We start from the raw sequence: 71,213 nt of genomic DNA, 5'->3' as shown, positions 1-71,213 counted from the left end.
AGTAAGCTCTTAATTAGAGGGGCCTCGGATAGTCACCCCTGAATGACCCCTCCCGCAAAGCTGCCCCAGCCCCCTGCACCAGAAGGCAGGGAAGAGTCTGGAAGAGAGAGTGTTACTCACAAGTTGGCCTTACTCTGTACAGTAAGTGTGTGTTCCTGAGAAAATTGCACTCAAATTTAATTTTTATAAATGGAATCCTATTTCAGCCATGATTTACAACACAATTTCCAAGACACTTTATCTTCATTTTGAAGAGATGTTCCTAACGTTTTAGTTTTAGAACTCTCCTTTCCATAAGCACTGAGAATGTTCCAGTTAGATGAGGCATAGAAACCACCGAGTCCTACCCTTTCCATTTCTGGGAAAGTGCGGCCCAAAGAGGGAAGAAGACGAGCATTTGTCAAGTCGCTGCAAGATCCCATTCTAGTTCTCTGTGTGCCTCAGGTTGCCCAGTTTTCTAACAATATCATAATATGGGATTGGCATCACACCCACTTTATAGATGAAGAAACTGAGGTTCAGGCAGAATAAATCGCTGGCACAGGTACACCCAGCTGGTAACTGGCTCCTTCAAATCTTCCAAGGTCTTCCATTGCCCACTCCGTTCTGACCTATGAGGATCTGCCTGATCGAGCCCCTCCTCCACACCATTCCTACCTCGCTGGCCACCTTTCTAGAGCTCAGACACCACCTCAGGGTCACTGGCTTTGCTGTTCCCTCTGCCTGGAATGCTTCTCTCCCTCATTCCTGCCTGGATTCTCCTTTATTCAGTATCACAGCTCATCACTCACACCAAGGCGTCTCACCCTCCCACCTACCCACACACTCATTACAATTTTCTTCATAACACTTGGCACTCTTTTAAATTACTTTTTTAGTTTATTCATGTATTTGTTTCTTGCCTACCCCACAGCTCCATGAAGATAGAAACATACCTGCTGCTTCTCACTGTGTCTTCAATCCCTATAGGACTTGGGATGCTCAGTAAGAGCATCTACTTGCAGAACAAATGGATGCAGTAGCAGACCTGGGATTCAAGTCCAGGTCTATATGATTTTTTTTAAAAAGTGCTATTATTTGGCACGTAATTTCTCAATAGAAGTTACTTTGAAATTTTCCATTTGGAGATTGTTTCTTAAAGCATATTTGAGCTATCACAGATGAGAAATTTTTGTTCAGGTTTTCTTAAATCCAAGTTTACAGATTACTGTTGGTCTTGAAAAACCAAGGAGACTCCACATCCCTTGCAAGGGCCTCTGAGAGTAAACAACTTGTCCCCAAAACTTTTCCTGTGACCAGCTGCTCACCAGTCCAGCCCACACTGCAAGGAACTGGCTGGATCATAATTCACATGCCTAGGCTTCTGGTAGCTACGGAAGAGTGGACCCCTTCCCCAGAACACAGTCCCTATCTCCACCTGTCTCCCACCCTGGGCTGCTTGACAATTATTTAAGCCAGCAGTTACCCTCTGGGCACTTAACAAAGGGCCATTGACTTTATTATTGAATCTATAAGGAGGCCAACCCCTGCTCAGGCTCTCAAGGGTCCAGAGGGAAAGGGGAAAGATCAGCAGCTCAGGGAGGAAGAAAGGGGCAGGAAGCAAGGCCTTCCTTAGGATGGAGTAGACTCCATCCCTTCACAGCTCCCCTGGGGCAAAGGACATCTGGTGAAGGTATCAGGACAGCCAGGGCTGGAGGCAGGAATAAAGTGGGAAAGCTCTTGAGAGAAAAGGAGCCTCAGAACAGACATTCCGTAGACGTGGATGCGGACGCTCTGAGGGCGGAGGGCAGGGGCGTTTAGCAGAGACAAAGGGGATAGTGGTGGGTGGTAGGAATGCAGGCATCTCTGGGTCAGGAAGGGAAGAAACTAAGACCCAGAGCTGAGCTTCAGGGAGGGCCACAGTGAGGAGCCACCTGGTGCTGCTTCCTCCTGGCTGGGGGAGATGAGGGCAGCAGGACCAGGGCCAGCATGAGCCTGGATTCAGAGAAGTTTCTGGTTGACGATGCCGAGAGTCCCACCCCAGGACATCCTGGCCTGTGGGCAATGCCTTCTCTGGGTGGCTGGGCCCTTTTCAGCAGAACCCTAAGCCAGTCAAAGGGGAAAGGCTTGAGAAGTTGGGAAACTGAGAAGTTGGGAAACAAGGCACAGGACATATTCCCTCTCTCTCTCTCTCTCTCTCTCTCTCCTTTCTTTCCTCCCTCTTAGAAGCTGGTGAACTCCCTTACCTCTGAGAACTGGAAAGCTGCCTTTAATTCTTTTCTTTTTTATCTCTTGCCCTGTCTCTGCTGACCTCTGCCTTGGGCAGAAGGCTCACATCTCTTTGTGCCCTCTCCCAGATCTCATCTACCCAGGCACACATTGTCACATACCTGTAGCCTGGGGCATGTATAAATTCTTATTCTGCTTTTTCACATATACCGGTAACATGTCATCCCAACATATTGCCACATTGCCATGTTTCTGCAGTCTTTGATCTCCTGGGCTCCTATTTCCGTCTACAGAGGTCCTTTGAATCATGGCACAGTTCGTGGAGAAGACAGACCGGACTGGCTGACCCAGTTCCCAAAGGCCGATGATTCAGTGGTTTCCCAGTTCTTTATTGATGAGGGGACCTGCTGCCTAAGGTTGTGTTTGTTTTTTTGCCTCTGAAGCTTGATGTATTAACACTCTTAGAGCAGCAACTTCCCAGCCTTCCCTCGACTCAAGGGGGTGCTAGAGTCTGTCCCTGTCACCACTTCCCCCAGGAGAGCTTGCCAAGGACAGGCGGGGAGGGGGGGGGGGGGGTGTTTCCTTCATTCATTCACTCATTCAAGCCAAGACTATTATCAAGCACTTCCTTCGGGAACCCCCAAACCACATGCTGGGGGTGTGGCCCTGGGGGAAGAAAACAACAAGTAGAGGAGCAATTCTAACTGACCTCGGAGATTCAATGAGAAGACTGTGAAAGGCTCTCAACCTGCCATAAGCTTCCCAAGGGACACAGCATCTTGGCTGAGAAAGGGAGGAAGAGTGGAAGGCAGCCAGGTAAGCAGATAGAGGTATCCATGAAGAGAGCAATAGCACAGGCCAAGGCCCGGGATGAGAGGGTGCCCCCTCCAGAGGCCCTCATGACTCCTGTGTGGATGGAGCTCAGGAGTGAGGTGGGAAACAGCAGGAAAGAAAATGAGGGGGTAGAGGGACTAGGTGCCGAGAGCCCGTAAGCAGTGATAAAGGGTTGGCAATTATCCTGAGGACACTAGGAAGCCATTGAAAATTTGTATACAGAAGAGAGACCGATCAGATTTGAATTTCAGTACAAACTCATTTAGTCCTCCCACATTTTTCTGTGGCAGTACCCCCAGCACCAGGGCACTTCTGAGGAGTTTGGGATGCATCCTGAGTCAGAGATGCTGTGGGAGCTTTGGGAAATCATTGTGGGGCCTTCAAGGAGAACAGGGATCCAGGTAAAGGACGGGTCACAACTAGGCTCCTGGTGAGAGACCCTGTGAAAGGCAAGAGCCAGGCAGCTGGATAATCCGGAGCCTAGGCATGTTCGAGCAGCTCTGAGGCTGGAGGTCCCAGGTCTCAGGAAGGCTGGGTCATCTCTGAGCAGCTTGTCCTCCTGCCCCATCCCCATCGGGGATCCGAAATATGCAGTAAGCCAGATGACAGCACTGCCTTGGAAACTCAGGCTTACCATCCCCAGTCAGGCCCGCCCTGCTCCTCCCTGTGCAGTGTTGCCATGGTAACCATTAGAGGCTGCTGGGAATCTCACTGAGGCTGCAGAATAGTACTGATCCTGCCTGAGTCCAGGGCAGGAGTGCTTCCTGCTATTTCCCATGGATGGAGGGTCCCTGGCCCCTTCAGCTCTCATGACATAAGGCTCAGGAGCCACTTAGAAGTGTGATGGAATATGGGGTTTGGGTGCAGAGAACAAGCTCTTAGGGTTCATAGCCCTGTCTCTTCTCTAAGCTGCAGGCTGATTCTCTAACAATGACTCTCTGCTACGAGGGGCAGGTTCATTCTGACCTTTCTCAAATGCCTGACACTCAAATATCTTGATAGCCCTCCTTCTGTGGATTGTCTTAGAGCAATAATAAAAATGCCCACATTTTCAGCAGCTCAAGAAGTTCTTCCATATAGAGCTGTCAAGTGGTTGATTAATTGATTGATTGGTGTTAGGGGCTCATTCTGCAGCCACACACAGGCTCAGACTGTGATGAGGGTCAAAGCTCAATCAATGGCAGGGGCCAGGGGCTGTGTACCTGGCCAAGGTCAAAGTTACCATCTGTGCCTGGGTCAGAAATCTGTAAACAGAATTTGTGTGTAAAGCTTCCAGGCCTTTCCAGTAATCATGCTGCAACCTTGGCCTCATTAGCCCACAACTCTCACCAACCAGCTGAGCCCATCTGGTTTCTTATTAATCCAAAAGTGTGATGGAACAAGCAACCTTCTGGGGAGTGAGCAGCCTTGGGTATAAAACAGCCTGCCAAATATGCCATCACCTTCTCTTCCCTACAACCAGGAAAGCACCCTGCCCTTCTCTCAGCTGTGGCCTCCAGACCCTTTCCCCATGGCTAGACAACATAGCTTTGGCTGCTGACCAATTTGTGCTTCCTGTTGGGACAGAGAAGAGGCAGGTGGGAGGAAGATCTGGGAGTGAAGGAAGGACTCTGTGGAGGAAGAGGAATGATAGGGAGCACAGGAAGTGGATGTCATGAGATGATCCAAGGTCCAACTGCACCCAGTTGTTATACCTGCCTCTTCCCTTCAGGTAGATAATTCTCATTTCATACTCTCCAATGCCTTTGTACAAGTGATTCTTATTACACACACACACACACACACACACACACACAAAAAAAAAAAAAAAAAAAAAAAAAAAACACTTCTATCCTAATTTTGCATAATCAAATTCAATTTCCCATCCCTCCATCCCTTTATAGCCCATCTAAGGTGCTACCTCCACCATGAAGTTTTCCCTGATCCCCTCAGCCTGAATAGACCAATCCCCATTCTGACTCCCTTGTGGGAGCTACTGGTGGACAGATTTAATCGTTTCTATTGGACTGTGAGCTCCTTGAAGGCAGGACCCATATTTGATTCATGGCTGTATCCTTTATAATGCCCAACTATATACAAATAGCAAGTATAAGGTAAATATTTATTTATTGGATGGAAGGACATGTAAATAGAAGAATGCATTTATGAATAGAAGGATGATATCAGAGTCATGGGTTGAGTTCCCCAGGAAGCAAACGCTGAGGCAGAGTTATTGTGCAGGATGTTTATTAAGGCATGCCCTTGAAATCAGCACCTGTGGAAAGAAGGGAAAGGAAGCAGGATTGGCAGAAAGGAAGTCAAGCCACAATGCAAATCCAACAATAGCCTTGGCCAACACCATGGAGAATTCTAGTCCTTCAGAGTTGTCCTAATGGGCCAAGATGATTAGGTCTTATACACACACCCAAGTCATTGGGTATGGGCTGCCTTGGGAAGGGACATGACCTTGGGAAAGGCAACTCTCTGCAGCTGAGATAATTCTTGAAGGAACTGACCTTTAAAGATGTTGACACAAGCACTCTTAGAGGTTGGAGCAACAAGTCCTTCATTGCAGGGGGATCTGAGCAGCACATCAGTATTTACAACTGGTGGACATGATGGATAATAGATGATGGATAAATGCATAGTTGACTAGATAGGCAGTTGGGTGGATAGAAGAATGAATTCATATATGACATGTGAATGGGTGATTGAATGAATGAACACCTGGTTGATGGATGGATGATGGATGGATGGATGGATGGATGGATGGATGGATGGATGGATAAATGGACATCTGGATGATGGATAGATGGACAGATAAGTGGATGAGTGGGTGCACAAATGCATGGAAGATGAATGGATAAATTCATAGATACATGAATTTTTGGATGATGAATGGGTTGGTGGGTGATTTGCAATAGATGCATGGATGCATGAATAGGTGATGTTTTCTCAACATCATACCACTCAAGTAAGTGAATCCTCCTGGTTACTCACCTGCTTCTTCCTTTTCTCTTGGGTAGATTCAAGGAAGGAACCCAAATAGCAATCTTAGCAAGTAAAGTGATCTAGAGGGCAAATTTTCCAACATCACTACATAACATATGGGGGGGAGGGCGGCTCTTGGGGACTATTACCTGGATTTATAGCCAATGCCTGTAATTTATTAAGACAGATGTGACCAATGGCTCATAACAAACGTGAGGGTGGTGATATCAGCAAATGAGCTAAGCAGCCACATGGACACCAGGGTCTGCTAGGGTTGGCAAGAGTCCCAGCACTGTAAAGAGGAAGGATAAGTCTGACTAACTCAAAGATGGGAGAAGGTCTTCCTCCTTACACTGAAGGCCAAGCCCATGTTCCACCTCAGGCTATGTCACCCTTTACCCTTTAACCTAGAGGGACAGGACTGGCTTCTGTTAATGGCAGCACAAGGCCCTTCTTGATACTATGGGGTTTTGCAACTAATCCCCACCTGCTGCCCTTGTCTAGTGCCCCAGCCAGTGAAGGACACTATCAGGGTAAGCTCAGGCCTAAGAACAGTAGTTGGAGGCCTTAAAGATAAAGGACATTCATCAAGATTTGTGATATGACAGTGACTAAAGAAGCTTATTTCTTCATGTCTTGGGAGTAGGGGGCTTTCACTCATAGCAGGACACAACCCACAAGATATTTGAATTAGGGGAGAGGCCCATGCCTGAATGTGAGGAGCCCCGAGGATGATTGTCTTTCTCTGTCTACTTGGGCCACACTTCCCCCTGGCTTAAGGTTCTTTTCTCCCCGCTTACCGCATACCCTTCTAAAGCCAGAGGTCCTCCCTGTGAAGCTGTGAGGTTGGGTCTTCTCTAGTCTCAACAGGAGCCTTAAAATCATGGAATATGAAGGTCAGAGAGAAGCATAAAAGTCATCCTACCTAATCCTCCATACATGTGCAAGCACACTGCACAGCTCACATATACTCTCGGTGACTAGACACTCATGACTTTCCTGAGCAAGCATTTTCATCCTATAAGTGCTTTAATTGTTTAACAATTAAATCATTTACCCTACCTTTCTGTTTCCCATCTGAGGAGGAAAAGAACAAGCTTCATCCCTCTCAAAAAACAGACTCCATGTGGTTCAGACCTGATTCTCAAAGAGCTCTACTATCCCCTAGCTCTAGTATCCCTCTTCTCTAAGTCAAACATCTCATACAACCTCTCTTATTCCTAAGGACAATGTTTCCCATCTCTACTATCCCCTAGCTCTAGTATCCCTCTTCTCTAAGTCAAACATCTCATACAACCTCTCTTATTCCTTAGGACAATGTTTCCCATCTCCTGGCCTTCCTGGACTCCTTCCTTTAAATATATCTCAGCTCATATCCCTTTTGGCACCCAGTTGAACTCAGTGGCAGACCAGACTGGAGTCAAACAGAACTCTCTCCTCCTTATTCTTCTATCAACCGAGGCCCAGACCACAGCAGCAATTTTAGCAGCCATGCCATACTGTTGAGTCATTTGGTACCTACTGACAGCTAAAACCTAGGTCATTTTTATATTTGCTACTGAAGATCTATCCTCCGATTTAGTTGCTGCTGTGGTTGCTTCTCTGGGAATGAGATTACAAGAGCCCTCATTATTTCTGTTAAGTTTTATCTTGTTAGGTTTGATCCATCACTCAACCCCACAAAGATCTTTTTAGATCCTGGTTCTGTCATGAGAAGAATTTATTATTCCTCCCAGAACTCTGTCTTCTGCAATTAGATGGGCCTGTCATATCCTATTAGGGCTCTAGGGTATTATCTCCCTAGTGGCCTATTCACCATCTGTTGTAGCCAGTCTCCAAAGTAGCCCACAATGGTCTCCTCCTTGTATAATCCTCTCCCATATTGTACCAGGGTTGGTCTGTGTGACCAAAGTGACAATATTTCACTGCCAAGTGAAATATATCTGAGTCTCCATGTCCTGAGCAGCCCTCAAAGGGGGCTACGTGCAAAGGCCTACGTGGCAAGATACCAAGCCTTTTGCCAACAGTCAAGTGGGTAAATATGAAAGTGGGCCCTCCAACCCCAGGCAAGCCTCAGATGATGGCAGCCCCAGCCAACATCTTGATCATAGCTTTATGAGAGAGCCAAACTACCCTCAGAAACTGTGAGATAATAAATGTTGGAGGATATTTGTTATGTAGCAGTGGATAACCAATAATCACACACACACACACACACACACACACACACACACACATCCATCCAGGGACAAGGAGTTGATCATTAGGTTTCAGGTTTCAAGACAACAATGGGCACAGGACACAGTGCATTTGAAAATGTTACTCACATGGGATTAGCTCTTTTTTATTCCTCTTTAATCCATGTTGCCTGATCAGTTAGTCAGCCTAGGGTCTTCTCATGATGGCAGGAACCCAGAGCCTCTGCTCTGTCTTAAGTGCTGCCCTCTCCTCTCACTCATGCTGCAGCAACAAGAGGTCCTAACCTCTCTTGCATGGGAGGGGGCTCAGTCTCTTGATGTGTCTTAGAAACAGGCACATTTTGTCTCTGGTTTTAGGTGACTGCCTACTTTGGGCTTGAAAAAAGGGACAGCTCCTTCTCACCCCACCTAAGTCTCAAGCATAGCATACTTCATGTGGTCCAGACCTGATTCTCAAAGAGCTCTTCACTCGGTATTCAGACCTCAACACAGACAATAATAAAGCAGTAATATAACTTCCCATTTGCTCTCCTCCTTTGGAACCCTCAAGGGGAGAGGTCATCTGTGATCTGAGGCAGAATTCTGGCCATACCCACCTCTTCAGACCAAAGCTTCCAAATGAGTGAACTGTGGTAAGTTTGGGTGTTGCCCAGATATTGACCCCTTGGGTTTTGAGGTATTGATCCCCTCAGTCCTTGGAGCAGAGCCTGGAACAGCCAGATTCCAGGCCAGTCACCTTAGGCTGTGATTTCATCTCTTTGATTTCCCCTGGGGACTGTACAATATTAACAATTTCCATGAGTACCATGATGTGGAAAAAGAAAGCCTGCAATACTGCCCTCAACAAATCTCTTTGAATGATCCCTACATACTTTTCATCTTCATTCAAGTCATTGATAAAATGCTTATCAGTGCAGGGTCTAGGACAAAAACCCAACCACCAGGCACCCCCCTCTGGGCAGACATTGAGCCACATTCATCACCACTGCATATGTTCATCTAAACACTACTCCACCCAGATAGCTCCCATTTACTCCTTATCTCACCGCCGGGTCCAGGCGGCTATCATGACGTCTCTTGTCAAATACTTTGCTGACTTTGTAATCTCAAATGAATTAGTTTATAACTAATGGCAGATCACCATCTATGGCAGATAATAACATAAAAGAAGAGAATCATCTAAGCATAATGGACCTCCTGATGAATATATACACTCCTATGCAAAGGGGTGTCAGTCATTCAGCTCTTGTCCCTCAGCTCCAAACCCCTGTCCCTCTCCGCTCTGAGATGCTGGGCTGGCTCTCTGAGAAACACCCTTCTCCTTTGCCAGTTGACTCCATGCTCGGCTCTGCCCATGGGGACACTAAGGGAAGACTGGAAGACAGGAGAAGGGAGAAGGGAGAAGGGGAAAGGGAGAAGGGACTTACTAACTCTTTGCTGGATTCTGACCCTTCATCATGCTCCTTTGGAGGACCCAGCAGCAGCAGCTGGGTGGTGGCCATGCTCCTCAGTTCTGAATTCTGTCCTCCCCATTTCATTCCCTTATCTTGATCCTTAGGGATGGTGACTGCATCCTGTAGTTATCTCCTCTGCTGAAAGGCCCAGCGTGTTGTGGTTTCTGCTTTCCCTACTGGGCCCCTAAATGGTACAGGACTTTGCCAAAAATAAAAGAAAGGAAAAAGAAATCAAACCTGAAGCTGATCAAATCTCTATGTCTCACCATTAATCTAAGCTGCTAAATTTTGTAGTGATTGTTATGGAGCAACAGACAGCTAATACAGATGTGATAATGGTATTGTGGTTACGGTTTTCTGAGGCACACTGAAATAGTTATTGAGTGTCCAGGATTTGCTTCACAATAATAGGGAGTGGGGGTGGTTGGAAGTGAAACAAAATGTTAAAAAAAAAAAAAAAAAAAAAAAAAAAAACTGAGTTGAAAGTTGTCAAAGCTGGGAGATGGATAGGTTGGGTTCATTATGCTATTCTTTCCATTTTACATTTTTCTTGAATTTTAAAATAAAAGTTTAAGAAAAACTTGCTTAAGTGCTGTAGAGCTGTCAAAGAGAGAAATTGTATTCTCTGGCAAGAAATGTCCTGAGCAAACCCATTGTCCAATAACGTCCACTTCCTTTTCTAGTAATCCATTTGATATCTTCCATGTAGAAAGTGTGCTGGTCTATCGTTTCAGAATCCGCATTCTTCCCCTTCTGAGAAGTGGAAGGGCACACACCCTCACCTGTCTTCAGGAACACTCCCCACTGCAATTTCTCAGGGGTCTTCTCTGCAAGTGTCTGGGACCATGAGTTCTGTTTAGCCAGGAGAACAAGATCAGAGCAGCCAGGTGAGTTACAGGTGACTTTCTCGCCATCGTGTGCTGCTATTCCATATTTGTATTGCCAAAGAGAAGAGACAGGAACAAAACAGGTGACAAAGAACTCTGTTCCACCCATTCCTAGAGACATTATGCCATCTTCTCTAGCTCTGTTGAACCTAAAGCATAAATAGATGAGGAAAATGGGAACCAAAAGAAAGAGAATGGCAATATGGAAAATGAACAGTATAAAATTCAAGGCAAAGTGCATTAAATAGGGCATTTGATATTGATAAAAGTTATGATCAATAGTGAAATCATAGTCCAGTCCATGAACTTTAATGGACCAGAGAACATAGCTCTGAAATACATTGAGCATAAACTCTTAGAAGTGTGAGTAGAAATTGACAGAAATTCAATTACAGTGGAAGACTTAAGCATACTTGTCTCAACTCATGTAAGATCAAGAAGGCAAACTTAATAAAGCAAAAGAGATTCAAACTGTATCATTAATTCCTGAATTAATAGATATTGAACTTATATCCGCAGAGACTCTATCTTTGTTGTATCTGTGCACTTTTACAAAACTGATCATATTCCAAGTCACAAAGCAAACTCTAGTGAATTCCAAATAGTAGGAAGTATACAAGTTGCCTTATCTGACTAAGTGCTACAAACTAGAAACAAATAATACAAGTTTTAAAAAACAAATTTAAAAAAAAAATTTAATACACCATTTTAACCCAAGTAGTGAATCTTTTATTCCTGGGTTTCTTTTTGCTGTAAATTTCACAAAACCGCTTTCTGTTATCCTTGATGTTTTAGAAAGATGTGGCTCGTTTGGCCTCTGTTTCCTGTAGCTGTCCACTCCCACCTACTAGGAGAGCCATTTGCTTTGTGGACCACCCAGTGCCCTTTTTTTTTTTCTTTAAACTTTTTAAGAGATATATTTTTATTGATTTCAGAGAGAAAAGGAAAGATAGAAACATCAGTGACAAGAGAGAATCATTGATCGGCTGCCTCCTGCATATCCCACACTGGGAATCAAGCCAGCAACCCAGGCATATGACCTGACCGGGAAGCCAACCGTGGCCTCATGGTTCATAGTTCATCACTCAAACACTGAGCCATGCCAGCCAGGCTTTTCCTCCTCCTCCTCCTCCTCCTCCTCCTCCTCCTCCTCCTCCTCCTCCTCCTCCTCCTGTTCCTCTTCCTCTTCCTCCTCCTTCTCTTCCTCTTTTTTTTTTTTTTTTTTTTGTAATGTTGCTTAATTTCCTTCATGGGAGTCACCCCTTCCAGCTCAAAGTTTATGGACCAGGCTGGTGTTGACCCCACCACTGGGCACATGATGCCAACTTGGTCAATTCGACATTTCTTAGGCCTGCTGAGCTCCACCTTCTGCTGGACTTGGACTGGGCACATCTAAGTCAGCAACTGGCTCTCATGGGAGGAGGTCCTGTGAGAGAACGGAGCCAGCGTGGACTCTGTGCTGTCCCAAAACACCATCTTAGCTCTTGAATCAAACTGTACCTGAACCAGACCTATCCCTATACTTTGAAATAAAGTCCCTTTTAGTTTAACCCAGCTTGAAGGGGGTTTTCTGCTACTTGTATCTTTTCTTCCCTCTTTGAAGCTGTCTTTTTTAAGCCTAATGTCTTCAGACATTAATCCTCATTGAATTATTTAGAATCGAATGGTCTAAATTGTATTTTTTTTAGAACTCCCCAACCCTTTCTTGAGTCTCATGCCATGAATCATTTATATCATTCGTCAAATGTGTCTATCATGCCCATCTTTTTTCAGGGCACTTCAAAGCTCTGTCTTTCTAAGTCATTGCTTGTCACCTGTGGATCGACTCAGGTAGACTATTTTTCAGCTGCTCTGGTTCTCTGAGAAGGAGAGAGGAACGGGCAGATGGAGAATTAGGTTAGGATACAAATGGTTGTCCAGCCTACTTACTCTAAGGCAGGAAATTCTAGCAGGTACATACGTTATCACATTTGATCTCCCAATAACCCTGTGGAAAAAATTATTTAAATGTCATTTGCCCAAGGTCACTTCAAAGGTGGGAGAAGGAGCCAGAGGTCAAAAGCAAATCTGCCTGACTCTAAAGCCTTTCCATTCTCCTTACTCCCCAAACTATCCCCTCCAGGCTATCGTTCCCTAAGGAGAGGGTTCTGAGGCACCTCTCTGGGTCCATGCTGAGAAGCAGACCCTGTGGGCAGGTGGGAGCTTGAGAAAAAGGAGTAGAGCCGAAACCGGTTTGGCTCAATGGATAGAGCGTCGGCTTGGGGACTGAAGGGTTCCCGGTTCGATTCCGGTCAAGGGCATGTACCTTGGTTGCGGGCATATCCCCAGTAGGGGGTGTGCAAGAGGCAGCTGATCGATGACTCTCTCCCATCGATGTTTCTAACTCTCTCTCCCTTCCTCTCTGTACAAGATCAATAATATATATATATATATATATATATATATATATATATATATATATTAAAAAAAATAAAAAGGAGTAGAGATTGACTCTACCCAGGGAAGACACCAGTAGCTGGGGATCCAGATGCCCCAGTTGTACATGTCTGGAGATGTGCCCATGTCGTCCCTGCCCTGCCTCTGTGGCATCCTCCAGACAATCAGTTTTAGACACACTGGGAGGTCACCTTGTGGCTGGCCCTTTACAGGAGCTCAAAGGAGACTGAGGAGGAAGGGTCAAGTGTGGCCTCTGCCAGCTCTAACCCTGCCCCTGCCTGTCTCCACACCCGAGACCTGACCATGTGAGCAACCACCCGCTCCGGGCGGCTTTCACTCCCTCACCTCCTGTGCCCATCTGCAGGGCATTCCCAGCTGCAGGATGGAGCTCGCCTTCAAGCCAATGACTCAGAACCCTAAGCCTGTTCTTCGCTGCTCACATAGGGACTGTGGGGAAAGCACCCCAAACACCCTTTTGGGATGGAAGAAGGGTGCTCTGGTATTAGAGGGAGAGGACTGTCTTGATATTCCCAGAATCTCCCAGATGAATGGGTCCTGGACCCTCCTGTCTCTTCCATCCTTCCTCTACCTCTTAAAAGCCTTGGGTCTAGTCCCCACAAAAAAGAACTCTCTCTCATCACACTCACGCCAATCACTGTAAAATAACTACCTTCATCTGGACATCTACCCAGCAGTCTATGTATTTCCCTCTAATGTGAACCCTGGCCCTTACATGACAGGAGTGACTGTCCCTATTGTACATATGAAGAAACGGAGACTCCAAGAAATTAAGAAATCCAAAATCACATGGGTGGTCGATGGGAGCATTGTACTTGGCCCCAAGTCGGCTGACCCTCCTCTTTCCACTGCTCTGCATCACCAACGGGAAGAAGGTCACAGAGTCACCCTCGTATACATAGAGCATACCGTATTTTCCGGCGTATAAGATGACCCCTCTAATTTTACAGTTAAAACATAAGTTTAGGCCTATATTCACTGTATAAGACTACCCCCCACTTCCGAGGCAACACCAGTTCTTTTTTTAATAGTCTGCCTCTCTGACTCTGGCCAATCTCAGCAGGCTTTTTGTTTGTTTGTTTCAAAAGTCGTCTTATGCGCCAGAAAATACGGTGAATAGAAGAGGAAACTCATCTAGAGCCCTGGAGCAGGTAAGCGTGCAGTGGGTGGGGAGACGGCCCACGTGCCTGGAAACCCCTCCATTCACCTGCACTGTTACTTATGTGGATGCCTGTCTTTCCTACTAGACAGTGGGCACCTCTCAGAGCTGGTCCAGCCCCATTCACCTGCCCCCCTGTTCCTCACATGGCACCTCAAGGAAGGACATAGGGACATGAAGAAAGCTTTTCATTTTGAGAAAGTCCCTCTGAGTTCTGCCTTCCCAGTACAGGGTGGGGCAAAAGTAGGGTTACAGTTGTTTGTATGGAATATCATGCAATAATTAATAAATAATAATATAAGAAATTCTCAGCTCACAACTATACTCACAACTGTAAACTGACTCCCACCTTCCTCCCCCTTATACTCAAAGCTCAGTTCCCAGACCCCTTGTGGCAAGGACACAGGCATGTGACCAGGGTTCTGCCCTGACAGTTCTTAACTCAGAACCAAACTTTAGGCAGACGCAGGCACAGGCTTCTGTTTTTTGGCCAGCCTTCCCGTGGCCTTAGTCACAAGGTGTACTTCCGGTGGCAGGAGAGACCGTGTTGTTTGCAGTGAGGTCAGCTCCTGGCATCCAGCCCATTGGCAGCGGCGATACTTGCCCCATCTGGGCAATTCTGCATGGAGGTTCTGAGTTCTTAGCCTCCCCTCAAGTCTTTCTCCTGCCCTCCCAATGAGCCTATGCATTCTCCCCTCTCCGATAGTTTAATCAATCCCTATTTTGCTTAAACTAGCCCTAGTGAATTCCAATATTTGCGACTCAATAAATATTCAGCAAATAGACATTTTAAAGTCACCTCTCAAGCTCAAGAGGAAGCCACATTGACTGGCCTAAGCCCTGCCTGCTCTCCTCACCTCCTCGCTGAGTGGCCAAGTCCCTCAGCACCTCCATCCATGTAAGCAGGACACTGCCCAAGGTGTTGTATCTGGCACAGTGCCTGGCACACCGTAGGCCCAAGGAAATACTTATTAATCATGTATTTCTCCAAACTCATCTGTATCCCAGGACCCCCTGGGCTGCTTCTTGAACTTCCCATCCATTAACTTATTTTTGTTTGCCAGGCACCAGCTAGATAGCTTTGCAACTATTAGCTCATCGAACCTTCAGATGGGTGGTAGCATCGGCATCTTGCAGATGAGGAAACCGGCGCTTGGAGACATGAAGAGGCTTGTCCAAGGTCACAGCCTGTATGTAGCAGGTCAGGTTTGTACCGAGGACTGTCTGACTCTAGGACCTGAAACTCCCAATCCTTTCCCTCTGTTGTACAAAGGGCGGCCTGGAAGGTGGACATCTCACCTTAGGAAGTCCAAACGCCATCAGAGGAATATGGCCAACTTCCGTAAACCCTACTGCCGATTTGGGAATCAATGGCTGGATGGGCTGGGACCCCAGAGGCTCTGACTTAAAACAGGAAGATTTAAAGCTATTGTACTCTTTTCAAAACAAATGTTATAAACAATATTTGGACACCTGTGGCTATTGTCTAAGGCCACACAATGTTTGGGCTATTCCCCACTGTCAAGGGCTCTCTCCGACTCCTGAGGAACAGAACAACAATTGTCGCTTTGGCTGGAGGAGCTGGAACAGGCACCAAGCATCACTCAAGACTTGTTCATGTGAACCAGACCCCACCCTAAAGAGACACAGGGGAGATGTCAGGAATGTGTGACCTCTGAGTGCAAAGGCCAAGGTGAGGGCTAGTTCGAGTCTGGGCCTCCTCCACCCGGAGTGTGTAAACTGAATTCCAGTGGACTAAATCCATCTCCTGTGTTCTCTTTGACAGGCAAAGTGCTTTAAAAAAAAAAAATTTTTTTTTAAAGTTATTTTCTAGCGTCTTCAAGTTGAGAGATTTCATCATTTTGTAGCCCTGGGGACTGATGAGTGCAGGGCTCTTTAAGAATGGAAAGTGGAAGTCTATTTAGCTCAATTAAGTCTGCATATACACCTGTGAAAGAAAAGAGCCACAAGCTAACCTGACAAGCTCAGAGAAGGCCTGTGTGGCGGTCTTGCAAACCAAGAGATGGTTTGAAAATTAAATATCTAACAGGTTATAGTAGGTAGTCATGTCCCAGAGATTTCACCTGACAAAGATCAACTTTGATCTTTTACTGAGCCCCTCTGCCTTCCTGCATCTAAGATAACATATCTGTGAGATGTCTGGGTAACTTGTAACTTCCTTTTTACCCCGACCCCTCAGGACACAACAAATGGCCTCAAGACATTCCTCATTGTTATCAAGTTAATTGTCAACTGTTAATTACGTTAGAGTATCCTGTATCCATCTCTGTGAAAGAAGCTCATGTCCATCATTTAACCTTTTACCCTATCCCAGAGGTTTCCCCGCTTCGCTTTGTCCCACCTCCCTAATCTATCACCAATGAATTTCATGTAACTCACCCATGTCCCTTTCCTTTGATTGCAATGTATAAATATAGAAATGTAACCCGCCATTCTCCAGAGCATTATCTCAATCCGCTGAGGTTCTGCTTCCCAGCACGTGTCGACAGTTTTGGCTCAAATAAACTCACAAAAAATTCTTTACAGGTTTCAATGTTTTTTTTTCGTTAACTCACCTTTACCAGAAATTCCCTCCTGGTATAGATCCAAGAGAAACTGGCACACAGATCTGGAAGAAGGTGCGGATCTGCACCTTGGGGTTGTTGGAGGTGGGGTTGTGGGAGGGAGGGGATAAGGTTCAGAGGCAATGGAGGCCTCTATGGTGGGTGATGAGTACATGGTGGATTCAGCAAGTGGTGGCGACAGGCTGGAGGGGCACACAGCACCCTGGATAGACCTGTAAAACTATGATGCTGCAAAAGGAAGAAAATAGAATTCGGTTTCTAGCACAATATTATTTACATAAATTAAAATACACGCGCATCAAATAATTCAGGTTTTGTGAAATCATAAAAATAAAAGCAAATGTATCAGGTGCAGAGAAAAGAGCTGGAGGGGATGGGCCCTCTCTGATAAACATTCCACATTTGATATTTTTTTAGTTTGCTTAAAAAGCAGCCAAAAAAAAAAAAAAAGATTTCAATAGTATTTGTTACCAGTATTTAATTATTAGTTTACTGGACCCCTTCCCCCAAGAAAAAAAAAACAACAAACTTCAAAACAAACAGGTGAAATTCCCCTCCAGCCATACATTCAATGAGAGGGACCAGAGTATCCAGCATCAAACGACGCTGACTGTGGAGCACAGTCTCAAAACGCCGAGCCGAGTACAACCCCGGGTGGCTGTTCTGAGCATTATTTTCTGTAATAAGCTCTCTCGGGTATTGCCTAGTGGTTTCATTTATTAATTACCCTCGCTTTGTGAAGAATTATTGGATTTTGTGCACAAAGTTTCAGTTTCTTCTGCCAAAGGATACTGTTTTCTTTGAGTGTCAGGTTTGCATAAAGAGCTAAGGAGGTCGCAGCCACAAAAAAAGAAGAGAAGAGAAGTGAAGGGACAATTCAGGGAGCAGAGGGGGAAATAATATCAAACTTTATTAATTCAGGACTTACTACATGTCAGGAGCTGGGCCAAGAGCTTAACAAAGTGTGAGCTCACACCGGACCACCCTATGAGATGGATCTGTAATAACCCATCATTTGTATGTAAGAGTGAAGCTCAGCGTGGTTAAATGACCTGCCCAAGACCCCAGAGCTAGTAAATGGTAGAGCCAAGACTTGAACCCACATCTCTTAGGCTCCAAAGCCCTGACGGAAGGCTGACAGCGCCTGTGCAGTCAAGTCCCACTGCAAAACTCTGGAGGCCAATGTCAGGTTCAAGCCACTAACAGTGCCACAGGTGAGGCAGGAGGTAACCCTGGGGCCTTAGAAGAAAGTCAGTTGAAACCAGTTGTGACAAGAGTGTGGTCTGAGGATGAATAAATCCTGAGACCTCTGTGAAGTGTGGGAACCAGGTTTCTGGGAGACCTGAGGCCAGGACATGTCCCTGACAGATCGGAGGCTGGGCTGGCCTCTGAGTGCCTTGGCCCCATCTACCCACCATCACAATTTTGCCCCCAAAGGGGGCAGCTCCTCCATGAAAGCCCATCTGCAAGTCAGGCAACCCCTGCTCCTCCCAGCTCTAGGGTTGCCATAGCAACCATTTGAGTTAGCTGAGATTTTCTTAAAAAGAGGTTCCTTACAGAAGGGGAGGAGAGGAAGAGAAAGTCTTGAAGGGTGTTGTTGGTCACCTCATTCTCTGCCCCAGTGGGTAGAGGGGCCCGAGTCAAGTCAGAGAAGTGGGGAGCACAGATGGTTACAGCAAAATTTCCCAGGTACCTCCAACCCGGACACACAGAGAAAATGGCAAAAGTTGCACAATCCTTTAGGGTAAACTGGAGGCAACTGGGACCATCTACTGGGAACTGGATGGGGGAAAAAACTTTAGCATTACATTTTCTTCTTCTTCTTTTTTTTTTTTTTTTTTTTTAATTGAAGTTCACAGGTTGTTTTTTTAAAAATATATATATTTTATTGATTTTTTTACAGAGAGGAAGAGAGAGGGATAGAGTTAGAAACATCGATGAGAGGGAGAATCATCGATCAGCTGCCTCTTGCACACCCCCTACGGGGGATGTGCCCACAACCAAGGTACATGCCCTTGACCGGAATTGAACCTGGGATCCTTCAGTCCGCAGGCCGACGCTCTATCCACTGAGCCAAACCAGTTTTGGCTACATTTTCTTTATGTTATATAATTGTAATTAGAAAAATAAGTACAAAAAATAGGGAGAATATTTAATATTGAATGTTCACAATCCATTCACATTATAACAAGAAATTTCAACATTAAAACTTCTCAGTAAAACATTTTCAAAATATCTAATGAGTAACATGAGCTTCCTTTCATGAACAGTTTTTTACTATCAGGCTTTGCATGTGAAATGACCATACTCAGTTCTTGATGGGGCCTTTTTAAAGTATATATTTTTTTATTGATTTCAGAGAGGAAGGGAGAGATAGAAACATCAATTATGAGAGAAAATCATTGATGGGCTGCCTCCTGCATGCCCCCTATTGGGGATCAAGCCCACAACCTGGGCATATGCTCTGACTGGGAATCAAACTTGAACTCCTGATTCATAAATCAATGCTCAACCACTGAGCCACATGGGCCGGGCTTGATGGGGGGCTTTTTAATGATGATCTATTGAAATTCTTGAAAGTTACTATTGATAGAAAACTTGTTCATACAAGTACATGATTTAAAAAAAAAAATGTAAGACCATTTTATAACCATTCAAAAATGTATAACACTTGAAATTTTATTAAAAGAACCTAACAGCTCTTTCTTTTCTTTCTTTGGCAAACATAATGTTGAAGTTCCTTGTTATAATGTGAATGGATTGTGGATACAATCAAACATTTCATATCAAGGATTTCACAATAATGAGGAAGTTCTAATTTGCAGAGAGTGCACGTATTGTTAGCGCTCTCTTCTCTCCCTGCAGCGAACACAGAACACAGACGCCACCAAAGGGACACTTCACCTGCAGGTGGGCTTCCGCCTCTCCCTTATGTAAAGCCTGGGGTAGGTATGAGCCGCCTCCTAGAGTTTCTTCACAGGGGAAATCTCGACCAACTTCCTGATCCCCCACCTCATAACTTGGCCCACATTGGACTGGGCTCCGTGCTTCCAGGACACCAGGGAGGTGAACTCCTCTCCCAGTCTGGGCACCCCTTGTCCACAGAACGCAGCGTTCTACAGCTGGCCGCTGACACAGCTGGCCAGGCAAAGCACCTCCTGAGCCAGGCTCAGCCAAACCTGGTGCCAGTGTGGCTCGTCATCCTGAAGCCTACTGCTTCCCTCTGAGAGACTAGGATGCCTCCTTGTCTGGTTAGGGTACCATTCATCCCAGCTGTCCTGGGACTAACAGGTTTCCTGGGATGTGGTTCTTTCAGTGCGAATATTGGGAAAGTCCCAGGCAAGCTGAAGTGAGCTGGCCATCCTACATGGCCACCTAAAGGCTACAAGAATCCATTTCTTGCTGCACAACTGAAACCTGTATGTTGCACACCAACAGGGGGTTAGGGCAGTGTTTCTCAAGCGTTTGTGGGCACATGAATAACCTGGGGATTTTTTTAAAAATATATTTTATTGATTTTTTTTTACAGAGAGGAAGAGAGAGGGATAGAGAGTTAGAAACATCGATGAGAGAGAATCATCGATCAGCTGCCTCTTGCACACCCTCCACTGGGGATGTGCCCGCAACCAAGATACATGCCCTTCACCAGAATCAAACCCGGGACCTTTCAGTCCGCAGGCTGACGCTCTATCCACTGAGCCAAACAGGTTTCGGCTAACCTGGGGACCTTAAATGAAGATTCTGAATCAGTAGTCGGAGTGGGGCCCATGATTCTACATTTTTAACAGGTGCCCAGGTGAGGCAGATGCTGCTGGGGCATAAACCACACTGACCTGCAAGGGCTTGGATCAGGGCACTGAAACCAAAGACAAGACTCCAGCACTGTGAGAAGAGATTTGCAGCCAACAGTCCCAAGGGAGTGAGGGAAAGAGCAGGCAAGGGTCACTGAATCCCATCCCCACCGTTTGAAAAACAATCATTCCCAAGGCCCACCGATTTGGAAGGTTGCTCTCCACATAGAGCAAGTGTCACCCATGAGGCAATATATTCCCTGTTGCCTTTCGGCAACTCAATTCTGAGAACCATTGACATCGACTAGACCCCGGCATGGGTCATTACAAAGAGTATCAGGCAGTGGTGAGCTCATCAGGCGAGGTCCCCGACTTCTGGTATTTCCAGACTGGCTAATAGTTTGTGCAGCCAAGACCATGTGTATATGTCTTCATTCATTCCCTTGTTCGTTCATGTATTTCCCAAAGAGTGTCTAACAACCTACTCTGTGCTAGGTACTGAAGAAGGATACTGAGTGTGATCCCAGTACTGCAGTTTTGGGTAATAAAAAGGGATAGAGCCCTGGGATACCCTCCTATTGAAAAAAATTAAGATATCTGGATAAAATAAGGGTGGGGGGGAGATTGTCTTAAATGTCAGATAAGCTGGCAAAAAAATAAATAATGCACAAGGCAAAAAAAAATTTTGCATGAATGAAGGCAGGAACCAAAAAGCTAAGGACAGTAGCAGCTGTTTGCACAGGGGATATTCATTGAACTTTGTGAAATTGAGCTTTGCTTTTCCTTGTATCTTAGGATAAGCTGACAAAACCAAGGATGTACCCAAGGTGGGGAGTCTGATAGGAGTGTCTTCCCTCAAATAGCTGAGACTTCAAAAGGCTAAATTCTCAGGTTAAAGACAAAGGAAAGATACCCACCACCCCCTCCTTATGGGGGCTGTAAGAAAAATGGATTGTCTTAAATCTAAGCACTAAATGAAAAATGGAAAAAGTAACTACTGAGAATTTGGAACCATCAGCCATCCCTTATACACGTTTGTAACTTGAATTCACACAACCTGGGTGGTCCCACACTCCACAAACCAAGAATTTAATTTACAGTGGTTGCTGCCAGGAAGTGCCCCAGTGGCCTGGCAGATGCAAAAAAATAAAAGCAAATATTATTTGGACGAGCCCTCTGCAATCACAGGTCTCACAAATTTCCATAAATAGAAAGACAAGGAAAATGAGCAAACCACACTATAAAACTAACCAAATGCATGAGAAAACAAGGCCTCGTGATGGAGACCCAGCAGAAACGACTGGCAGCAGGACAGACTTGCAAGGGTTTCTGGTACTGAACTTATCATACAGCTTGGAAAATATGAGTGCTGCTTTAACTAGAAAATAAGTCTTCAAATATGGGTAGGGAGCAAGAAACAGTCAAGAATAACTAAGCAGATTTGAAAGAGAAACAAAGACAACATGTAGAAATGAATAATATAATAACTAAAATTAAATACTGAGTGGGCATACTTAACTGCAAATTAAACATGCCTAAAGAGGGAATTGGTGAACTAAAAAATAATTACAGAGAAACTATCCAGAATTAAACACAAAATGCAAAATGATGGATTATTAAAGGGACAAAAAAAGAATGAAAGATAGAGTAAATAGGTCTAATATACGGCAAATTAGAATTCAAGAAGGAAAATGCAAGAGAATGAATCAGAAGCAATATTATAAAAACTAATAACTGAGACCTGTCAGAACTGATGAAAATCATCAACCCTTAGATTCAAAAGTCCAGTGAATCCAACCAGATTAAATAAAAAGATGCCCACATTTAGACTCACAGTAAGACTCCAAAGTCAATGGCAAGATTTTTTAAGTAGCCAGAAAGAAATACTGGCTGTTTTTAAAAGGAGCATCACTAGATGATGACTGATTCTCAATAGCAGCCATGGAGACCAGAAGAAAATGGAATGTTATTTTCAACATGCTGAGATAAATAAATGTCAAGCCAGAATTTCATACCCAGAGAAGTTATCTTAAAATATCAAGGGTTTAATTTTTTTTTAATTTTTTGGATATATGAAAATTGAGAGTTTGCCACTAGCAGACCCTAGAGTTTGCCATTAGCATTCCAACAACAGAAAATTCATATTGTCCACATGGCAGTTTATTGCTTCTTAACTCTAGATGTATCCTTTTTTTGTCCTGCCTTGTGACACTGGAGCTAGACACTGAACACTTGGTGCTATGTTTGACTTGGTCCTTAAAGTATGTTGAGTCAGGCGGGGAGGTGTCACTGCAAGGTCATTGCAAGATGCTTCTCTTCCTGGTTTTGGTGGGGTTTTGTTGTTGTTTTTTGTTGGGTTTTTTTTGTTGTTGTTGTTGTTTTTGTGTGTGTGTGTGTGTGTGTGTGTGTGTGTGTGTTTTATCTCCACAGCTGCCAATGGTGCCAGGCTGACCAGCAGACCCTGAGCGACAGATGAATGATTATTCTTACATGCATTTCTGTAAAAAAAAGAAGGCTAAGGGACTGCTTGGCTTGAGAAACCAAAGAGCCCTGTTTGCCTGCCTCCTCAGGCTTTTACTGTAACAACAGCTTGCACTAAAATTAACTATTAGATATTATCAGCAGGGTAAGTTGAGAAAACATATGCTTCTGCAGTGTCCTTTAAACAAAAACACAGTAAGTATGGAGGAAAATTAATCAACAAAAGCAGACCCAGAAATAAAAGAGATTGCTAGAATTCGTCATCAAGGACTTGAAAACATTATAAATTTTATAAAAATGTTCAAAGATACAAAGGAGAACATGACTAAAATGAGGATAAAATGGAATATGCAAAATCAAGGGACCCAAGGATCATAGGAGATGAAAAATACAAATCTGAACTGAAAAAAATCTATTTGCTGGCTGGGATTAACAGTATGTTAGACTAAACATAAAGATTCCAGTAAAACACCTGGGGGCTCAGATTTATTTAGAAAAGTCAAGACAGGATCTGCTGCCTTCTGCAAGGTCCCTCTAGAGGCCTCTGACCTTTCGGAGATTCCTCGTTACAGATTTTCCAACTAAATCCCATGCTTCCCACACAATGGTGTTTAGGAGGCCTGGTTCACTGGCACCCTAGCTTACTGGCTAGTTGACAGGCAGAGCCTGTAGACCGCTGTGGCCCGTCTATGCCCTCTAATGAATTTTCCAGCATCCAGTGGACTGTTGCTCTGGAAATCTCTGACCCACACCCTCTGGCAAGTTTCTTCTTCACTGGAAGGCTCTGTGATCATATAGCAGCCACACCTTTTGCAACAAGGTCTGAATCTAAGCAGGGGTAGAGGTAGGAATGCTTCTTCGAATTTCTTATTTCCTTCCTGGTCTTCTCTCCCTCAGCCATAGAGGAAGTAGGGCTTCCTGCATTTGTTATTTCTATATTCCTTAGAGTCCTCCATTCCCCTTTTAGTAAAAAAAAAAAAAAAAAAAAAAAAAAAAAAAAAAAGAAAGAAAAGAAAAGAAAGAAACACATTTTACTAGCTAGTAATTATTTATATTAATTTGTTCCTGTTCAAATTACCAATGTGATTTCTGCCTTTCAATAAAGGCAGGTAAGTATAGAGGAAAATCAATCAACAAAAGCAGACACAGAAATAAAAGAGATGCTAGAATTAGTCATCAAGGACTTGAAAACATTATAAATTTTATAAAAATGCTCAAAGATACAAAGGAGAACATGACTAAAATGAGGATAAAATGGAATATGCAAAATAAAGGGACCCAAGGATCATAGGAGATGAAAAATATAAATCTGAACTGGAAAAAAAATGCTGGCTGGGATTAACAGTACGTTAGAAATTGCAGAGGAAAACATCAGACAACTTGAGAACAGCATTGGAAACCATCCAATTAAGCGCACAGAGGAAAAAGAACAAAAAAAAAAAAGTTAACAAACATCAATCACCTGTGAAACAAGGTCGGGGGCCTTACACATTTGTAATCAGAGTCTCAGAAAAGAGGGGAAACAGAAAAAAAATATTCTAAGAAACAAATGGCTGAAACTTTTCCAAATTTGATAGAAACACAACAAAACTTGATGAGCCCCAAGCAGAATAAAGATAAACATGTGAAAGCACATCATGCTCAAAGTTGCCAAAAACCAGTGATAAGGAGAAAAATCTTAAAAGCAGCCAGAGAAAAAATATCTTACACACAAAGGGAAAAAATTAAGAATTATGTCAGACTTCTCATCAGAAACAGCCCAAAGCAGAAGATAATGAATGAAAAATCTTTAAGTTGCTGAAAGAAAAACTACCAACTTAGAATTCTAAAGCCAACAAAAATAACTTTTCGAAAATGAAGGCTAAAATTGCTAACAAACTCTGGGAGAATTTATCTGCTCTCCAGGAAATATTAAATACAAAGCTCTTCAGGCAGAAGGAAAATGATTCCAGGTACAAATTTGGATCCACACAAAGGAATGAAGAGAAAGAATCAGACCAATGACACATTCAACATGGATGAATTCCAACCATCACCTATGAGAAAGAAGCCAGACCCAAAATGCTGCATATTATATGGTTCCATATATACAACATCCTAGAAAAGGTAAAACTATAGTGGCAGAGACAAGTTCAATGGTTGTCCAGGAGTGGGTGGGGGGAAGGAGATTGACTACAAGAGAGCACAAAGGAACTTTAGAATTGATAGTGAGGTTCTATATCTTCATTATGGTGGTGGATACATTTATCAAAATCTATCAAACAGCCCTAGCTGGTTTGGCTCAGTGGATGGAGCGTCAGCCTGCAGACTTAGGCTCCTAGGTTCGATTCCTGTCAAGTGCACATGCCTGGGTTGTGGGCTTGATCTCCAATAGGGGGCAGTCAGGAGGCAGCTGATCAGTGATTCTCATCATTGATGTTTCTATCTCTCCCTTCCTCTCTGAAATCAATAAAAATATATTTTTTTTAATCTATAAGTTTTCTTAAAATGAGTGAAATTTATTGTGTGTAAATGATGAACTAATAGAGTTGATTACTTAGGGGAAAAAACACAAAAGACCACAATCAATGCTTTAGTTTTTAAAATGCACCATCACAACATGGAAGTTTAAAAGAAGGTGAATGGAATTAAAATGTATTAAAGTATTAAGTGTGTTTTTCAAGAAAAGGGTAAAGATATTGATTAACTTTGCATAAATTAAGACTTGGATAAACTGAGAAAGGAATTTGTTATTTCTAAGATTACCTCTAAAGAAATAGTAATGTGTCATATTCTAATCGGTGAACGTGAGCTTTGGGTAGTCAGAGGTGGAGACCATATAGGGGTATCTTTACCATAAATGCTAGTATATACGCTAATCATAGTGCGGAGTCGCCTCATATTTGGGTTGAGGGGTGCGTTCAATACGGAGTTAATAGCAGGTTTAGAGATCCTGTTGAGGTTTGAGTGTAAATTAGTGCGACTAACAGAGGTAGTGATCCGGCCAGGGTGTAAAAGAGAAAATAAACTCCGGCGTTCAACCGTTCTGTTTGTCCTCCTCATCGAGTAATTATAATAAGAGTAGGGACTAATGTAGCTTCGAATAAGATATAAAAGGGAAGAAGATATAATAGACAAAAAAATACTGAGTCAAAAGTGGAATAAAGCCCTGGCTGGCATGGCTCAGTGGGTGGGGCATCGTCCCATGCACCTAAAGTTTGCCATTTTGATTCCCAGTCAGGGCACATGCCTAGATTGCAAGCTTGATCCCCAGTGTGTGGTATGAAGGAGACATCTGATCGATGTTACACTCTCACATCAACATTTCGCTCTCTCTCAAAAAAAAAAAAAATCAATTTAAAAATCTTTAAAAATAAAAAGTGGGGCTAAAAAAAACATAATGGGTGAGACACATAGGAAGCACAAAATAAGATAATAGTTATAAATTTAACCAATAATTACTAGGCATTTTTACGGACTAAAAGATGGGAAAATAATTCACACAAATACCCAAGAAGGCTGGTGATGCTATATTGACACTAGACAAAATGGACTTGACGGTAAAAAACATTACAATGGTAAACAGGAGCACTTCGTAACGACAGAAGCTTCAGGTGATAAATTAAAATGCATACCAATTTTAGATCTGTATGCACCTAAAACAGCCTCAAAATCAGAAGCCAAAAAGTGACGGAACTACATGGGCAAACAGATCATTTAAATCAATCTGCCCACAATCCTAGTGTGAAGTCGTTAACACGCCTTCCTCAGTAATCATTAGGAGAAACAGATTGTTTTTAAGACAGGAAAGATATTTGGCCAATATGTTTAATTTGACAGATGAATGCAGTAGCTCTCTGAGTCGGTGACTGCAGGAGACACTTGCTTTCCCATTCTTGCCCCTGGGCTATGGCTGAGACACCCGGGCTCAGGGAAGAGTCCTCACTAGTCCAGCCGTTTTCAATCTCTAATTTCCTCCTCTTCCTGGATGCTAGCAGCCTCCGGCTCCCCTCCAGCACAAACGCCTTTGTCCCAAAGCCACATCCGGCTTCCTACAGCCAACCCAACGCCAGGGTGACATTGTTGAAGGCTGAGGTGTTACCAAGGAAGGAAGACATCAGGAAGCCAGGCGGGAAACGGCATTGTCGCCTGCAGCCTACAGGCTACAATTTGCCAGAGGAGGAAGCCTCCAGCAGTTGGGTGTGATTGGCTGATTGTTCCCAAACTCGCCCCAGGGAGCTGAGAGATTCAAGCTTACGAAAACTCAACATCCTTCATCTCTGAAGACAGTGGCCTTCCCTGGCCCATGGAGAGGAAGAAGATATTCAGGGCCCTGAGCTAAAAGTGGTCTTTTGTGAATGGAAAAGGAGTACAGATGCAGGTGCCTTAAAGGGCCAAGTCCATCTGACCTAGAGGTGGTGGCTGAGCAGGTGGCGTGGGGCCACTGCAGGAAACCATGTCCCTGGGAAGTTAGTCAATCGAGAATGTGGCCAGCAGACAGCTGGTTAACTCAGCGGACTTCTCCTCCAAGGTGCCCGGAGCCTACAGCTCCTGAACTGTGCGTAGGCCAGACTGTCTGTCCCTATGTTAACGGGCCATCCCGAAGGCATTTCTGGCAATTCCCCACTTCTCTCCCTCTAGTTAGTCCTCAGCTTTAGGCCTTGGCTGATAGGGTGCTATTTTGTTCAGGTGTAACTTTGTGCGTTGGTAGCAATTCAAATTAGAAGAGCTCACACACACACAAACACACACACACACAAAAAAATTATAATAGTAAATTCATTCATTCACCAAGTGTTCATTGAGCAGCTATCCCAGTCCAGAGACTTCGAGCACTCCCTATGAGCGAAGCACGATGCCATGCACCTGATGCAACCTTCAGAGAGCCCTCTACTGTAGGTGTTGATTATCTCTGTACAGATAAGAACATGGAGGCTCAAAAAGGTTGAATGATGCACCCAAGGTCATGCAGCAAGTACAGGCCTGGGACCTAGAGCCTTGCTTTTTACCGCAGCGTTTCCAAGGTGAGTAGACCTGATTGCAATTACAAGTCATCAGCACCTGGGAACTCCCAGCAGCGGGAAGGGTCATTTGAGGGAGGCAGGCAGGCAGGGTTGGCACATCCAAGGTTTAGATGGAGCATTTCTGGGCTCTGTGATTGTAATTGTTCTGGTGTGTCCTGAGCGGGCAGGCTGCAGCCCCAGGGCAGCCAGAAGGGCAACTTGGGCATCTGTCCTCCAGCTGCACCTGCACCATTAGTGACCACACAGTCCCTGGCTGCAGCTCTGTGAGCCCCGGCCTCAGCTACCTGCCTGTGAGGACTCGATTCCAGCCTGCTTTCCAGCCCTCGGGACACAGAAGCATATGTGTTTTCTCACTGGGCCTGGGAGGGGACCTCTCCTACATCTTTTCCATCCCAGCAGTGGGAGGCATCCCAGCAGGGAGAATTCCTTTCCCAGGGAGAGGATGAGCCAGGAAGAGCCGGTTCGTTCTAGACAATACCCTCCAGGGTGATAGCAAGTGGAGTCCAGCGAGCTTCCCAGAGGCCCAGGGAAGAGGGGCCAGGAGGCCAGAGCGTCTGCCTTTGACAAGGAGTAAGCAGGTGGCAACACACAAACAGAGGAAGTCCGTGATTAAAAGAATGGACAGGACATGGCCCCAGAGCCACGGGGTGAGAGGGGCCCTGGCTGTGGAGACAAGACCTGGAAATTACTCCTTAGGAAGAGGTGGGGGCAGGGCCAGTCCTGCCTACGTGGGGCTCCGACCACTGTTTCCTGGCGAGAACAAATGCCTCCGAGCCACAGGAAACAGCCCCGTGGAAGTGTGATGAATCAGGAGGGGAAGACGCTTTGTAAACCCCAGAATTCTCTACAGGTGCTGTTTGTCCTCACTCTCCTTCCAGGTGTTCCCTTTGGAAACTGTAGCAGGTGGTACGGCAGGTGCGACAAAGACGTGGACGCCTAGAGTTAGAAAGAATGTTGACTATGGGAGTGGGAGAGGGTGGATGTGGATTCTTGGAACAAACTCAGCTCAAACCCACCCCCAACCCCCTACCCTGTGGGAAACAGCCTGGGAGGCATGAGCTGCCTCAGGCCCGTACAGATCCCCCCAGGCCTTGCCTGCCCCTAGGGAAGGCCTGGAACAAGCAAATTATTTTATCAGGAGGAGAGCACCTGTTTCACTCATTTTATTCCTTCAACCAGTGTTTATTGGATATCTATTGTATGCCAGGTCCTGTAATAAAAAATGTGATTATAACTCTGGTAAGGACCATAAAAGAGATGTACACAGTGCCAGAAGGGCCTATAATCAGGATATATAAGATATATAATCAGTTATAGAAGGGCTTATCATTAGGATAACAGATCTGATAAAACCGAGGAAGAGTTGCTAATGGAGCTGAGTTCCAAAGGACGAGTGGTGGTAAATTATATAAACAGGAGTAACCCAGCTGAAAGGAGTTACAAAGACTCCACAAAGAGAATCGCCTGTGTATTGGTTAGCTTTTACTGCATAACAAGTTACCCTAAAACTCAGTGGCTAAAAACAACCCACAATTCTGTGGGCCAGGAACCTGGCTGGGTTCAGCCAGGGAGTGCCAACAACCAGGTAACGTTGTGGCTGAACCTGGCAGAGGCGCTCTTGTGCATCTGTGTGGAAGGGCTGCCCACTGGCTGGGGCTCTTTGGTTCTTCCCCTCTCGGTCTGTCCTTCTCCAGCAAGATACCGTGGCCTCCTTCCCAAGGCAGTGCAAGGCAGCCAGAAAGGACAAGCTCGGAAGCTCGGGTACTTTTCACGTCTCTGCATCCATCCCATTTGCTATTGTCCCATTGCCCAAAGCAAAACACATAGCTAAGCCCAGAGTCAAGTGTGAACAAATTGTGAGCTGGAACTACAATAATTTACCTCTGTGTGTGCAAGGAATTGAAAGAAAGTGGGGAAACCAAAGAATGGAGAGGAAAGAGGAGCGTGGCTCAGGAAAAACCAGAGGTGGGTGGGAGCCAGGCCATGCGAGGTTCCCAACAGCACAGAGAAGTGGGTCTTTGCCCTAAAAGCAGGCAAGCCCTCTGGTCTCCGATCCCCCATCTTGTGTGTTTGGTCAGCGTAAATAAATCCCTGAAGGCTGAACTGCCGTATGTGAACTAGTAAAATGGATCTTCTAAGCTTCAGAAGCAAGGGACAGGATGTGGGGCATGGTCCACCCCACACATCTCTGCCCACAGCCCACACAGATGTCAATGCCCCAGCACCTCCTTGTCCCTCAGCTGGGAACAATCTTCTCACACCCTCCCAAGGGCCAGTTCCTATCTCCCAAGACTCAGTTCAGGCACCACCAACTCAGAGAGACTCTCCCTGTCTAAGCCCCAAGACAAGGGACACATCAAATGGCACCATGAGGCCTAGGGAATAAGCCTGGGTCTCATTCTATTGGCCTTGTGGTTTCTAAAACCAGGTTGGCGCATGGCCCAGCCCTATCTGTATGGCACACACTTGTGGGCACAGTGCTTTGCCCACACTGTAACCTTTTTATGTTTAACACCCACTAGACTATCTTCCTTTAAGGAGTGCCCATACCCTCAGGGCTCACACACAGAAAAGTCAAAAACACTTGAGTGAATGAATGAATGAATGAATGGTTCCATCACTAAACAGGACTTTCTTCTGGAAGCCACAGCCAGTGTTATGAAAGTCTTCTGTCATGACGTGGAGGGGAGGGTGTCTTTCCAAGTAGGCCAGAAGCTCCAGTGTCTCCCTCCCAGTTCCAACGTAAAGCCACCCACCCAGAGGAGAAAAGGCCCCTGGTTCTGGAGCAATCAAAGGCAGGGCAGTATGAGAGTGAGAGAAAGGGGCTCCTTGGGAGACAAATGCTCCACATCATTTACTGTAACAGTGTGGAGAGCAGCTACAGTGTTTGGACAGGTTCAAACTTGGGCTAAGGAGAGGGCACAGTCCTCTCATGGCCACGTGCAAGTCCCAGCTTGGAGGGCAGGGCTCTCCCAGCACAATGATAGCCAACAGCTGTCGTAAGCTTGAACCTACGGTCCGAACATGTGACCCCACGTGCCTAAGTCTGTGGTAGGCAAAGTGTGGCTCGCAAGCCACATACGGCTCTTTGGCCCCTTAAGTGTGGCTCTTCCATGGCCTGGGCAAATCTCTTTTGAAAAAGTGGCATTAGAAGAAGTCTAAGTTTAAAAATTCAGCTCTCTAAAGAAATTGCAATCATTGTCCTGTTGTAAACAAAGCTTGATCAGGTGGATGTAATTGAGTAGGTTCAAAACCCACGAGAGTGTTGTAAACATCTTGACCACACCCTTACTTTACCTCGTGGCATCTGCTATAAAATAAAGGCACGGCTTGTGGGCATTGTTGCTGTCTCTCAGAGAAGCAGTATCCCATCGAGACCCTGCTTTCATTCTCTTGTCTGTCTTTTCTCAGTCCTTCACCGCCCCCACTCAGGTTCACCCTTTGGCTGTGCTGGCGCAGCACATAACAGGAAGAGAGCCAACCTGCGGTGGCCTCCACTGAAGCAGGTCTTCTCTGGGTGCTAGAACAGCTGACCAGGGGCATGTGGGAGGCACTGGTGCCAGGAAGCCAACCCATAGGATAACTCACCACAAGCTGGAGAAGCAACCCCTGTGAACCAGGGCTGGGAACTGGGCCCCAAAAGTTCCAGGCCCTCCCTGCCCACCAGTCTTAACAGAGGTGTTTCCATACCAGCTTCCTGGTCTTGAAATATGAGGGTTTAAATCATACTCTCCTTTTTTCAGAAAAGACAACTGAAGCCCAGAGAGATAAGCCTCTGACCCGTTGGCCACTTTAAGTCAAGACCTCTCAGATAAGGACTACATTTCCCAGCGTTCTTTGCAGCTAAATGTATCATGACTGGTACTAATGTCTGTAATTTTGACGTTTTACTCACAAAGGGCAGAGGTGTGCCTCGTTTTTCTCCTTACCACTGCCCTGAGCCATCTTGGACCACAGAGCCAAGGGCAACACCTTCGAACAATGGAGCAGTAGTAACATGGAAAGAATCAGGGTCCCTTTATATCTGGGTGCACAACCTGGGAGCCACCATATCAGCCTGACCAGCTTATGACACGTGCACCGCTCGTGAGAAGGAAACAAAATAGCCCATCTTGAGTAAGCTCTAAGATATTTGCTATGGCGGCTGAATCTCTACCCTCCTAATGCATATAACAGGCCAGGACCCCGTTTCCTCAGGAAGCCCTGGACCACGGAGCTGCCTAATTCCAGGTACTCTTATCGTCCCAGAACAGCAGAGCTGTGGCCCCCACCCCAGGAACTAGCTGTTTTCTTGGAATTAAAGTTGGGGGAGCTGCTTGGAGGAAGCTGCTAGATTGCCAAGGAAACAAGCTTGTTTGATGCTCCACCAGTGTAGACACATGCACTAGTTAAAATGCTGAAAAACTTCCAGGCCTGGTGATAAGCAGCCACTGCCCTGACCCAACCCATCCCTCAAATGTTCCCCTCCCCAGCTATCTTCGCCTCAGACCCATCAATGGAAAGAGTGATGCGTGGCATAGAAAGGGGTCACCAGGACCTCTTCCTGACCTCTGGACATACCGCTGGTTAAATGTTTTGAATAATATCACTTCTGGCTTTAAGGTGCCTGGTCTCACCTGGTGAATGGGAATGAAACCCTGAATTGAGTGTGGAGGGTGATGAGGATGACGTGAGTTCTGAAAGCCAGAGACTAGTCACTGATCCCCACCTCCAACTCCTTCTCCCCTCCCCAAAGCCAGAAGCTCCTAGACTCCCCCCCCCCTGCCCCCAGGCTCACCTTCACCCATGCAGCATAGCAAACAATCACGCCCAGACATTATTGCACTCGTTTATTTACAGAAATCACAGATAAAGCATTTCAATGTTCATTTAGCAAACTGATCCACTCTTTTTTTTTTTTCTTTTTGGCACAAAGAAATATCACATGTGGACCCCAAGATCAATCAGAAACCCATAAGATTTATCAGCCATCACTGGTCCAGGGGCAGCCACAAGACTCAGACAGACAGACAGACAGACAGCATCGCCACAGTCTGGAAAAAATAAACAAGGTCCACATTCACCTCACAGTAAAAACCTGCTCACCGACAGGCAAGGGTGGGCAGGAGGGGGGGCAGTTTCTATGCTCCAAAGGGGGGCAGTGGGCATTGGGGGCAGGAAGTGGGTTGAGGAGGGACAGACACCATTCGTAAATTAGAGAGCGGTGGCTTTTTGTTATTGACCTCTTACCTTGCAGAAGTGAGACAGTGCAAAAACTACCATGCCCTGACCACTCGTCCATTCAGAAGTTTCAGAAGCTGTGTGGTTTGGGGTGTCTCTCCTGGCGGGTGCCTGTGTGTATGTGTGCACATATGTGAATGTGTGAGTGTGGTGCTTGTAAACATTGTCACCATCCACACAGAGACCCAACATCCGTGTGTCTGAATAGGGTGGGGTGGGCGGTGGGCTGTTCCCCACTTCACTCCCCTCTGCCCCCGTGATTCCTGTCCAAGACATAGTGCAAATTTGAGAGACAAACGAGGCAGAGAAAGTGGGGGGAGGGGGGGGAGGGGGAGAGGGGAAATGGACAAGGGGCAGGAAGGACACGAAGACAGGGGTGGAAGAGGGAGGGGGAAATAAGGCAACAGTTAAAAAACGGTCCATTTTATCAAAACCGACACCGTGTGCCCCTCACCCTCCCACCCACGAGCCCCCCGTCACGAGAAAGGGCGGAAGTCTCGCTCCTCCACCAGGCTGATGGAGGGGTTCTTGAGCTCCTCCTCCGAGGCGGCCATGCGGTAGCCCAGCTGCGCCAGGACCCGCTGGCAGGCGTTCTGGGCAAAGGCCACGATGTCATAGGAGAGGCGGAAGCGCCACTTCTCGGCCGTAGCCGCCGAGTTGCGCACCGTGCCGTACTTGTGCTTGCCCAGGGCCGGGTCGCCCTGCGTGTTGTTCTGGATCCAGCGGGCCACGTGGCTGTCCAGGGGGATGCCCAGGAACCCGTAGATCTCCTCCGTCTTCTTCATGGGGTTCCTGGCCAGGTCCTCGTAGCGCACCAGCATGTACTTGCCCTTGAGCCACGCGGGCCGCGTGAGGCCCGTGGACACGGAGTTGGAGAAGTCCTCGCACACCGTGGTCAGCTGGGTCACGTCCAGGTTGTAGGGCTTCCTGCCGGTGCCGTACCAGAGCCGCCAGAGCCGGTAGGTGTCCCGGAAGGTCTCGCTGCGGGAGGCCAGGATGCCCCGCGGGTCCCGGACCAGCTGGATGACCTTGAGGTTCAGCCGGGGGTCTTCCACCAGGGCCCGCAGGTCGTTCACCTCGGGCACCCGCACCGTCTTGATGGCCACGTGGCTGCGCTCCCGGCAGGCCTCGGCGGCCACGGTCAGGTTCAGCAGGCCGCACTTGCGCACGCAGTCGCCTTCCTCCAGCACCGGGTCGGGGGAGCCTGCTGGCGGGTCGCACACGGGCCGGGAGCACAGCACCCGACTGGCCCCCCGTCGGAAGACCCTGTCGGTGGTGTGGTTGACGGGCGGCGGTTTGATGTAGTTCTCCAGGAAATGGAGGTCACAGTCGTAGAGGCTCCTCAGCAGGTCCCGGCTGGCGCCCAGCATGACGCGCCGGTCGGCGGGGCTCCGGCCCTGCGTGAAGCGGGGGATGAGCGTGTTCTGCACGTGGTAGAGGGGCTCGAACAGGTAGAAGACGTCCAGGTGCTGGTTGAAGAGCTGGCCCACGAAGGAGGAGCCGCTGCGCGTGGTGGCCAGGATGAGGATGTGGGTCTTGCGGGAGAGGTTGTAGGGGAAGGTGGGGCCCTCCTCGCACAGCCGCTCGGCCAGGCCCGCCTCGGCCAGCCCCGGGCAGGTGTGCAAGGACTTGGCGGTGAAGGTGCGGATGGCCGTGTACTGGATGGCGATGGAGGCCAGGGCGAGGAGGAGGACGGCCTTCCAAGAACATTGCATGGCTGGGCACCGTCATGGGGCTGCTTCTCCGCCTTTCAAGCTCTGCAGGCAAAGGCGGGTGGCCATCAGGGGTCAGAAGAAGAAGAGTCAGACTCCAGGGGGGTGCAGGGAAGTCCCCCCAGCTTCCCTGCCTGGGGCTCACTGCACCTAAGGCCCGAGTAGCTTCTACCGTAGGCTGCGCCATTCTCTAGGGGAGTCACTGGCCTGAACAAACCAATTCCCTGGGTTCTGTTCTGCAGGGTTTAAGCAGAAGCTCTCAGTTCCTTAGTGAGGCCCTTAGGGCGAGAAACTAACTCCCCGAAACCCATATATAAGGTGTGGCCATTCCCCTGCCACGGCCTGTCACCTCTGCTGGCATCTCCTGGGCCCACCTGCATTTTCCTTCCTCCCTCACAGACGGACCCCTGTGATCATCCTTCCTCCATCCCTGCTCACCCCCTGGAGGAAGAAGGCTCCGTGTCAGATGCCTCCTGAGCCCCATGCAGAAAGGACCCTGGTGCTCTGTGAGCCAGTGAGCTGCCAGTGTCCCCTCAGCCACGCCCTCTGAGGACAGCTGTGTCAACCAGCACCACCCCCTGACCTATGGATGCTGTGACCAGCTTACTCCAGAGAGAACTCCTGGGGCCCGTGGGGACTCTAAGAGTCATCTGGCCCAGAGCAGAGACAAGGCCGGAGGCTGCTGAGAAGCATCCTTTCCCAGGCCCAGTGTCCTCCAGGTGTGCTCCCAGCCACAGAGGGAAGCGGTCCAGGCCATGGGCAGATGACCCCCAGTGACAGCAGAGCTAACGGGTCCCTCCACCTCAGCCAGTCCTCAAGCGCCCTCAGCCCCTGCTATGCACAGAGTGAGCTCGGGGACTTACCGGTAGCCCAGTAATGGCCCCAGAGAACCAGAGAGAAGAAGAGGGGGTGGACCAGAAGGAGCATCTCAAGGAAAGCATGGGGATGAGGAGAGCTGTGAAAGTGAAAGTGTGCCCAGGGTTCGGGGCAAGGAGCCAACCTGAACATCTGGAAGTCCCCCCAAGAGAGGCTAGTTCATCTGGAAGCCTGGGGGGGGCGGGGAAGCTGGGGCTGCTCCAAAGGTAAATGCAGGGAGGGACCCACCACTCACCAAAGAGGGGCTGCTCCGAGCTGGGGAGTCCACAGCCGCCAGGTCTCCTGTGCCGCAGCCCTGTGGCCAGCAAACTGCAGAGACAGGGAGAGGAGGGGGCCTGTAAATGGGGTTGGGCTCCCAGCAACCTCCCTTCCTACCCCTGCTCTCCTGTGTCCTATGCTCTCTACTCACTCCCCCCTGACCCCCCAGGCTGGGTGATGAAGGTGCTGCCTGTTCTCCCATATCTATCCCTGACTCAGGGCTCCAAATAACCCAGCGCCATCTCTGACCCCTGCATCCAGACCTCTGAGTCCTGGCTACATCATACCCCTCCTCTCACTTCCTCCACCTACCTACCCATGCCCTCCTAGCCAGCCACAGTCCCTCCGCTCACACCAGAACCCAGTGGGCAGAGAGCTGGCAAGCTTGCACCCCTGGCTGACCAAGAGTTGGTACCCCACATGGAAAAACACCCCCAGGAGGCACCCACACACACTCATCATACAATAGAGCTGCAAAGAAATCCACTGGCCACCAACACTCCCAGCCTAGCCAATTCTGTCCATTCAGCTCTGGTGGCCAGACCCACCCAACCGGCCTCAGCGCTCAGCCTCTAATGATGGAACAGAATGTCAAACTTATCCCAAAAACTGGGCTGGCGCGCAACCCCAGCTGGTTCTGCACTTTAAATCAATAGAACAGCCTGACCTTTCCAATTCCAACTTGTTCAGTAACTACCCAGGAGGGGGTTAGTGGGAATCAGCAAGGGCAGTAGGGGGGGGGGGGGGGGCTCACCTCACACCTCCAGGGGGGCGGGTGGCAGCTCAGTGGCAACAGCCCGGATGCTGGGCCCTGCGGGAAACGACAGCCAGGGAGGGAGGGTCTTCCGCCAACCACGCCGGACAGAGAAAGGCTACCTGAAACTCAAAGCAAAAGAAAACGTGACCTTCATGCTCTCCAAGGACGCTAAGTTAAAACACCGAGATCGTAGCATTGCTTTGGCTAGCATCTATTGAATGCAGCCTACGTGCTAAGCCCTTTATACCTGGGAGCTCATTTATTCCTCGCAAGAACTTCATGTGGAAGCCGGTATAAGCTTCATTTCACGGGCAGCTGAGGCACAGGGAGCGGAGGAAACTGTTTGAGCTCACGTCTAGGTTAGCCCACATCTAGCGGGTTCCCCACAGCCCACACTGTTTTCCCTCGAAGGAGATTTGACTTCCTGTTCCTCCAGCTTACACATACCTGGCCTTCAAACATGCATTGGATCAATGTCCCCAGCCCATGTGTGAACCGGCAAGAGAGGGACTGGACATTAGAAGGGGGCAGACATCTGCCCGCGGCTCAGCATGAGACAGGCACTACGGGTAAAAGCGCGAAGGAAGGCGAGCACTTACTGGGCATCCATGATGCTTCTCCTGGGCACATGCTCCCTTCACAGGCAGCAGCGCATCTCACCCTCATAAGACTGATGTTGTAATATCCCCATTTTACAGATAAGGAAGCTGAGGCTCTGAAAGGTTTGATAAATGTCTAGCAGGGGGGGGTAGAGCCAGGATTCCTTCCAGGAACTTAGATGTCACTTAGCAGGTGTGTGGACCCTCTGGAGTCCATGTTCAAATCCTCCTCCCTGATCCCTCCTCCACTCACATCCCACCCCCTTTGGTCCTCACCGGGACGGGAAACAGAGGCCTCAAGGAGATGCCATTTAACTATAGGATTCCAGTTCCAGAAACAGAATAAAGAGGAGCATGCTGCGAGGAGGGGACCATTTCAGTCTTTTCCTTCCCCGCCCCCCACCCGGAGAAACTTAAGGCAGGAATGGAAGCTGCTGCCTCTGCTAATGAAGCAGAAGTAACGGAAGCTTCTCCATGTTATAAATCCCTAAGCAACTGGGACTCAGATTCATAAGGTGCAGCCTGGGCACCGAGGAGGGGAATGCGTTCAAAGGCCCCACTGCCGGCCATCGCCTTTCCCCAAGAAGGGCAACACCAGGGCATGGGAACGGCAGGAAGGAGGAAGCCGGCCCTCCTAGAAATGCCCCTGCTGTCCTGCCGGCCTGGCAGAGCAGGGGCCAGGGCTGGCCAACCCTCTTGGTATGCTGTAGGCATGCGCCCTGAAAAGCAGAGGCCCGGGGACCAGGTCCCATTGTCCCCAGGGGAGCTTTGATCGCTGCAAGGGACTCTGCCAGGCCCTCCGCCTCCAAGCCAGACTATGAGCCTCAGGTCGCCTCCCTGTGCGTCTAGCAGCCTCTGGCACGGCCTCCCTCTACCTCTGGTTAGTTGAAATCCAGGCAAATCTTAGACCTAGACTCTGTAACTCCGGTTGGAAGGTGGGAAACTTGGTGAACTCCCCATCCCAGCAGAAAGCTCAGATTTCCGTGTCAGCCACCTTAATATTAGGGCCCAGATTATGCATGGTGGGGGAAGGGGGTGGAAAACACCTCCACAGGGGAGAACTATAATTCCGAGCCAAGAGCTCAAGCCATGGAACCTCACTCACTTAGATGTCACTCAGCAGGTGTGTGGACCCGGGGGACTCACTGTCTCCGAGTCTAGGTTTCCCCATCTGTAAAGCGGGTCTCATCATAGAATCGAATAACTTAAAGCATTTAGTCAATGCCAGGCATAGAGTATGGCACAGCCTCAGGCTTAGGACGTGGACTCTGAGGGAGAGTCCAGGTTTGATGGCCAGGTTTCTTAATCTCTCCTTGGCCTCTGTTTTCTCACCTGCAAAATGGGGATAATGTTAACAAGGCTGTTGTGAGAATTCCTTCATTAATAGTGTCTAGCATAGAGTGAGCACTCAATGAATGTAACTGACTATCATCATTCAATGTAGTATTTGGTTTTTATCTCGAGGTACACCTCAGAACAAATCATCACTGACTGCGGCACACACACTCCCTGACCACTGTGCCCAGACCTCTGCCAGGAGGTCTCTGCCCACCATACCTTCCTCAGGGGCTCCTCTCCCAGCCCAGCTACCTTCTCATGCTGAGCTACCGCAATGGCTCTCCTGCTTCCCTCTAGTGGTCATATCATGTAGTGCAGCTCTTAGTCCTGTGTCTTTGCCGGTTCAGAATTCCTGCCTGGTTGGCTGCAGCTTAATGTGAGGAGGCAGCCAACGGGAGGTGAGGTTGCAGGATGCAGTGAGGTGTGATGATTACACGCCCACCGCGGCTGTGGTCTCTGCTCTGTGCACCCCCTCTTCCTTATCCACACGCCAAAAGGCAAGCAGCAACAGGCAGCCAAACCTCACCCCGAGGGCCTCTCCTCCCTGGTCTCATTCTGCTCTGACAGGGGAGGGAACAGTGAACTGTCACGGACGGGCAGGGGCAGCCCACAGCCTCTGCCTTTCCCTGGCCTGTGATCCGGTACGTGTTCCCTGGTCTCTGTGCCTCGGTTTTCCCACAGGTCCAGCGACTCTAAGGGCCTCCCAGATATGCCCACGCCATTTCAGATCCAAGGAAGGCCCCATACTGCACTCTCAGAGTCAGGGCCACTCTCACTGAACACAGGGCACCTTTCCTTGGAAGTAAGGCCCCAGGCTTCTTCCAAGAAGATACCAGATCTGGGCAGCCCTCCCACCTCAGTCCGACCCACAGCTGTCCCAGGGGGACCCAGAAACAAGGGGCTCTGCCCTCTGCTGCATTTGCACCACCCTGCCCCCAGCCTCATTCCTTCCTGCCCCACCCCCACGCCCATGAAATCCCATGCAACCCAGAGTTATGACTCTGCCTTTTCTGGGCCACAAACTCCCTAAAGAGATACAGTCCCTTCCCCCAGAAAAAAACCATTTGTGCCCACAACTTTACACACACGATTGGAGAGGGTAAGCCTCTAGGGAAAAGAAGGGACGCCCATGAGTGGGCTTTAGGGGGTCCAGGAACCTTCTATTAATACTAGTAGCACTCTCCCAACTCCAGGACTTTCTTTTCAATGTACTCCATCAGCGAAAGCGCCACACACATTACCCGAGCTATTAAGTAAACAACGAGGGCCAGAAATCCATGTGCAATGTTGCATCGCCATTGCTGACTTCTGAGCAGGGGTGTGTGTGTGTGTGTGTGTGTGTGTGTGTGTGTGTTTGTACATGTGCATAAACAACTACTGAAAGAACTTGTGCTGAGCCAGTAACTGTAGAAGTCCCGGGGTGAGGCGGGGGGGGGGGGGGGGGGGGGGAGGGCGCAGGAGGGAGGTGACTAGGAGACAGGGATACGAGAAAGGCACAGTTTACACTGAGCTTTTGGTTCAGTTTGAGTTTATTAACTTTGGGGGATGGAGTGAAGCCACCCGTGTAAGAACTGAGGACTAATGACAGGGTGGGGCTCCAAAAGTCAGCACTGGCACCTCCCTGTGCCAACTTTTCTGTCCCCCGAGGGCACTGCCAGCCAGCTCTCTCCTCCCCATTTCCAAGGCACTGGGGTCAGAGTCACCACCCCTCTGCCAGAATGGGGCTCTGTCTGCTCAGACAGGCACTGAGGACAGCAGTCAGCCGGGGCTGCTGAGACAGAGCAGGAGCTGAAAAGGAGCGAGACCTTAGAGGAGACCTGGTTTGGGAAATGACTGCCCTCCCAGCTTTTTCTCCCTACAAACAGTTTGTGAAGCTCTAGGGAGGTAAGGAAAGAAAAGGAAAAAAAAATCTATCGTATTTCTAACCACACGCAGGAGCTGGTATGATGGGCCTCAAGGCTCTGGGGTCCCTGGAACTGGAGCAGGGGGCAGGGGAAACTGGACAGGGAGGGAGGAGTTGGCAAACAAACCTCTGGGATGGGGACTGCAGAAAGGAAATGCATAATCCCTAAGTCTGTAATAGCCAGCAATGACCCGCTGTTTGTTTGCTCAAGACTAACACACATAAAACAAGGTTTTTTCTTCCTACAGAAAATGAGGTGATGAAATGAGGAAAGCAGAAAACAGGGATAGGAAAGTGAAAGAAATAGGAGTCAGGTCAGTGTGCAAGGGCCGAGCTACTTCTGGGCTTCACATATAGGTCAGAGCTACCTGGCAGCCAATGGGAAAAGGGAAATATTTCATTGATATATTTCAGATTAAAGCATCTGCTCAGGAGACAGCCAGCTATTCTGGTACTGAATTCAACATGAAATTTCTCCTGAAGGGTCTCCTAGGGAGCCCCGAGCATGTCTTCCCGTCCTCCAGACCCCAAGTCTAATGAGCCCAAGGTCAAGTTTCCTGGGGCGGTGTCCTAGAGCATCTTTCAAGATGAGCAGCATGCCAATGCATAACCCTGCAGGTGAGGCAATCTGGTGTCCAGACTTAGCCTCAGTGGCCTGGGTCAGCCCACGGAGCCTGGAGGCATGAGTGCTCCCCTGTGGGGTCATGCCCCTGACACTGTGATGTCTACAGATCTTCTCCCCAGAATCTGCACTGACACGAACATGGTGTTGTGTTGTACAATCTCTAGAGACCCTGGCCCCACGGCCTATCCACAGACCCCACAGACAGAACCAGTACATCCTTCAGTGACTCCAGTGGGGACAAGTTCTCACAATCCTGGTTCCAAAGACAAGCACAAGGAGGGGCTGGCCCGCTGACTTCCCAGCAGCAGCAGCAGCAGAGCTCCTCTGCTGCCTCCTCTGAGCTCCTGTGCCTCCAGAGCACGTCACTCCAGTGCCCACATGTGATGACACTGGGAACACTCGTGCATGGGAAGAGGCAGGCTGGGTGGTGGCTGGGTCCGGACTTGACTCCCACTGCTGGGGATTTGTCGCTGTGAACCCCTGGTCAAGGCACCTGCCCTCTACAGGCCTCTGTGAACAATGAGCCAGTCGACTACAGAGTGTTTCAAACAGTTGGGTTGTGAGACAGAAAGCAGATGAATGCCAACAGCTGAGCACAGTGCTGGGCACCGAGCAGTACCCAGGAAGTGGGAATCCTGAGCCTGACTTTTAGGGGATACTTTAACCTGCAAACAGGGAGCAGTGGCCTGGGAATGTTGAAGGAAGTGGAATGTGAAAGGTTCCCCCACTGAAGCTCACCCTGCCCGTGTGCTTCGGGGAACCCTTGCTGTTTGGGGTCCTGCCCTGGGCCCAGCCAGTCAGCAGGGTCCCAGCTCCCCACCTGAGGAAAGTTTTCCCCAGCCGTGGGAAGAGTGACTGACCTCCTGGCACGAGGCCCAGAGTGCCGGGCACCGCTGGGGGGAGAGATGAGTCAGAAGGGCCCAGCTCCCTCAGGCCAGTCTTACAGCCAGCCTGGCCGGTGGTAGGCGGAACCCTCCCTGCCCCGACACTGGGCAGAAGGCCTGGTTTCCTGTCCTTCCTCCCCTCCCCAGCAGCCATGGTCAGAGTGGGAATAGTACTGAGGCCTCACCCCCTAGACACTGGGGCCTGGCCCCACCCTCCCATTTTCAAGGATGGGAAACCACCAATAGGAGCTCAAGTACAGGCAGCTGCTGTCAGAGGGGTAGGGAGGAGGGGGGGTAGGGAGGAGGGCCATCTGACCCTGGATCTCAGAGTCTCCTGTCTGAGATAAGCTGGGCCCCGGGAAGAAGAGAGGGCTAGGCGGGCATGTGGGAGGCTCACCTGGCCTCGGGGATCTAGCACAGGATGGAGGGGCTACAGGAATGGATACTCAGAGGCAATCAGGGACCCGGCTCCCACAGACGAGGAGCAGTGAGGGGGCTGGTCCAAGCACGCGCAGCTCATCAGTGGTGTAGCCAGGATTCAAGCTCAGCTCGGCGCCCTGGCCTTGGCCTTGACCCCTTAGCACAAAATTAAGCCTCCAGACCCCACCCAAGAGCAAGAGCATCACCCAGTACCTGGAGACCCGGAGGGAGGGGCAAGGAGTGCAGGGCTGAAGTGGCCACCAGGGTCCCAGGACACGCTTAACCTCAGCATGTACCCCAGCCCAGACATGGGCTCATCCAACCAACACCCATTGACCGACCAACTCTGAGGATCAGGTCCCTGGGTGTCAGCTGGAGATGTGGGAGGCTGCTCGTGGCCCTTCCTGCCTGGTTCCCTGGCAGTTCTCTCCTGAGCTGAATGGCAAAAAGGAAGATTATCCCAGATTAGAAGGGAGCAGCCTGATGTGGCACCTGGTAGGCAGCAACCAGTACCCCTCCGCTCCGCAGCCTGGGGCTCTGGGACTGGCTAGGAGGGTGCAGGGAGAAGTGGGTGCTTTCATGGCCCAGGAGCCCAGGAATGCTGAGATCCTATGCAGCCAGAGGACACCAAGCACGTCTTTACTACCACCTGGCCTGAATGGTCTGGACTGGGGCTCAGGATTGGGCTCAAGGCCCGCCCAGAGAAGGTTCTCCTGCTCCTTAAGCTCAGAACCCCTCCCCCCCAGCCCTCCGCTGGTCACACGGAAGCCAACCTGTCACTCCTCTGTCGCCTGGACAAGCCTTAGGGAGAGCCACCCATGGGTAACATGACAACCGATGCGTATTCCTGCCCCTACATCAACAGGGACCTGCATAAGCAGACATAATGGCAGCTGCTCACCAGGGACCCGTTCCATAGGTGTGGGATCGAGGCTCCCAGAGGCTAAGGGACTTGCTCCCGCAGCTGGAAGTGGCAGGGTGGGAACTGCGTTCAGACATGCAAGTGCCGTGAGGTCCTCACCCTCCAAGGTTCTCCCTACAGGTTTCCCTTCCTTCCCTTCTGACCTCCTAATGCCCTTGATCTGAACCACCCCCAGCAGCTCCCCTGATCCTGTGCGTACCCTGTAAGTGCTTACAGGAAACTCAGCAGTGGGTGGAACCCAGACCTCGGGTCCTGGGCAGCCTGACTCTCTCTGAGCCCCAGTAGCCCACCTCCAGGGGCAGGTGAGGGGCTTAAATGAGATCTCCTCGCCCATCCCGCTCTTAGCATACTTCCTGGGACACCGCAATTACTCAGTGAATGATACCTTTGAATGTTGGCATCATACTTGTCTGTCGCCTCATCTGCCTGCAGAATCCATAAGGGAGAGCACCAGGCCCTCCCTCCACCACCCATCATCCCTGGCGCCCAGCTTGGGACCCCAGACTACCTCCCCCAGCCGAGAACCAGAGCAGAGAAGGGCTGTGCCCTGTTCCCCATCCCCGAGGAGGAGACAAGTAAGCATCCTGACAATTCCCAGCTCTAATCAAGGAGCAAACACAAAGAGGGAATCTCTAAACACTGAGAAAGCGCGGGAACTCTGCGCCCCACGTGGCACCGTGGGGATTTATAAAGAACAAATCATGCCTGACAAACTTGATAGCTTTTGTGATAGAATTACAAGACTGGTAGATGAAGGAAATGCAGGCAGGGTAATATATCTTGATTTTTAGCAAAGCATTTGATATAGCGCCCCGAGTAATCTTACAAAATTAATTCAAACAGTCTTGGCCCTAAGCACTTGTCATGTGGCCAAAAGCAGGAGGGGGCGGGTCCCAAGGGTCCCAAGTGGAGGAGGCGAGTACAGGAGGAAGGACCGAGGGACAGAGTCTGGAAGCGGGGGCAGGGCTGCCGAGACCCAGCCTGGGTCAGATCTTATCTAACATCTTCATTAATGATCCTGAGAGAGGGAGTAAACAGTCCGTTAATGAAATCTGCAGAGGATATTACATTGGAAGGTGTTGTGAACACCAACCAGGACAGCAGAACAGTCCAGAGAGGCCTGGGTGCTGGGGGAGAGAACTTGGCAGGAAACTGAGAGTCTGGGGAGAGGGAAGCGGGGTGCTGGCCAGCATCTGGGGCTACCTGGAGAGCCAGGGAAGAGGGAAGGGCATCCCAGGGCTGTGTGGAGCTGGGAGCGGCCATGGTTAGCCACGCAGGCAACCGGTTTCAAGAATCTCAGTTTTCCCATCTGTAAAATGGGGCTGGTGGACAGGAAGGATGCTCTGCAGCTTTAAGAGCTGGCAGTGACGGGAGCCTGGAGCGGAAGCCCACCTTACGGGAGGAGAGAAGCAGTGACACCAAGAGCAGGGCTTGTCTGCAGGCCCGGGAGGGGCGGGCAGCATGGAGAGGGCTGGTGAGGGAGATGCTGGCTGAGCAATCACTAGGACCCAGAGTGCCCCGGAGCCACTGCCCCGGGTAAGCAGCAGCAGTGGGCAGGCCCCTCTCCCCGCCAGCTGGTGGCACAGGCCGGAGCGCTGAGCCTGTCCAGACCTGTGTGGTATGCTGGGAACACTTACATGATAGAGGTTTAACCTGAGCAGGGGAAGTGGGGAGTTGGGGAGGAGGTTAGGGTTTGTTACTTTTCTGAGATTTCCCGATCCCACTTGGGCAGGTCATCAAGAGGGAGATGCCTCTCCAACCAAATGAACTGGCCTCTCCAGGATCAAGGAAAGTGGCCCCCATCCCTTCTCTCTGTCCTCCCTTCTCCCTCTCCCCGATACCAAGCGAGCTAAGGCAAGAAGCTGCCCATTCACCAGGACTTGGACTCGTTCCCATACAGCTCCTAGACAGGTGGGGTCTCAGCGGGGGCCAGGGCTCCCCAGCACGGTGCCAGGCCCCCAGCCACCTAAATAAATGCTCCGTGGGAGTGAGTAATGGACGGCTGGCTCCCAGCAGGGGTGGGGGTGGGGGGCACCGGGTTGCTGAGGGCGGCTCTTGCAAAGCAGGGGGCCGGGCCTGCCAGATGTCAAGACCACCTACCAGGACACAGAGGATGGCTCCAGATGAATGTGCTGGGACAGAGCTGGTAAAAATGGCACTTACGAACACTTCCTATGGCTCCAGTCAGAGTGTGTTCTTCATAGCAACATGTTTGACCTTCACAGCAAGCCCTGGGGTAGGTGCTCTTTTCTCTGTTTCACAGAGGGGGGAAACTGAGGCATAGAGTAGCAGCTAGGAGCCTTAGCGCCTAGATAGAAGGAAGAAGCAGCAGCCTGCCAAGAGCCACAGGGGAGATGAGCAGCTCCTGATGGGAGACCCTAATGGGTGGGATAAGCAGCCCCTCCCGTGGGGCCCCCAGGGCCTTGCCCAGCCTCTCCCTGGCCCCCTTGACGGGAGTTGATCCAACTCCTGCCACACTTGTGGAGCCTGATTTTACTATATGTTTCCCTCTTCCCCATCACCACCGCACTACACCGAGTCCTCTGAACAAGTCTGTTTCCATGGAAACCATACAGTGACTCAGGGCTTCGGGACCTTCTCTGAACCAGATTATGAATATCAAATGCTCCCTCCCCACACCAATGCAGAGTGAGTTGGAAAAGTAGAGAGACACAGTGGGCAAGGGAGGAAGACAGGGAAGTAGGCAAGGAGAAGGGGGTGTAAGCCTGCCCCCCCCCCCCAGTGAGCCTAACATCTGGGTCCCCCGCAGACTCAGTGGAGCACAGATGTACGACCTCCTTCATGTGTGCACAGCTGGCACACACACCCCAACATTGGCACCATCCCCACCAGCCTGCCCATGGAACTAGGGCCCTGGGGGGGGGGGGGGGCAGAAGGTAAGGGGGCTCTACATTCCTCCTAATGAGGACCTCAAATGGCGGGGTGGGGGGGGGGGGTTGGGGAGAAGGGAAGCTGTCTACAACAGGAGCCTGACTTCAGATGCCAAGGAGGAAACCTCTGGCCAAGAGCTTTGCAACATTCAGCAAAGAGGGAAATTTGGAATTTAGGGGGGAAATGTTTCTTTCTGCATGGAGGTGATGAGGCTGGGTGTTAGCCTATGTGCTGGGAGCAGGCACTGGTCATGATTTGAAAGACTACCTTCCCTTCCCCCCCCCTCCCCCAGGGTTACAGGGATCATTAGCAGAGACTTCCTCTCACTTGCCCTCCACCCTGGCCTCACCAATGGCCCTTCACTTGCCCTGATTGTGACAACAGCAGAGAAATGAAAGTTTGCAGCGCCAGGCCCCTGGCCTTCCACAGGGGATCAAGGCCCCCAAATCTGCCCCCTCCTTTCCGGGCTGCAGCTCCGTGGAGATCCGGGAGGGAAGGGAAGAAAAGAGGTTGAGGCTTGATACCTCCCTGGTGAATCCAGAGTGTGAGTCACGACGGTGAGTGCGAGCGCTTAGAAAAGAAACAGTGTCACGGTGTTGCCTGCGAATGTCCCCGGCCGCTGAGGACTGGAGTCTGGGACCCGCCTGCCCCAGGAAGCTCTCTGCCTGAGGCCCCCGGCCCTAGTGGAGGGGGTGAGGAACCTCGACGGGCAGGTACCTGTACTCAGTCCCCACCTGCTTGCCTCCTCTACCTACTGCCTCCAAAGCAGCTACCTTCCCAGCCAGGGTGCCCACCTCCTGGCCACAGTCCTCGGTCCCCCTGCCCCCCGCCCCCTGCCCTTACCAGCCCTCAGAAAGATGCTGGGCTCGGTGTTTGTCCTTGACTGGGCACCCACCTTCCCGTCTCCTGCCTCCACCTCTCTCCGTCAACGGCACCTGGACTCCCCACAGGCCCCTCTTAGGAGCCTCGGTTTTAGGAGCAGCGTTTAAAGCCACGGAGGAAAACCTGCACCAGCCAGGAGTCAGTCCTGGGAAAGGGCAGGTCTGGGATGGGGCAGGGTCACCCTGTGGCATAGCCTATCGGGCCACCGAGATGCCACCGCAGGAGGACCCTCGGGTCTTACCCCTGGCTTCCCGGCCAGGCTGTTCTGGGCTGTTACTGTGAAAGCTGGCATTGGGTTCCTAGAGCCCGGGTAGGGTGCCCCCGAGTCCTGCGGGGGAAGCGTGGGAGCTGGTTCTGGCTTCCCAGGGTGTCCCTGCACCATCCCCGGGCCCGGGGTGCCCACGGAAAAGTGGTCGTGGGGGTGCGGAGCCGGGACTGGGAGCCGCCATCCGGAGGGGCAGCCCCCGGGCTCTGAGTGCAGCCCAGGTTTGGAAAGTTGGTGCAGGTGTGGGGACCTCGGGGTCTCCAGGCGCCTCAGCAGCCCGGAGGCGGGCAGGCTGCGGGACAGGGAGCCCCCGAGTTCTCCTCGGCCGCCCGCCGCGCGTCTCAAGTTTGCTGCCCTCCCTCCGGCGGGGGCGGGTGGGCCGGGGCGATCGCTGGGCTCACCCGCCGCTAGCCGGGGGCCGTCCTGCGCCCAGCACCGCCCGGAGCCACCGTCCTCGAGCCGAGGGGCGGCTCCCGCTACTCCCGCGCCCTCCCGGCTGCTGCAGCGAGTGTCGGCGCCCGCCCGCCCGCCCGCCTTCCCGCCCCGGGAGCAGCCCGGCCGGCCGGTACCTGGTCGGGGGCGCCCTGGGAGCCGCCGCAGCGCCCAGCGCAGGCTCCATCCTCGGGTCCGGAGTCAGGCTCGCCCCGGGTCGGCGGGCGGCAGCGGCGGCAACGGCATCCTGCGCCTCCCGCGCACTCCTCCGCGGCCTCCCTCTCCTCCTCCTCCTCCTCCTCCTCCTCCTCCTCCTCCTCCTCCTCCTCCTCCTCCTCCTCCTCCTCCTCCTCCTCCTCCTCCTCCGCGCCCCTCACGGGCCCCCCTCCATGGCCCGAGGGCACGAGCGCTTTCTCCGGGGCAAGGCGCGGGACCCGGGACCCGAACGGAGGGGCGCGGGGCCGGCGGCCGGGACCCGGAGCGCCGCAGCCCCGGGCGCTGGAGGAGAGCAGCAGCCGCCCGCCCGGAGTCCCGAGTCCCGAGCTCAGAGCAGCAGCAGCGGCAGCGGCGGCGGCTACGGCAGCGCCGATCGGAGCAGCGGGAGCTGCGGTCCCGGCTCCACCCCCCAAAGCCGCCCGCCCCTCGGCGGCAGCCCGCCCCCTGCTCTCCCCACCCCGCCAGCAGCGCGCCCTCCGCTCCCCGCGCGGTGCTGCCCGCTCCCGCCCCCCCAACCCGCGCTCGGCCCCAGCCACCGGCGCTTCGGGCACCCCCTCCGCAGGCCAGCTCCGGTGCTGGCCCCCACCCGCCCCGCGCGAGGGGAGCCACACCCACACCCCAGGTTTTGGAAGGCCGGCGGGCGAGGACGCAGACTGCGCCCCGGCACCTCTTCCCCGGCCCTCCCACCCACCCCGCACCGAGTGCCCACCCCCCAGTCCGGCCGGAGGAACTCCAGACCCCAGAACCAGAGCCAACCACCCTTTAGCGCCAACACCCCAACACACACCCCAACCCAGCCCCCGCCCTGTCACTTCCAGGTATGGGAAGGACTGGTTCCAGTTGCGCCTCTTGGGCAGGGTCAAGGGGGGGAGGGGGGAGGGGGGAGGAGGTGGTTTAGGGGTGTTAGAGTGGATTTGCTGGCATTCCAGGCCAGTTCCGCACCCCGACGCCCACCCCCTTCCTGAGGACCACCGCTGGCCCCCTGGGTGGGTGGGAACCGGGCGCCGCTGCTGTCCCTAGGAAGGGAGACCTAGCGGCACAGCCGGCAGGCTGAGCACCTCAGGCCTCTGTTCTCTGCATAAATATTGACTGAGCATCTCCCACAGGCCAGGCCTGCATGGGCACCAGGGGCTCGTGGGTGACAAGACAAACGGACCCCTGGCCTCCCAGAGTGCGGTGGAGGAGGAGCACTGGCAAAGGGGCAGAGACACCATATGGTCACTGGCCCCTGGGCTGGAGGGGACACAGTGAGTCCCAGGTCTGACTGCGGGGCTGGCCGCCTCAGCGGTGCTTCCTAATCTGGAAGATGGAGACGCTGGTCCTCACCTCTCAGGGTTACTGTACAGTACCAGGAGGAGAAATACACGTAAAGCACTCAGCACAGTGCCTGGCACATGATGAGTGCTTAATAATTTGTGGCCTTGTTTCTGCTGTGTGCTGGCTGGTGTTCAGGGAAGCCGGGAACCAGCGTTCACTTGCTCCCCCAGAGGAGACCGTGGCCTCTGGGTTCCTCTGGAGGACTCAGTCCTGGGGCCATCAAGTCTCTGCAGACACCCAGAACCACGTGGGACGAAGGCTCCTGCCTCCAGGATCCCACCAGACCAAATGGTCATTTATCCTGATGACAATTGCAAATTTGCACTTATAGCCGAAACTGGTTTGGCTCAGTGGATAGAGCGACCGCCTATGGACTGAAAGGTCGCAGGTTCGATTCCAGTCAAGGGCATGTACCTTGGTTTCGGGCACATCCTCAGTAGGGGGTGTGCAGGAGGCAGCTGATCAATGATTCTCTCTCATCGATGTTTCTAACTCTCTATCCCTCTCCCTTACTCTCTGTAAAAAATCAATAATATATATATATATATATATATATATATATATATATATATATATATATATATATATTTTTTTTTTTTTTTTAAATTTGCACTTATAAACTAGCACCACCACTACCCACCCGGCAGTGGATCCCCATCAAGCCAGAGTGTGAACCAGTGTTTTCCTGCCGTGGCAGCAGGAGCCTGGCCCCAGCCCTGCCCACCCTCCACCAACCGCAGACAGGGTAGAAGGGCCAGTCCTCACTCCTGCCTTCAAGGTGACCAGGTGTTTCCCCGCCTGTCCCCTGGGGAGTGCTCTGGGGTGCCTAACAGGAGGGCTGACCCTCCAGAAGCAAGGCCTCCATGTTTCAAAGTCCCATTTGTCCCTCCAACGGCCCGGAGCTGAGCCATCAGAACCTTCCCTTTTACCCAGAGCTAATTCCTGCCGGTCTCCAGCCTGACGAGAATAGGCAGGGTTTAGAGAGCACTTTCTCTATCTCGTGCTCTCAGATCCAGGGCCTCATTTTTCAAACTCGAGTGTATTTTGGGTGGAGGGGAAGAAATGTACATCTGGCTGACATGAAAAGATTGGTGTGGTTGTAATGTAAAGACAGAGTGGAATTTGGAAAAGTATTTTTAAGAAACATCTAAACTCTAAAAATAGACCAAAAGCCTCATCTTGGGAGCACGGGGATTCAGTTTCGTTTCCAGGAATCTCCCAGTTGACTAGCATAATTGTTTTTGGAGCACCTACTGTGTGCATTATACTGTGGCAAGTGTTAAGAGAGGAGGAGAATGCAGAAGCAGAGGTTTTTTGTTCAGGGAATTTTTATCCCACACAATGAAGCTTCAAAGAACAGTTGTTGAAAACATGATTGAGTCTAAAATACTAGTATGTAGCCTTCAAAGTCAGAGGAAGATGGAGCCTTGGAGAGTCATTCAGGGAAGGCTTCCTGGAGGAGGTGGTTAAACTGAGGCTGGAGGGATGGATAAGGTATAAAAAGGCGAAAGAGCAGCAGAGCCTGTGAGAGAGAGGGAACAGCAGTCCAATGGAGCCTACTTGTGGGATAATAGGAAGATTAATATTAACTGCTAATGTTTGAGATCTTATCCTATGCCAGGTACTGTGCTATTTGTATGGATTGTTTTTATAATTCTTAAAACAACCCCATGAAGTAGGGATTACTATTCCCATTTAACAGACCAGAAAACTGAGAGCCAAAGCGATTAGGCAACTTACCCAGGTTTGCAGAGCTGGTGAGCAATGGAGCCAGAAATTTTTGTTGTTGTTAATCCTCTCCCAAGGATATTTTTTCCATTGATTTTTAGAGAGAGGGTGGGAGGGAGAGAGGGGAAAGAGGAAGGGAAGGAAGGGAAGGAAGGAAGAGAGGAGAAACACTGACATGAGAGAGACACATCCATTGGTTGCCTCCCACACACATCCCAACCAGGGCCAGGGATCAAACCTGAAACCCAGGTATGTGCCCTTAACGGGGAATTGAAACCATAACACTTCAGTGCAAGGGCTGACACTCTAACCACTGAGCACACCGGCCAGGGCTGAAGCCAGGATTTGATGAACAGTCTGGCTCCACATGATAACCACTCCTCTAAGGCCATGTGTGGTAACCTGACTCTGGTGGGGTGCCTGCAGGAAGGAACAGGAGGCGGAGTGGGCTAGGGAAGACAATGGCAGGGGGTAAGGCCTTCAAAAGGAGGATTTTCCTGAAATAGAACCCCCAAACCCTCCTGGGAAATCTAAAATGAGGCATTCCCTCTTCTCCCCTCAAGCAGGCAGAACCCTAGGGTATTTGGAAATTGGTTAAGGGACTTGGGGGCTCAAGATTTTTAATATCTCTTGCCTGTCCATGCAGTGGTAGTCTGTGCCACCCACCTTGTTACTTCAGTCTGTTCCGGGAGATTGATGGTCCAGGCTTTGATTTACGATCTGCGTCTGGAATCCTCAATTTCCGCTGAATCACGGGGGACAATGACAAGGCAGCCATCGCACAGAGGATGGCTCCTTCTTCCCCAACTTCAGGCCTGAGAGTTTGCAGCACCCGCAGAGAAGGTTCCAATCGGAAAAGCCTGGGCAGCGGCAGCCAGGCCTACGGACCTGTCTTCTGGGGCCTCCGTTTCCTCGTAGATGATGTGAAAGGGGTGCTGCCGAGGAGCTGAACCAACTCCCTCCTTTCACAGATGAGGAAACCAAGCCCAGAGAGGTTAAGTGACTTGCCCACGGCCAACAGGAAATGCATTAAACCTTCTGCTGGGTCTCCAGCTATTTGAGACAAAGGACTCTTCTATACCTTTCATCTTTCAATTCTGCCGTGTTCTAGATGGATTCTTCACCTGGGTGAATCGAGGGCCTGAACTCCTCTGCGATTGAGATAAAACAAATACTTGAGGACCTTACCTTGGGCCAAATACTGAACTGGTTCCTCAGATATGTGTGATCCCATTTCCTTGTCATAAAATCCCCATGGGTCACTGGGCCCAGAAGTCACCAGGCCTGGCCAGCTCCTGATTCAAAAGACAATATTATTTTGGCCCAAACCCTAAAATCCCTGTCCTTGTCCTTTGCTACCCTGTCAGTTTCTCAGCCAAAGCCCCTTGAAACATCACCTCACTGCCCCGCTGACAAGGGTTTCCGAGAATCTACCAAAGGGACGTGGCGTTGCTCCCAGCCCAGCCTATCCGCTGCCGTCCCACTGGCCATCTGTCATGCTTACCTGTTCCTGTCCTAGAACTTGCCAAAGGCCACGAGGCTACTTGAGGGAATGCCCCACCAACTCCACCCCCCCGATCCCCACCATGCTTCCTTGATGATGGCCCTTGTGGAGAAGCTAGCATCCAGGCCCCGGGGTGACTCCTCATGCTCCCGTAGCCCCCATCCTCCCCAACACAGGGGCCCTATGAACCAAGGTCCCGAAGCTTAAGTGCTTGTGCCCCAAGCTCCCAAGACCTCTCTACAAAGAGCTTGTCTTGCTGGTGGCTGCAACAGCTAACCCCTCGCCTCCAGTGTAAGCCAAGGGGCCAGGGAGGAGGGGGTACCGTTCTCATCTTCCTCCTCGGACTTCTTGGAACCACCTCCAATAGGCATTCCCTCTCATGCTCTAATTACAGAATTAAATGCCCCAAGTAAATTAGAGGTTATGCCAACTAATCTTGGTGGATGGGAGGAAATGGAAACTGATTTCTTTCTGGTTAAGTGCTTAATTCACAGTACACTCGTTGCCCAGACCCTCCTGGGCACCCCGGAGCTCTGCACTCTCAGGCCTCCTAGGGGAAGATAGGAGTGGTCCTTGTTGGTCCTCAGCCCGTTGGCATTGTCCCTATCCCATCCTCCAGGCTCCCTCTTCTTTCTTCTGGCCTCACGTGATCCAGGCCCGATCTCGCCAAAGCGAGTCTCATTCAAGCCCCAAAGTTTCTGGGAGAAAGAAGAGGTCAGAGAGGCCAAGCGTCCACTTCCTTTTGAGGAAGAGCCTGCTCCAGCTGCCCTCTAGGGGAGAGGTCCAGCAGAGAGGTTGTCCTTCCCTAAGCCACTGTGCTGGCATTGCCACACTTGCCCCCTGGGGGCCCAGGCTAGGGAAAATCCAGGGGTGCTCCAGGGCCCACGCTTCCCGGTGCTTTCCAGAGCCTGCCTGCTGGGAAGTGGAGAGGTGGCCACGGGCCGGCCTTTGTTCATCTGGGGGAGACTTCTGCCTCAGGCTCCCCACCCAGGCCAGATCCTGAGACGGCCGGCCACAGAGCCACGAGGAGACGGACAGACTGACCAGAGGCTAACAAGGCTAAGATGGCCACAGACCCTCTTCTCCCTCAGCAGGCAGATCCCTCGAGTATTTGGAAATTGGCTAAGGGATTTGGGGGCTCAAGATTGCAGCTTTGTAATATCTCTTGCCTGTCCATGCAGGGGTAGTGTGTGCCACCCACCTTGATACGTCAATCTGTTCCGGGAGATTGATGGTCTTTAAGATCTGCATCTGGGATCCTCAATTTCCCCTGTCTCATGGGGGACAATGACAAGTTTTAATTCATTGCTTTATTTTGAAGAAAAGTGCTGCTGAAAGTTATCGTATACTTCGGGAAGCTTATGGTGAACATGCTCCATCTCAAGATACTTGTGAATGCTGGCTTAAATGCTCTAAAGGTGACTATTTTGGTGTGAAAGACAAAGAACGTCCAGGTCAACCAAAAAAGTTTGAAGACCAACAATTGCAAGCATTATTGGATAAAGATGCATGTCAAACTCAAAAACAACTTGCAGAAAGATTAAACATTGCTCGGCAAACAATTTTCAATCATTTAAAAGCAACGGGAGCAGAAAACGGTTTGGCTCAGTGGATAGAACATCGGCCTGCGGACTGAAAGGTTCCGGGTTTGATTCTGGTCAAGGGCATGTACCTTGGTTGTGGGCACATCCCCAGTAGGGAGTGTGCAAGAGGCAGCTGATCAATGTGTCTATCTCATCGATGTTTCTAACTCTCTATCACTCTCTCTTCCTCTCTGTAAAAACTCAATAAAAAAAAAATTTTTTTTTTTAAAGCAGCGGGAAAGATTTTAAAAGAAGGAAAATGGGTGCCACATCAACTGAACGAAAGACAAATGGAAAATCGAAAAGTCATCAGTAAAATATTGCTTCAATGGCCTAAAAGGAAGTCTTTTTTGCATTGAATTGTGACTGGAGATAATAAAGAGCATTATAAACTGAACAAAAAGATAGATACAGAGACAGTAAAGCAAAAAACAGACTGTCAAATTACAGTGGGAAGGTTAGGGAGATATGGGGGAGATAAGAGATCAACTGAAGGACTTGTATGCATGCATATAAGCATAACCAACGGACTCAAAACTCTGGGGAGTGAGGGCATGTATGGGAGTAGGGGGGCAATGATAAGATATGTACATATACACCTTAATAAAAAAAAATGGGGGAAAAAAGAATTGTGACTAGCAATGTAAAGTGCATTATTTTGAGACTCCCAAATGCACAAAATCATGGGTTGATAGAGGTCAACCATCAACATCGACTGCAAAGCCAAATCACTTCAGAGAGAAGACAATGCTTTGCGTTTAGTGGGATCAGGAAGGTGTGGTATATTATGAGCTTCTAAAACCAGGTGAAACTGTTAACACTATTTGCTAACAATAAATAATCAGTTTGAACCAGGCTATGATTGTAAAACTACCAGAATGTGCCGAAAGACACAGCAAAGTAATTTTGCTTCATGATGATGCACCCTCACACACTTGAAAACCAGTTAAAGACACGTTAAAAGATCTGCCTGGGAAGTATTAACCCACCCGCTGTATTCACCAGACCTTGCTCCTTCAGATTACCACTTGTTCCGATCGATGGCACACGCACTTTCTAAGCAGCACTTTCTAAGCAGCACTTCAAAACATACGAGGAAGTGAAAAAATTGAGTCTCTGAATGGTTTGCCTCAAAACAAGAAAAGTACTATTGGGAACGGTATCCACAAATTACCTAAAAGATGGGGAAATGTGAAGCTAGCAATGGACATTACTTTGAATAAAGCACTTTTGATGTTTCTCTTGAAATTATCGTGTTTTCTTTGATTACAAAATCTGCCATTATTAACTGGTTCACCTGGTAAAAATAGGGTCCAATGAAAAATTCACAAGCCCTGGGACTGGGGAGGTGGTGGGAGTTGGAGGTGGACGGAGCAGAATCATGGGCTGCAATTAAAACTCCCATCCCTGACCTCTGTGGGCTGTTTCCAAGGGAAGCTGACCCAGAGAAGGCTCCTGGCAGGGCTGGGCTCCCTCCTCTGTTCTTGCCCACAGAAGTCTCAGCCCTTGATCCGACAGTTCAGACAGGGTGCATGGGCCAGCTGAGAGCCTGGCAAGTGACAGGTAGAGGCTCAGGCTCTGTGGGACCGGTGCCCACGCTGGCAGCAACAGAGGAGGAACATTACCTGGGCCCAGGGAACATCTAATGGTAAGTCCTGAGACTACGGAAAGCCACCAGGGCTCAAGCCCAGACTCTAAGGACATGGACTTCAGAAGCAGCTGACAACCCCAGTCTGGTGTCTTAACTGAGGCACGGGGGAAATCAAGCTCTCAGGAAGTCTGGATCCTTGTCTCATAAACCCCTGCCTTAAGGTCCCCCCAACTCCCTCATTTGCCTCCAGGTCAGCCCCACTCTGTTCCACCTCCTGCCCTCATCCACCCTCATCCCACATCCTTCATAACCTCTTGCTCATGGGAGCTCACCTCATGTTGGCCCCCAAGGCAACTCCTTCCCCTGACCCTGACTGGAGCTGAAAGAGTAGGAATCCCTTCTGGCACATTCCCTGTTGGAAAATGGTGACAAGCAGAGCAAGAGTGGGCAGGCTCTGGAAGGCAAAAGGTCAGGAAACAGGTGGCGGTTCCTAGGACTCACCTCTGCGGAATCCTGGAGGAGCTCATGAAGCTACAGATTCACCTTTCAGGCCAGCACACAGAAGTCCTGGAATGGGAGGTCTGGCACAGGAGCAGCCATGAGGCCTCCTGGGTCAGTTCCTGAGTGTGAGCCACAAGGCCTGCTTCTAAGTGGATCCCTATGGGCTGGTCCTTCCCCAAACCCCACATTCATTCACCACAGGAGGGGAGAAGGGATAAGCAAGCATTCAATGTCCACTTCCCTTTTCTAACCTGGTCCTCATTCCACCTCTCACCCCAGCCCTTCGGCTCTGAGGTGCCAGCTTAAGAGTGCACCACGCACTCCCTGATACTTAGGAACCAGGAGGCCGTGTGGAGATTGCCAAGTGTGCCCTCAGCTCCCCCTGCCCAGCCCCAGGCCAAAGTGGGGCTCTTTCCTGCCTTCCTCTGGGGAAGGAGGGAAAGTGGGTGTCCTGCCAGGTATGGTCAACCCTTGGTCAGGAGCCCATGGGCACCTCCCACTGGACAGTCCAGCCCTGGTCAATGCCACACTGGCTGGCTCTGGGAACTCAGCCCAGGAACAATGGGGCCATTCATGTGCTTTGGACAATGATCCTCTTGGTCTATATCCATGGCTAGACGGTGAGAGTGAGAGAGAGAGAGTGTGTGTGTGTGTGTGTGTGTGTGTGTATGTGTGAGAGAGAGAGAAAGTATGAGAGAGAGAGAGAGAGAGAGAGAGAGAGAGAGAGAGAGAGAGAATGAAGAGTAATTGGAGAGCCAGGCAAAGGCAAGAGAAAGAGTACCAAGCAGGGATTTATAATAATTCTGATATCTATCCTTCATCAGACAATTACTATGTGCCAGGCACCGTACTAGGTAATAATAGCATTATCCTTACAAGCAAGCGAGTCAGTTCCAACATTATGCCCATTTTATTTATTTTTTAAATCAATTATTGGCTTTAATTGCATCTTTAAAATATCACAAATATTGGCTTTCATTGCATCTTTAAAATATCACAAATAAATCTTGCTGTAACTGGACAACTCAGATCTTATTCATCAGCCTGCTGGGCTGTTCCTTTTTCAGAAACGTAGATGCCATCCAAAAATGTTCTGATATCCTTGTTTTAATTGTTGTGGCTTGCTGAATCAAACCAGCTGAATTTGATACAAGTTCAATACAATACCATTTCCTTTAAGAATTAACTCATCTTTCTGTACTAGAGATACTGACCGAGCAACACCTGACCTCATCTGAACCCTGCGGATATATTGTCACCCAAGAAATTTCCGATTTCAACAAGAGAACCATTCTCCTGAATAACGGCGTTGACAGGGAAGTGAGTGTAAACAGACCTCATCTTGTAAGGGAAGCCCAGTTGTAGCACCTTGACTGTGATCTGTACATGACTGCAGAGCGTGCGAACGGTGGCCAGTTCCTTCTACCTCTCCACCATTAATGTGATTCAAGTCCCTCTGCAGGAGGCCTCTGGGGCCCTTCACAGTAACTAGACGTCCCTTCAGAGCAATGTCCGCATTTTCTGGAATATCAACAGTGTGATCGCTGAGAATGGTCCTCATCCTTGCAACTGATGCAGCGAAGAGATCATCCCCATTAAAAAAAAAAACACAAAACAAAAAAAACAAAAAAACTGATGTGGTGGTATAGAAGTCAGAATGATGGTAACTTCTTGACTTCTTGATGGGGAGACTGAACACAGAGGGTGCAAGGGAACTTTCCAGAGTGATGGAGAGTTCTCTATTTGGGTGGTGTTCATGTATGTATATACATAGGCAAACATTCATTGTGCTGTTCACTGAAGATACATGCATTTTGCTGCATATACATCATATTTCACACAAAAAATGATGGTACATCCATAGAATGGAATATTACCCAGCCATAATTAAAGACTAAGAATGCTCTTTGTATATTAATATATATGTCACCAACATACACTATTAAAGAAAAAGTGACATGCAAAACAGTATTTTCTAGATAGTATACAAACATTTTAAAATACTATCTATACATACCTGCTTGTGTGTGTTTAGACTATGTCCACACACACACACACACACACACACACACACCACGGTTGCCTCTGCAAAGAGGAGCCACGCTGCTGGAGGTAGAGCGGGAGAAGGCTTTCCACGCTGTGCACCCTTTCCTTAATCCATGGGAGCGTGTTACTTACTCAAAAAGTGAAATTAAAACAATGAGTATTTGAGTTGTCCATTCCTGAGCCATTATGTCCACTCTTTCTGTGCATTTAATTCCAAAATAACATGGCCTCTTCCACTGTCTCCCTCCCTCAACTCCAGCCAGAATGCACCTGGCTGTGCCTGCCCAAAGGGAAAAGCTCATGGCGGGGCCATTCCGAGAGGCTGCTCCAGCCTCAGAGAAGCTGTGGCCCAGCCCCAAGAAGACACGAGGTGCTGCAGGGTGCCAACCCCTCCCCCAGGCCCTCCAGCTGAGGGTGATGTCCAGGTCGCCATCTAGCCCACAGGCCTCACTCTATACTGTCACTGCTTCATATAGTCCCTTCCATTGTATCTCCAAGCAAATCCAGGAGCTCTCAGGCCCAAGGAGGCCAACAAGTGCAGCCAGAACACTGGCCTAGTGTGGCTGGAGGAGGGCAGCCAAAGGCAGCCATCCCTAGAGACATGCAAAGCTCACTATTGCTGAGCATGGGCTTCTCAGAAAGTGTCAGCTTGCTCTAGGGTCCTGAGTTCAAATCCCAGCTCTTGCCACGTCCTGGCCACAGGACCTTGGGCAAATCACTTCACCTCTTTGAGCTTCAGTTTTCTCATCTGCACAACAACGACACCTCTCTGTCAGAGTTACTGTGAGGGAAAATGAAATGCTGAGAAGCCTGAGCACTGAGTCTAGGGCAGCCCGGGACCGTCTTCAAAAGCACCACTCACCACCGCTGAGCAGCAGCATCTGAGGAGACTTCGTGAACGTTTATAAAGTGCTCACAGAAGGGGGAGACTGAGAGGGAGGATCTGCCCGCATGGGGGGCTCCAGGCCCCTCCTAGGTTTCTCCCTGCACAAGGGTTGCCAAGAAAGGAAAGAGTGTTGACAGTTGGGGAGGCCCCAGGAGGTCTCAGGTCCAAGAGGCAGGCAGGTTCATGGGGCATCGAGGCCGCCTCCAGGTCACCAAGAGTCACCACAAGGAACACACCAAGCAAAGATGGTGGGAGTCTGGACAGGACAGGTGTTGGCACAGCAGTCAGTGTCCCCTACCTGGCTTTCCTTATCTTATCACATCCCCGAGCTTCACACTAGGGCCAGGCACCCCCTGATGCACAGGGTATTAGACCCCTGTGACTAGGGCTGACTTGGGCCAGTCGGTCCTGGAAGCTTAGTTGCTTTGGAAAAGTCACTGAATCTCTGAGCCCCATTTTTCCTCTTGGTCAGGATCACACAGATGTCCCAGCCCTGGTGGTCAGCAGCACCCCTCCTCCCTGAAGGAGGCATGAAGGACCACCTTGGAGCACAGGACTTATGCTGAGCATGGGAGAGGCAGCAAGAAACGCAGCAGCCCTGTCCCAAATGAGCTCACATTCCAGTATGGACAGGGCACAGTGGACACAAGCCAGAAAGTAAGGGATCAGGCCACACAGAGACAGTAAGTGGTAGAGCTAAAGGGGAGCCCTATACCCTGGAACAATGAGGAGGGGTTTATTCTGCCAGGAAGAGGGTCCCTTGCCGAGCCCAAGTCTCCAGGCACAAGTCTTCTCTGAGCCTCCCGTCAGTGGCTCATGCCATCCTCACGCAGCCACAGAAGGGTCAGAAAGTGTGATGAATAGTAACACCTCCGTTTTACAGAACAGCATGGCAAGGCTCTGTTCAAGAGGGCAATCGGCTAGGTGCTGGGATGGGTGCCCAGGGCCCCAGCTCACAGGGAAGACTGCTCCCCAGCACTCCTGTGGCCACTCAGATCATCTCCACCCAAGCCACGTCCCCAAGTCACGGGCTGCACCTGGCCAGGCCCCGCCTCCTTTGTGTAGGTGAGAAGCTTCCTACCACCCAGGGTCATTCCTTGGCAGGTGACAGCTGTAGGCAGTCCCCTCTGTGTGGTGAAAATGTCTCCACAGACCCTAAAACAGCCCACCTCTCCCCCATATCCATACCCTGCTTACATCCATACTAGACATGCTTTATGCAAAAGACTCCTGTTATGGTTATCTATTCATCAAGCATCACTGAGTGCTAACCTCTGGGAGACCCTCACAGGGCCTAAGCATCCCCTCCAGAGCCTGAAAGTCAGGTGTGGGGACACTAGAGTGATTGCAACCAGCCTACTGGTTTTCTGGGCATTCCAGGAAAATCTCCCCTGGAGGTCAGTTATCTCTGTCCCTCTCCAAAGTGCCTCAACTATTAGTGCTCAACTATTTTCCAAGCAAGCCCAGAATACATCTGTCCTAGAAGAGTCTCTTTACATCAGTAACTAGCTCCTTACCCTCTAAAAGACATTGTTTTTAAACAATGGCAAAATCTTCCCATTGCAGCCTGCAGGGCCCTGAGCCAAGCTGTGGAAAACAGCAAAGAGATCATTCCAGAGCCGGAGGGATTGTCAGAGAGCAGGGGCTCCTGGTGGGTTTATTCTGCCAGGAAGAGGGTCTCTTGCAGACCCCAAGTCTCCAGGCACAAGTCTTCTCTGACCCTCACATCAGTGGCTCATGCCATCCTCACACAGCCATAAAAGGGTCAGAAAATTGGAAAACACCTCCGTTTTACAGAACAGCATGGCAAGGCTCTGTCCAAGAGGGCCATCAGCTAGGTGCCCAGGGCCCCAGCACTCCTGTGGCCACTCAGATCATCTCCACCCAAGCTACCTCCCCAAGTCACATCCCTGGTGGGGCTGTGAGGGGGGAGAAGGATAGAGAGCTCCAGGCCTGAGGTCCAGCCCCTGGGACAGAGGGAAAACATTACCTTCCTGGGACCCAAAGGAAGAACATTGAAATTGGGTCCCTGGGGAAGGCTTTTGGGGTACAGACACCTGCTTCCAACCCACTGAACAGGTGGGGGCCTAAGTCAATGACTTGATAACAGAGAAAATGCTGCCCCCCCCCACCTCCTCCCACTGCCCAGCTTAGGACAGCAGCCCTGGCTGGCAGCCCCTATAGTGCAGGGATGTGTGGGGCTAGGAAGTTTCACAGGTTGCAAGCACAGTCTTCCGACTGTGACCTAGAACAAGACACCAAGGGCCTGCTTGAAGAAGACTTCTACCCACGACCCTCCCCATCGGGCATGGTTCCCTGAGTCAGTCCCGGCTGGAGGCAGAGGGATGCTTTAGAGAACAGCTCCCCTGGGGAGGAAGCTCACCCAGCAAGGAAGTGGTGAAACAGCTGGCTGTCCCCCCCGCCTCTCTGGGCCTCCATTTTCAGTGGGAACAGTAATAGTACCTTCCTCCTGGGGTTGTTCAGAGGAGTAAGGGAATCAAACGAATTAAATAATCCATTTAACAAAGTAACGAGCGCACACTAGACAATAGAAGCCAGTCATTATTATTACTATGGCTTTAAGACTGCCCGAAAAAAGGGTCCCTTTTCTGCCTCCTGCCCCACCTCACCCCAATTATTGATTTCCTTAACAAGGACGTCACAGTCTGCTCAACCTTGCAAAAACAAAAAAAAAAAAACCAAAACAAAACAAAAATTCTGGGCTTCTGGAATGGGACTCCAGGCCTTGCTTGGAGATGTGCAAAGTCTTTGGAGCCAGAAGTGGAGAACAGAGGAGGAGGCCAGGGAGGGGGGGACCTGGCCCCCAGGGACAGCTGCAAGCAGCAGATAGAGGCTAGAGTCACCACAGCAGGAGGTGAACAAGCAGAACAAGGAGCAGACAGGTGTGTGCCAGAGAGATTGAAAGAACTTAGGAGACCAATCAAAGCAGAAGGGAATGGGAGGCACAAATGCACCCTACAGCACCACAAGTTGAGGCTTTTGTTCCAAATTTTTCTTATAAGGATGAAAAAATAAAATGAATGAACCTTGACTAGAGGGGGGAATGTTAAGGTTATATGCAGTGAGAACTGTCAGCACCCTCTTCACGGGGCCAGAGAAATGACAGGCCTGGTGACAGGTCAACGTCCACCCTAGAAGGACCTTTCTGGACCTTCTCCGCCAGTCCCAGCTCTTCCCACTCAACCACATCTGGTCCCTCTACTCCAAGCCCTTTTCTGCAGGAGGCAGGGGGTGATCTTTCAAGGCATGTTCCTGAAGAGCAGGGCCTCCTGGCTGCCTCCTGGCTGGCTGGCCCCCGTTTCCACGCTCTGGGACAGCACGGTGACCTCAGGGGTTAATGGACTGACAATTCCCAACAAGGTCAAACTCAAAGTCTTATATCACATGCTAAGCAGTGTAGGGATTTGAATAAACCAAGGCAAACCTCACTCACCCTCCACCTGCCTTTTTAAAATAGTGGCTCGAACACTGGCTTTCAGCACCTGTTCCCACCCTGTGTAAACTCGGATATGGCTCACAGGCCACCCCTTGGGAGGGCTGAGTTTGCACTGGCCCACTGCTCCTCCACACCACCTCCTGCCCCAGCCATCCTGCCTCGGGCCACCACAGGCACCACGGTCTGGCCTGACTGATGTCTTCCCACTTTACAGAGGAGCCAGCTCAGACCCATTCTCCTTACCTTGCCCTTATCTCTCTGGAGAACCTACTCAGTTTTGATATCTCACCTTTAGTCACCTTCCCTGACTAGCCATTTCCCCCCCCCCTCCACCCTCAGCTTCCTCTTGAGAAAGTAGAATTCATCATGTTGTCCCTTTAAATGTCTGTGAATCTGCCTCTCCCACTAGACTGGGAGCACCTTGAGGTCAGGGTCCCAGCCTACTCTAGTTCAGGGCCAGGTTCATAGTAAGTGGCCATTAAGTAGCTGCCAGATGAATTGCAGAAGTGACCATAAAATGTGAGGTCGACATGACCCAGTACATGAGGTCTGCCAGCTGAACCTAAAGCAGGGCACTGGAACATGAGCTCCATCTGAACCAGCAACCCTTCCCATTCATCCTCTCTTTGGTGCATAGAGAATCCCAGCCTGAGACACAAAGCGGAAGAGACCCTCCCATCCCAGGGACAAAACCTTGCACAACAAACTGCAAACCTGCCTGTCTGATTAATCACCATGCTCACCACCACCCCCATAATTTCAGGGAAACTGAAAAGAAACAGAACAAAGTTCCAACATCTGTTTTACTGCCCACCCCCCAGGCTCCAGCGAAACACACACAAGCTGCAGTTCTCCGAGCAGCACTCACCCACCCAGTGGCGCCCTCCCTCCCAGGGATGCCTGGCCTCTGACCTGCCTGCAGAGGAGGGCTAGTTGCCCTGTGCTGAGCTCAACCACATCCTTCACCCAGAAACAAGGAAGAAGGCCTGGGCTACTACGATATGGTCCCGAGAGCAAGATGTGGGGATGAGGCTGGAGCTTTGAAAACCCTAATGGAAAATAACCTGTGCCCCACACATCCACAGACTGCTCCCTAGCATAAAGCTCGGCTATGGCTCTAAGAGCCCCAATATAACAAAATGAGAAAGACCCCATGTCCAGCCAGGAAGTGGACACTGGTTTTCCTGGATGGATCACTCACTAATTCCACATGTAAGTGCCCGGCAAGGGGGTCCCAATCCCATCCCTGGGGAAGTCATTGTGCAAGAAAGCAGGCACTACCCTGGAGTAACAAATGTGCTTCCGGGGCTTGAATCTTGCTCCGCTTGGGGCTGACTCAGGTCAGGCTGATGTTACTTTAAACAGAGTTTTCTGGTAACGGACATCCAGTGGGCAGATTACTAATATAAAAGTAATAAAAGATCGCTTTTACCAAACATCTATGATGACTAAGCACCATCATTTCATTTGCATGGAAACCATAGCTGGACTTCTCCATTCATGGGGAGAATTGACAAATTGCCTTTATTCTATTAGTACTTTTTCAAAATCTATCATCACATTTTACCCTCACTCGATCTTTATGAGGAAGGTGCTAATCTCCCTTGTTTCCAAATTAGTAAACCGAAGCTTAATAAATGAGAAGCAAAAAGTGGCTTCAGCAAGGCCAGACTGCCTGGCTTCAGGTCCAGGACTCTGTTGCCTTCTTGCACGCTGTGATGAATGGCCAGGCTGAGGCTGTGCAGGCATCAGGCAGGGAGGGAACGGTGAGCCCACCACAAGTCACCAGGAGAGAGCAAACACCGACTGCCTCATTCTGGGGAGACTTGAAGTGTCGATGAGTCAACAAGGGGCCGCAGCGGAGTGCTGCTTGGCCATGATGCTGCCCTCCAAGAGGAGTATCAGGGAAGATGAGAGACCCATTCCATCCTCTTCTCCAGGGGCAGCTCACATGGCCAGCGCTGGAATCCCTTCTGAGGGTCCCAGACAAAGTGAGCACCGCCCCCCGCCATTCAGTTGCTGCCTGAGGAGGCCCTGCTCCAGGTCAGTCACTGCATATGTGAACACCGTGCATAGTCTCCACAGGATATGTTAGAAAAGGCCATTGCAGGTGGAGGGGACAAATGGTGTCATCAAAGGCAAGGATGTGGTGGGAAAGCGTGACTTCTCACAGCACTTCAGCCCAAGGTCCAGGCAAGAGGTGAAGAAATCCAAGCTATGGTTGAAGTCATGAAGACAAGGAGTGGAGGAGATGTAACAGCTCCAGAGAGAATGATGGAGAATGCTCAGCAGATAGAGCAGTAGCAGAGAGCCATGGTTATGGGGGGGTGAGGGCAGAGTGAGTGGGACCCAGGAGCCCTCACCATGTTCTGGGATGGCCTGGTCTTACCTCCACCAGCCTTCTGTCTCGCTTAGTCTATGGAGCTTTTTCCAATCACCCTGCCCAGCTCCATCATGAGCCCTCCCTGCTCTCACCCCTTCTACTTAAGGAGCCAGAGACCACAGCTACAGCCTCTGTGCCCTGAGGAGTAGTGGGAGGCTGGGGATGCTCAAGGTGGGGAAGGATTGAAGCCTGGAGGGGAGTGTGCAGGGGGCCTCACTTAACCAGAGGAGGGAAAACCCCAGGTAACACAGAAAAAACACTGGCCAATGTCTCCCAGCGTGTATTCCACATAATGGCTATTTCCAGAAAGAAAGGATCCTATAGTGAGTATGTTTCCCAAAAGAACTATAGCAGGTTTTATAGCAGGACTTCCCAGAGCCTTTAATGCGATGATATGCTTGGTTGGTCAATCTCTAAGAGGGAGCGATAGAACACCCCATTTCTCAAACTTGTTGGACCCAGGAACCCTCTTATCACAGCTCTGCCACTCTCTCAGGGGTCATTTCACTGCCCACCCTGCCATTGGCCAGGGCTCTTTTGAGGATCAACGGAAATATGTAAAGTCCCTTTTAAACTACAGTACTACAAATATTAGGACCCTGGGGAGGGAGGACACACTTCCCAATACATTTAATGTTTTACAAAACAACATTTTTTCCTATATTCATAGTCATTTAGTCCACAAGTATGTGAACTGAGTAGCCATTAGCTGCAATCACTCTTCTAAATCCTTGGAATACAGCAGCAGTAACACAGAAGTATCATAAAATAATTCTAAAATTACTATTTAAATGTAACAGCAGAAAATAAGAGTATGTTAAAAGAGCTGGAAATGGAGGAACTCCACTTAGACTGGGAATCAGAGCTTCCCTGTAGAAGTGACATTTGAACTCTATAAAAAGGAGCTGACTAAACAAATACTAGAAAGAGAGAGGGCATTTTAAACAGAGGCGTGTGCAAAGGCCCTGGTGTGGGAAGGAGTCAGTGAGATAATGATGAATTAATGGAACTGCATTGCGGAGTGCAAGTTGAGGATGAGATGTGACAGAGGTGGAAAGGTAAGCCCCACAGGCCCCTGTGACTGTGTTAACTTGAACTTTTATTCATAGAGAGTGAGAAGGAAAACCATCTACCTCCATCCTGGACACTGAGAATCAAAGCAGGTGGGGGATCTAGATACTGTTGACTTGAACTACAATATTCTGCTATTCCTTACAAACAATGTTTAAAAACGCATCTGCTGTATAAAGCAAGAGACACCTATGCAAGATAAAAATGAATCAATGGGCTAAAAGCAACATGAGATAGAGCTGTGGTGTGTGTAGTGAAGAGTGACAGGGAAGAAGGCTGTGGGGGGCCAGGAGCTCTGGCTCTGGATCCGGTCTGTCCCTGACCTGCTATGCGGCCATGGTCAAGTCACTCCTCTTCCTCCATACAGTAGGGGTTGGGGAGAGGTGATATTAGAGGCCCTCCCAGCTCTCAAGTCAGAACTGCAGGCCCAACACTGCTTTGAGGAGTCTATCTCCCCTGGGAATGGGTCCTGGTGAATATCTGCAAGGTATCCAGGGAAGGATATCACTGAGCCCAAAGATAGCCCGCCAGGGAAGCTGACTCTGTCCCCAGACAGGAACTTGGCCATGAAACTGGAGGGGAAACCACAAATCAGAAAGCAGCTCAATGCGGAGAGCAGCGGAGCCCATTCACCTATCTGAAAGTCCCCACCCCATCTGTTCAGGCCTCCCTCATGGGAGAGCCACCTTGTCCCTGAGGCTGTTGGACAAGGCTCTCATCCACTTTTCCTCAGCATCTCCCTGAGGCTGAAGACATGAACAGAGAGAAAGCGGGCAGGGACCAGGTTTCAGCCTGCTTTGCTATAGATCCCTGTGAGGGAAACACGTCTTCAGAGACAAGATGTCACAAAGCCAGCTTTGATGGATGAGAGAGAAAACACAGGGAGCTTGCAGAGTAGAGGGGCATCACAGTTGTGCCTGCATGGAAGACTGCTTTTCCTATTCTTCACCTGATGGTTCATTCTCTACTTGCTGCAAAGTCTACAATGAGTTGCTCTGGAGGCTGAGGGACAGTCATAAAGAGCATTCCACCCTTTTGCATATCAAAGCTGCAGTCTGGGCTCCAGCCCCATGCAGAGGGGTGTGTGCACACGTGTTTGTCAGAGGGACGGTTTCCCCAGCCCGAGGCTTACATGAGGAGGGTGAGGGTGTGGTAATGAGGTCAGGAGACGGTCTGAGAGTCTCTGGCACTTGGTGACAATGTCTGGAAACATAGGGGGTGCTGACAGTGTCTATTTCTCTGAAAGTGTGCAGATACTGTGACAACGCAGTATGTGTCAGGGTCTCCAGGGGTGTGGGAGGCTCTTGTCAGAACAAGAGACTGGTTGGTTCTGCGTGATTCAGGGGTACTTTCTGTCCCCACAGGCCTTGGAGTATGTGAAGGCTGCCGGATTGGAGGTGTGCAAGAGCCTTCTGTGACTCCATGAATTCATGAAAGGGGGGGATTAGGCACACACCTATTTGAGTGTGGTGGTAGCAGCAGCCTGAGATTCTGGGCCCACCTCTGTACCAACTCACTCATTATAAGAGTTTGAACATATTGCTTCCCCATGAACTGGAAAGGTGGACCAAATTGTCTGAGCTCTGTGGTCTGATCCCCTGAAGTATTGGGGGACTGCAGTGCCTTGACCCTGACCAGCCACAGCAACTTCTAGCAGCAGAAGGACTCCAGCCCTCACAGTGGAAGTCAGAGCTCTGTTGTGGGATTTCATCAACCCATGGAATGGCCAGGATGCACAGGGCCCTTGTCTGCTCGGCCCCAGCAAAGGGGACTGAATTTGAGGGCAGACAGGCTGAAAATAGGGGCTGGGATTTCAGAGCCACAGTCCTGGCCTGAGGTGGGGGATCAGCTTCCCCAGCATCACATCCAACTCCTAGCAGTGTCCCATGGGCAACTGGCCCAGCTTAGCTCCAGGCTAGTTTCCTGGCTGCAAAAAAAGCTGCCTTGGCTCTCCCTGGGCAATACCCTGCACCTCCCACAGCTGGACTGTCTGCTCAGGGACTAGAGGGAATCTCAAACTGTAAAGGAAGGAAAGGCTGAACTAAAAGCAGCCTGAGCTGCCCTCTAAGCAACCCTAGGCTGAGGTCATGATGAAAGGGTGGTATCCTCCAACAGACCCCTTTCTTCGACCACCTTTTTTTTTTTTCTTTTTCTTTTTTTCAAGAAAGAGTTTCATTAAGTCACCTTAGGGAGATGCAGCTCCATCTAATTCAGCTCTTAATTAACCCAGCACACCCCAAAGAGGCTGCAGAACTACTCGTAAATTAAATATGAAAAGCATTATTTATCTAGGCACAGCCTTCTAATGGCTCTGACTCTGACATTTATAGTTACTAATGAAGATGGATTTGGAAGGAGAGAGACACTGCCCTGGGGGGGAGAACGAAGCCCGCAGGCCTCTTGGGGGTCTTGCAGAGCTTGGAGAGGGTAGTCATCTCAGTCCCAGCAAGTATGCCCCCCCCCCCTCCAGTCCCTGCTTCTCCAGACCTCAGGGAAATACTGGGACTAGGACAGACTGGGGGCCCTGAGGCTGTTGCACAAGACCTTCTTCCACCAGTCTCCAGGCCACTCTAGCTGCCCTATTTTTCATTTCCAGCCCTAGTTCTGACCTTGATCCTTCTTGATTCAACCCAATCACTGCTTAACCACTCTACTACTCCTTGTTCCTGTCCCCTCAGACCCCTCAGAGCAGGGCCATTGGAAATGGCTGGCAAACAGATTCCTCTTTTTTCTATGTACTTGCATAGACCCAAAGAGGAAGTGAAAAGCTATCTAGAGCCAAGAGGGTTCAGAATAGGAAGCAGATGCTTACAATTTCTCTGCCATCATCCCCAATCTCATAAATCACTGCAGGGTGAGCCTTGGGGATCATGTCTTACTCATCTTTATAACCCAATTCCAGTGCCTGGCACACAAGTGCCACGAATGTTTATGGCCTTCTTGAATTTGCAGACCAGAGGAGGGGGAAAAAGACGAAGGAAGGAAGAGCAACTGAAACCGAGATAAACAGCTGAGAAATCATCGCAATTATTCTTGCTGTTATCACTTCCATTCTTCAGGACAGGCAGCTCTGAGAGTTCCCTTCCCTCTCCCTGCAGAGCCCCCACCCACACAGGCTCCATGATCTCAGTTCAGTCCAGGCGTAGAAGTTCAACTTCCCATTCTTGGAAAACAATAGGAAGGAGGTTCTAGTTTGGGATTTGCTCTCTCAAGAGCCGTCTTCGTCTTTGTGCAGTCGGTCTGTGTCTTGTTGGGCCCCTTAGGCCAAAAAGGGAAAGAGGGGTGGCTAATTTTTCAGCTGTGCCAGGTCATAGGCCTCTTTTTAAAAGGTTAAAATCCCTCAGGCCTTACCCACCTGATAACTTAAGTGGCATCTTCTAAGCCACCACTTCATGGCAGGAGTGACACAACACGTTGAGGAATGTAGCGCTTAGGGTCTGTGCTCCCAAAGCTTCCAGTAGTCAAGGACATATAAGAAAGTTCCCCCAGCTCTTTGTGAGGTGTGTTCTCTTCCACTGCAATGAGTCAAGAAACCCATCTCTGTTCCATTATAGGGATGTTGGATAGAGAGTATAACAGAAATGGAGGTTCCAGGAAGATTCAGCTAAAGCTCTCGCTGCCTTGGCCCAGGACCTTGGACTCTGACAGGACACACGTCTGAGACGTCTGGGTTGCAAGCCAAGGCGAGGTTCCACAGAAACACCCCTGCGTGACCCGAACGCCAGGAGGTTTGGTGTTCCTCCGTATTCTAAAACAGCTAAACAGTAGCAGCCATTGAGCCTTGAAAGACCTGATCAATTACTGTTAACAACTACGAGCAAACTCGGAGGTGTTGGTGTTTCCCAGGTGAAAAGATACCACCGAACTACTGGACCTCAATCCCATTGGAGATCCTCAAACTGAGGATTATTCTTCTAAAACTTCAAGAAAAAGCTGACTTCAGAAAAGGAGAGCTTCTATGACCTCTCTTATCTAAGTCCTATTATTTTTGACCCCTTGAGGTCTTCTGCCCCTTAAGAAAAAATAAAACTCTCTAGTGTGTTGTTTTTTTTCCAGCCCATTACTACTGCTGACAATCAACAACAAACACTTAACTATTCCTTTAAATACTTCAGAAGGTAGATTTTCTTCTAGCGGTCCTTCTGATACTTAAATTTCCCTCATATAATTAATCCCAAACTTGTATTTTCTAAAAATTGGACCTTGACCCCATGTCAAAAAATATGCTTTGCTTTAGGTCATTACAACCTTATCAGCAAAACTTAGCCCATGAGGAATGGAAACTAATATTGGGAGCTTTCTTGCTACTATAGTGTATTCTCTTCAGAAAATCCATCCTGCTTTACAGAAACTAACTCCACTCTGGAAAACTTCTCACCCTAAGAGGGGCGGGGGTGAATGACATTGGGATGAGTGACATGGCCATTATGGTCTCTGTCCCACTGGGGTTACTTCTTATGTGGCCATCAGGCTCATACCACCTGCCACACGCTCTTTTCCTCTTATTTCAGGACAAGTTTTAGTGACTTTCAGAGTTTAAAATGACCATCTCTCCAGTGGATCATGTTTCTGTTAAAAGAATGTATAGAGATTTTCAAAAAGAAACAAACACAAATACCAGAAAAAAAACTGCGCCAACACTTGCTCTTCATGCCTACTGTGCAAGCTACAATTCCCACAGCAGGGAGAATTCAGTGGAAAAGATAATCCAAGATGGCCCCGACCCTGGAAGTCATTATAAATTACACAACTCCTAGTCTGGAAGCCAATCCAACCGATTTAAATTTTAATGTATTAGCCCCAGTTGCCACAGAAGATCGCACAAGGCCCTTAATTTCTTCTTAGATTAGCCCGAAGGAACTTATACTATAGCAATCCCTTCTCTCCGCATCTCTATAAACACTACAGGCAGAAGTGGAAC

General features: G+C 49.8%; 1 protein-coding gene and 1 pseudogene across 4 annotated transcripts; both read right to left on the bottom strand.

Annotated features, from left to right (window-relative positions):
- Positions 1–32,838: 32,838 nt before the first annotated feature.
- CHST1 (carbohydrate sulfotransferase 1) lies at positions 32,839–48,318 on the bottom strand. 3 transcript variants are annotated; one of them, XM_084896137.1, is made up of 4 exons: positions 48,147–48,318; positions 36,845–36,972; positions 36,068–36,141; positions 32,839–35,001 (listed from the first exon to the last, which is right to left on the bottom strand). In XM_084896137.1, the coding sequence occupies exon 4, from the start codon at positions 34,957–34,959 to the stop codon at positions 33,721–33,723; it is 1,239 nt and encodes a 412-aa protein (XP_084752263.1). In that variant the 5' UTR covers positions 34,960–35,001; positions 36,068–36,141; positions 36,845–36,972; positions 48,147–48,318; the 3' UTR covers positions 32,839–33,720. The 3 variants fall into 3 exon arrangements, with proteins under 3 accessions (XP_084752263.1, XP_084752264.1, XP_084752265.1); XM_084896138.1 differs by having other exon boundaries at positions 36,845–36,966; XM_084896139.1 differs by lacking the exon at positions 36,845–36,972.
- Positions 48,319–57,481: 9,163 nt separating this feature from the next.
- Positions 57,482–58,010, bottom strand: LOC311627909 (large ribosomal subunit protein uL6-like; annotated as a pseudogene). The gene has a single exon. The product of its transcript is annotated as a large ribosomal subunit protein uL6-like (transcript).
- Between the last annotated feature and the right edge of the window lie 13,203 nt (positions 58,011–71,213).

This window comes from Pipistrellus hanaki (assembly GCF_964339955.1).
Source record: "Pipistrellus hanaki genome assembly, chromosome: 9".
NCBI lineage: Eukaryota > Metazoa > Chordata > Mammalia > Chiroptera > Vespertilionidae > Pipistrellus > Pipistrellus hanaki.
Note: the sequence above shows the minus strand (reverse complement) of the source record. Positions and strands in the feature narration are given on the sequence as shown.

Coding starts and splice junctions, on each gene's coding strand:
- CHST1 (XM_084896137.1), bottom strand. CDS start 34,959: ATGCAATGTTCTTGGAAGGCCGTCCTCCTCCTCGCCCTGGCCTCCATC.